The sequence below is a fragment of the Coregonus lavaretus genome (genome assembly GCF_964263955.1).
Source record: "Coregonus lavaretus genome assembly, contig: HAP1_SCAFFOLD_1189, whole genome shotgun sequence".
In the NCBI taxonomy this organism is placed as follows: domain Eukaryota; kingdom Metazoa; phylum Chordata; class Actinopteri; order Salmoniformes; family Salmonidae; genus Coregonus; species Coregonus lavaretus.
In genome coordinates, this window is record NW_028165883.1 from 18153 (window position 1) to 90241 (window position 72089).

The 72089-nt window shown below is 46.3% G+C and overlaps 1 protein-coding gene and 1 pseudogene across 2 annotated transcripts in view; one reads left to right on the plus strand and one right to left on the minus strand.

The window, feature by feature from the left end:
* Nucleotides 1–13787: 13787 nt before the first annotated feature.
* LOC311115338 (prolyl endopeptidase-like) lies at nucleotides 13788–33226 on the minus strand. The gene is made up of 15 exons (XM_084190530.1): nucleotides 33040–33226; nucleotides 32486–32560; nucleotides 29903–30036; nucleotides 29473–29603; nucleotides 28863–29072; nucleotides 28341–28462; nucleotides 27854–27959; nucleotides 27150–27341; nucleotides 23931–24128; nucleotides 23249–23352; nucleotides 20785–20921; nucleotides 16449–16543; nucleotides 16172–16303; nucleotides 15721–15877; nucleotides 13788–14629 (listed from the first exon to the last, which is right to left on the minus strand). The coding sequence occupies exons 1-15, from the start codon at nucleotides 33175–33177 to the stop codon at nucleotides 14335–14337; spliced, it is 2226 nt and encodes a 741-aa protein (XP_084046656.1). The 5' UTR covers nucleotides 33178–33226; the 3' UTR covers nucleotides 13788–14334.
* A 30648-nt stretch (nucleotides 33227–63874) lies between these two features.
* The window catches only part of LOC311115334 (PR domain zinc finger protein 1-like), a 19610-nt pseudogene continuing 11395 nt past the window's right edge, over nucleotides 63875–72089 (plus strand). The window contains exons 1-2 of the transcript in view: nucleotides 63875–63901; nucleotides 67143–67439. The product of the transcript in view is annotated as a PR domain zinc finger protein 1-like (transcript). The remainder of the gene's footprint in view (nucleotides 63902–67142; nucleotides 67440–72089) is intronic.

Here is a 72089-nt window from a genome sequence, read left to right on the forward strand (position 1 = left end):
TACATTTGATTTCATCATAATTCCCCTCCCCCCAACAAGCACATCTCTTTCCAGATATACAGTGAAGGAAAAAAGTATTTGATCCCCTGCTGATTTTGTACGTTTGCCCACTGACAAAGACATGATCAGTCTATAATTTTAATGGTAGGTTTATTTGAACAGTGAAAGACAGAATAACAACAAAAAAATCCAGAAAAACGCATGTCAAAAATGTTATAAATTGATTTGCATTTTAATGAGGGAAATAAGTATTTGACCCCTCTGCAAAACATGGCTTAGTACTTAGTGGAAAAACCCTTCAATCACAGAGGTCAGACATTTCTTGTAGTTGGCCACCAGGTTTGCACACATCTCAGGAGGGATTTTGTCCCACTCCTCTTTGCAGATCTTCTCCAAGTCATTAAGGTTTCGAGGCTGACGTTTGGCAACTCGAACCTTCAGCTCCCTCCACAGATTTTCTATGGGATTAAGGTCTGGAGACTGGCTAGGCCACTCCAGGACCTTAATGTGCTTCTTCTTGAGCCACTCCTTTGTTGCCTTGGCCGTGTGTTTTGGGTCATTGTCATGCTGGAATACCCAACCACAACCCATTTTCAATGCCCTGGCTGAGGGAAGGAGGTTCTCACCCAAGATTTGACGGTACATGGCCCCTTCCATCGTCCCTTTGATGCAGTGAAGTTGTCCTGTCCCCTTAGCAGAAAAACACCCCCAAAGCATAATGTTTCCACCTCCATGTTTGACGGTGGGGATGGTGTTCTTGGGGTCATAGGCAGCATTCGTCCTCCTCCAAACATGGCGAATTGAGTTGATGCCAAAGAGCTCGATTTTGGTCTCATCTGACCATAACACTTTCACCCATTTCTCCTCTGAATCATTCAGATGTTCATTGGCAAACTTCAGACGGCCCTGTATATGTGCTTTCTTGAGCAGGGAGACCTTGCGGACGCTGCAGGATTTCAGTCCTTCACGGCGTAGTGTGTTACCAATTGTTTTCTTGGTGACTATGGTCCAAGCTGCCTTGAGATCATTGACAAGATCCTACCGTGTAGTTCTGGGCTGATTCCTCACCGTTCTCATGATCATTGCAACTCCACGAGGTGAGATCTTGCATGGAGTCCCAGGCCGAGGGAGATTGACAATTTTGTGTTTCTTCCATTTGCGAATAATCGCACCAACTGTTGTCACCTTCTCACCAAGCTGCTTGGCGATGGTCTTGTAGCCCATTCCAGCCTTGTGTAGGTCTACAATCTTGTCCCTGACATCCTTGGAGAGCTCTTTGGTCTTGGCTATGGTGGAGAGTTTGGAATCTGATTGATTGATTGCTTCTGTGGACAGGTGTCTTTTATACAGGTAACAAACTGAGATTAGGAGCACTCCCTTTAAGAGTGTGCTCCTAATCTCAGCTCGTTACCTGTATAAAAGACACCTGGGAGCCAGAAATCTTTCTGATTGAGAGGGGGTCAAATACTTATTTCCCTCATTAAAATGCAAATCAATTTATAACATTTTTGACATGCATATATCTGGATTATTTTGTTGTTATTCTGACTCTCACTGTTCAAATAAACCTACCATTAAAATGATAGACTGATCATTTCTTTGTCAGTGGGCAAACTTACAAAATCAGCAGGGGATCAATTACTTTTTTCCCTCACTGTAACTATCTCTTACTCTTATGATGATCCCCACACCTCTCCTTCCCCTTCCCAGTATATGGAGCATCTGCATTTCAAAATGAGAACTGGTGCACTGAAAACTGATGCATTAACCTAAATTAACAGGTACATTTTCAAATTGTATTTCTATTTTATTCAGAAGAAAAATAGCAAAAACAAACAGTTTGTATAGGCTACCTCAGAAAAATCACTTCACACAGCTAGGAATTTGATCAGGCATATTGCCCTAATCCAGCCAGATATGGCCTCTGCAGCCTCTGCCTGTAGCCTACAGCTTCCTGGTCCATCAACTGATTTGGGGTCTGCTGTCCCAATCTCATTCCACTTTGACCTAATCAACTGAACTGGTCTTGGACCAGCGCTTGTTGGCACATGCTCCTCTAGAGGCTAGAGGCCCTCAGCTTTAGTAGGCTCTATTGGAGAGAATAGCGCCTCCAAACGGTTTACCATTGGCATTTACCATGCCTGCTGCTTGTAGGCCCTATTGGAAAGAATAGAGCCTCCTAACGGCTTACGATGGGCTTTCACCATGCCTGCTGCTTGTAGGCCCAATTGGAAAGAATAGCGCCTCCTAACGGCTTAGCATAGGTACTCACAGCAGCATGCGTGCTACTTGTAGGCCTCATGAAGTAAATTTATTTTTGTATATTCAAGTGATTATCACTGAGTTTATGGGCCCAAAACTCTACCTCAATCACCGATGTCAAGCTAAGACAGTGTGGTGCAGTGTAGAATAAGACCTGGAGCAATTTATTGGCAGGCTATTTTTAGTCCTATATTGACAATTGTTCATCTAGTCCATACATTGACTGCTTTTCTTCGTTTGTTTTAAAGATTATTTCGCATGTTCAATTAGGTCTCGATAAAACACAACCTCTTCTATTACTTTAATATTCGCTTGTTGTGCTGGTGACAAGCACACTGCATTGTTTACATGTTTGTCACCCTACAAAAAAGGCCCGGGTGTTTTGAATATTTTATTATTTAATTGCTTCACGCTGATCTTTCACTCCCTCTCTCCATGCGCCTGTGCTATTGACTTCAATACATACGCGCTCACTGTCTGGTACATTTAGTAGAATATTTAACCTTATTTTGGAACATTCGTGTATTTTCTTCTTATTATTATATCTTTCGATTTAATTGGTAAAGTTTTGTGTATACGTTTATGAATCAAGAAGGATACCACAATCAAGTAGCCTATGTTTCCAACGTGGGTGAGTGTGTAGGCTATAGCCTAGGGCTACTGAGCTCACATGCGTCATCTTGTGGTGGGGAACTGTTACAAAGGTCCGCCATTTAAGAGTTGAGAGAAAGTAGTCCCTGTCTATATGACAGATAATTAATTAATGAGACAATTTAAAATCAGAATCGGTTCGAAATCGTATTATATTCATAAATTAATTCAAACTTGTCTCATCCTCCCAGTAAAAAGTTATGCTTATTTACATTTCATAAAAAAGTTAATGTAGCTTATTGAACCATGTTTTATGTTTGTTTACGTGTATAACCTTGTCATTTATCTAATAGTTTTCGTGACCCATTTATATTCTTAAATCAAGACAAGAAGTTACCATTTTAAACACTGTCTATAAACTGTCATTTTGCGCAAGTTTTTTTTATGGATATCTGACATGTTTATATGTACAATTGCCTATTATTTTACATTTATGTTTGTAATATATTGACAGTATTACATTCTGTTTAGATAAAATGTATATGTTGAGCTACATAGGGGTAGCTTTACTGTGGGGAATATGTTTGATCTCGAAATAACATCATTCAAATAGCAACTCAGGCCATGTGTTGTACTGTCTGTTTTAGGCAACCATTACCAAGCATACTCATAGTGAAGTTTCGCCTCATATTAGCATTTAACAATACTAAGTAATACTTAAAGGTCTACTAAAAGTGTGAAGTTTGGACTACACAAATATAGGCTGAGATTGCTGAAAATAAAGTTGTTTCCACACATGATAGAACAAAGTTTAGACCATATTTATTTACACTTTAAAAAAAAAATCTACGTTGCTCACAAACATGCCAGAAATGTCATCCCAGTATTTGTTAACATATTTGTTTCTAAAAGACACATACAGTACCAGTAAGTAGTGATACATCAGAAAGCATTGAACATCACTCAAGAGACAAAGTATCAACACAGTGTATAGGCCTAGACCTAATGGAGTTTGAGCGTGATTGATAGGCTAAATCACCCTGAATAAAACAAATCACATCTGAATAGAAAAGTGTATGTATATGCTTTTCAAGCACTGTAAATTAAAATTATTAAAGTAGGTTTGGTTTACAGAAAAACCACCTGATTTCACATGTGAAAACATGTATTTTTGGAAGACTTTACATGTTATCACATGTTGCTTTACATGTTATCACATTAACTTCACATAAGATCACGTGATCACACGAAAACATGTGTTTTTGCCCCATATCAGAATATCAGAATCACATGGGAATAATCACATATTTGCCATAATGTTTTGTCCTGCTTTTTTGTAACTATGTGTTGTAGGCTATGCCTGGATATAGGTTATCATACCTGTTTATACATGTGAATTGTGCTTTTAAATTGTCGAGCTAAAAGCCAATTCCACACTATTAGGATAACTTAAGGAATACGAGGCTATATGTTGAATAAAGGGATCAGATTTGAAGCCTTTTAACATTACAATTTTATCCATCACAAAAAGATTTAAACATATCATTAGATTCATTCAAATTATGGTAAAAAAAAAAAAAAAGACAAAGAAATGAAATATTACAACCATTTAAATTGTCAACTTGTTTAAAGGATGCTTTTTGTGGTGATACATTCAATAACTGCCCAGATTGAAATGAAATTAATACATGTTTGGTGGAACAGTATCTGTAATCACTGAAGGACCTTATACAGATTGCGATAAAATGCTGCGGTATCCTGTAAAATCATTGTCTTTCTTCTTGCTATGTGGTTGTATTGTATTGTATTATATGCTTGCTTATGCTACCTCTTGGCTAGGGTTCCCTTGAAAAAAAGATTACTATATCAATGGGGTTCAGCTGAATAAATAAGGGTGAAATAAAATACATCAAACCATGGAGCTGTTTCATATGTGACTTATTTTCAGTTAGGATCTTATGGATTGCTATTTTCACGAGAATGTTTTTGTGAATGAATAAACCACATTATGGATTAACAAAATTCCCTGTTTGGGGTTTAGGCTGGGTTTCTGTATAGCACTTTGTGACATCTGCTGATGTAAAAAGGGCTTTATAAATACATTTGATTGATTGAAATGTGATATTATGTTCCATCTATTCTGTGGGTGTAAAATGGGGCTACAGAGATAGTTCAATACTGATTCAAAACAGATCAAAAATGTGGGTGTAAAATACTGAAAGGTGAGTTAAACAGTATATCCCATCTAAATGTATTGACAAACATTTCATGAGTATTCAGGGTTGTGACGTTGGTGGGGTTTTGACAAGAGAAAGGAGTTATTGATAGTAAATGCAGCATAGGTGACCATCATCCATGTCTAATAGAAAATGTACTTGAAAAGAAATGTAGTGTGTATTTCCAGGTATATGGAGAAAAATACAGTGAAAAGGAAGAAACTCCAACGCTGGTAAAATGTAAGGGATCTCAGAAGATCAAAAAGGTGTAGTAGCCTAGTTCTGATGTATCTGGAGTTTACAGTTTCAATCAGTATATGCTCTTTGAACATTTACATCAAGTTTTGCACATCTTGTATTTGAAAAGGAATCAACTCTAACCAACATTTCAGTCAACAGATATTCTTCAGTGTTTAAATGAACGAAAGGTCTATTGACCAAAATGTTGACTGTAGTTTCTTCCTTTTCAAATACAAAATGTAGATGGAAATGCTAGAGGAGCACAATCTATTTGAAGCTGGAAACATTAGAAACATGATCTTTGTCAGACAGAAGCCATACGTAATTCATTGCTCCCTACCGGCCATTTTCCAAAATGGCTTCCATCTCTCCCATGGAGATATATAGAGGACTCATCGTTGTATCTGTGCATTTAATTTTGATTGATAGATTGATATGATGTATTTAAATGTCATACACCTACTGGTGCCCAGCCCACATGGGCTTACAAGACACTACAGAACAAAATAACATTTAACAAATGATTAACATACAATAATCATGTCTGTGACAGCATCGGCAGCTATCTCCATTTTAAAGTTGTCAATGTTCTTCTTCTTCATTGGCTGATTGCTCCTAACTCATAGGAATCCCCACCCAGTTGACTACTTTAAAATGGTGAAAGCCCTCAAATGGCACTATCCATGCTAAAACGGGTTATATCCATGATGAATCCTCTCTATGTTCTCTCCTCATCTCCTTCATCTGCACTGATGTGAAAAAAACAGACTAGGTGAAATCAATATGGCTTCCACCAGTCCAGTTTCTTTCGCATCAGATTCAGTGCACATGAAAGGATATGAAGAGATGAAGCCACTTTAGACTATGGAGATACAGCCCATATCTCACGGACAGACGGACTGTAACTTCCTATTCACTACAGAGGATGCCCTCTTGTGGCTGATCAGGAACACTGAAATATTTAACCCAATACACCAGTATGTATCAAGGGTCTCCGAGCAGGAGTGCTGATCTATCAGGTCCCCCTGTCCATATAATATTATTCATTGTGATCTAAAAGGCCAAACTGATCCTAAATCAGCATGGCTACTTTGATACGGCCCCAGACTAAAAACCCAGGGTAGGGTTTATTATGCACCAAACGGAATAAAACAGACTGAAACAGGGAGGGAACGTGAACTTGTCCAATAAGAAACGCTAGTAGTCCATTGCAAAACATTTTGCTACGGTCTAACGTAATGGATGGGACCCTGGTTTGACCTGGGTCTCTCTTCAGTATGTTTTTGTCTTCCCAGGTTATCAGACACTTCTTTGGAACTTCGAACTTATGCAAATAACATATTGACACTAACAATTATTACCAAAGTAGGCTGTAAAGTGTAAACTCATATCATCACAGGTCTCTTGGGTGAGGGTGGTGCAGTACTTTTGTAAAAACGATTATTAATAATGTAATAATGACCAGTTGACACAGTGTTATAGTTGCAAATATTTATTTATTTATTACAATTATATATCTTAAATATTATATATTACCTTACTGTAATAGATTTCCAAAATGGGCAAAAAACGATTTCTCAAGCAAGAATTTTGCTAGGACTGTCTGGGAGTGGGGAGGGGAAAACTGAAAACTAGCTGTTATTGGCAGAGAGCTTTGGAACTCTCTTTGTTATTGGTCTATTAACCAATTTACAGCATGGTGATGTCATCATGGAAAGCCGAAAGTCCCGCCCATGCAAACCTGCTGTTTAGAAGGTCCTGTGTAGTTTGCATTTTCAACCAGCAACTATCAGGAAATAACACGTATTATTTTTTTTATCCACACTTTTACAGTTTTAGTTTCATCAGATGTTGTATAATATGATATAAACACAGGAAAACAGAATTTTGACTACACTGGGCCTTTAAGATATGTCTATTTTATATTTATTCAAAATTATGTTAAATACTAAGAGATATCAACTTTTTCAAATCCTCAGAGGCCTCTTGGGTGAGGGCATGCAGTCCGCCAAGCTGCTCCCAGGCCTTCCTCTTCCCTGCTGGGGCAACCCAGACCCCCCCTGCCTCCTCACTGCCCTGGTTACTAACCCTAACCCTGCTGGGTCGATCCAGACCCCCCCTGCCTCCTCACTGCCCTGATTACTAACCCTGCTGGGTCGATCCAGACCCCCCCTGCCTCCTCACTGCCCTGATTACTAACCCTGCTGGGTCGATCCAGACCCCCCCTGCCTCCTCACTGCCCTGATTACTAACCCTGCTGGGTCGATCCAGACCCCCCCTGCCTCCTCACTGCCCTGGTTACTAACCCTGCTGGGTCGATCCAGACCCCCCCCCTGCCTCCTCACTGCCCTGATTACTAACCCTGCTGGGTCGATCCAGACCCCCCCTGCCTCCTCACTGCCCTGATTACTAACCCTGCTGGGTCGATCCAGACCCCACCCCTGCCTCCTCACTGCCCTGGTTACTAACCCTGCTGGGTCGATCCAGACCCCACCCCTGCCTCCTCACTGCCCTGGTTACTAACCCTAACCCTGCTGGGTCGATCCAGACCCCCCCTGCCTCCTCACTGCCCTGGTTACTAACCCTAACCCTGCTGGGTCGATCCAGACCCCACCCCTGCCTCCTCACTGCCCTGGTTACTAACCCTAACCCTGCTGGGTCGATCCAGACCCCCCCTGCCTCCTCACTGCCCTGGTTACTAACCCTGACCCTGCTGGGTCGATCCAGACCCCCCCCCCCCCCCCCCCCGCCTTCTCACTGCCCTGGTTACTAACCCTAACCCTGCTGGGTCGATCCAGACCCCCACCCTGCCTCCTCACTGCCCTGGTTACTAACCCTAACCCTGCTGGGTCGATCCAGACCCCCCCTGCCTCCTCACTGCCCTGGTTACTAACCCTAACCCTGCTGGGTCGATCCAGACCCCCACCCTGCCTCCTCACTGCCCTGGTTACTAACCCTAACCCTGCTGGGTCGATCCAGACCCCCACCCTGCCTCCTCACTGCCCTGGTTACTAACCCTAACCCTGCTGGGTCGATCCAGACCCCACCCCTGCCTCCTCACTGCCCTGGTTACTAACCCTAACCCTGCTGGGTCGATCCAGACCCCACCCCTGCCTCCTCACTGCCCTGGTTACTAACCCTAACCCTGCTGGGTCGATCCAGACCCCACCCCTGCCTCCTCACTGCCCTGGTTACTAACCCTAACCCTGCTGGGTCGATCCAGACCCCACCCCTGCCTCCTCACTGCCCTGGTTACTAACCCTAACCCTGCTGGGTCGATCCAGACCCCACCCCTGCCTCCTCACTGCCCTGGTTACTAACCCTAACCCTGCTGGGTCGATCCAGACCCCCCCTGCCTCCTCACTGCCCTGGTTACTAACCCTGCTGGGTCGATCCAGACCCCCCCTGCCTCCTCACTGCCCTGGTTACTAACCCTGCTGGGTCGATCCAGACCCCCCCTGCCTCCTCACTGCCCTGGTTACTAACCCTGCTGGGTCGATCCAGACCCCCCCTGCCTCCTCACTGCCCTGGTTACTAACCCTGCTGGGTCGATCCAGACCCCCCCTGCCTCCTCACTGCCCTGGTTACTAACCCTGCTGGGTCGATCCAGACCCCCCCTGCCTCCTCACTGCCCTGGTTACTAACCCTGCTGGGTCGATCCAGACCCCCCCTGCCTCCTCACTGCCCTGGTTACTAACCCTGCTGGGTCGATCCAGACCCCCCCTGCCCTGGTTACTAACCCTGCTGGGTCGATCCAGACCCCACCCTGCCCTGGTTACTAACCCTAACCCTGCTGGGTCGATCCAGACCCCACCCTGCCCTGGTTACTAACCCTGCTGGGTCGATCCAGACCCCCCCCTGCTACTACTACTGGTGGTGGTGGTGAAGGAACAGAACACCAGCCCTCAGGACGGACTGTAGTCAGACACTATTTGCAGAGGAGCTCACAACAGGGGAGAATACTCTGACTAACTGCCTTCCCTCAAACTCTACAGACACAGTGGTTCCTGGGCTCTGTCCTGAGCTAAGTTTTACTGAGCGGACTATCCCTGCTAAATAAATACAATGAAATAAATGAGGACGGGATGGGGACTCCCCCTGGGTCTGGGTTGACCTAGCAGCCTGGCCTGGGAGCAGCTCAGAGGACTGCATCCCATATCTTCAGGCCTCTGAGAATATGAAGAAGTCAAGGAACAGATCATAACTTATTAGAGAGGAAACATACAATTCACAAAAAGTGATGTTCGCTGGTGAAGATTATCTCATAGAACAAAATGCATAAGATCTCCTAAGCCTGTGTTTGTTTATCACAGACCTTATTTTCAGGGTTTATCCAAAAACTCCATTAAACTCCCAATAGGCTTTGTCCAACGAACCATGGAGGAGTTAGAGCCTACAAAAAGACGCCATTACTATAGTATGAACTATCCAATGATTGTAACAAACACATCTCACAATGGTAATGTTTCCAGTGCTCCCTGGTGACTCTCCTCGGGATTTCATTCATCATATTAATATTTTCATAATGTCTACAATAATTATGTCCCAAGAAGTGTTGGATACATTATAGAAGTTAATACCAGAGGTCGATAAAGCAAAACTCAATACGATATCCAAAATGTTGTGATAAGTGATAAGCGCAGTTCAAAAAACTGTTTATTGAAGTTGTGGCATTGTAGTACATTGTTGTTGATGTCCCTTTATTAGGTAAACAATCAGCATGTCAAGAGGTAGAAATTAATATCAGTCAGACACACACTTTCACTCTGCATTAGTCCTCTGACCACAAAACAACATTACCTAAACCTATCATCATTCACACGAACACTGAAGAGTACTGAAATCAATAACCTACTGATAAACAGCCTTCCAATTGATAAACACATACAACTGTCTGTGTGTGTGGTGGAAGGGGGTAGCACCTATTGGGGGCTATTTCATTTAATGTTCCCCCTACTGATTACCTTTGCAGACTTGACCCCTAGGCTGATAAAACTATACAGTTCAAGTTAAGTCCAACCATGTATCACCCAAATCTCAACATTGAATTAACACTGTAACAAGGTTGACCTATTAGAGCCAAAGTACACAATACAGAGGAGAATGACTCATATGAGGAAGAGGCTGAGTCCTGGGGCTAGCCCATGGGGGGAGAGTCTGGAGCTAGAATGGTGAGGGGTGGAGAGTCTGGGGCTAGAATGGTGAGGGGTGGAGACGGGGGGTAAGTCCTGGGGCTAGCCCATGGGGGGGAGAGTCTGGGGCCAGAATGGTGAGGGGTGGGGACGGGGGGTAAGTCCTGGGGCTAGCCCATGGGGGGGAGAGTCTGGGGCCAAAGAGGTGAGGGGTGGAGACGGGGGGTAAGTCCTGGGGCTAGCCCATGGGGGGGAGAGTCTGGGGCCAGAATGGTGAGGGGTGGAGACGGGGGGTAAGTCCTGGGGCTAGCCCATGGGGGGGAGAGTCTGGGGCCAGAATGGTGAGGGGTGGAGACGGGGGGTAAGTCCTGGGGCTAGCCCATGGGGGGGGAGAGTCTGGTGCCAGAGAGGTGAGGGGTGGAGACGGGGGGGTAAGTCCTGGGGCTAGCCCATGGGGGGAGAGTCTGGTGCCAGAGAGGTGAGGGGTGGAGACGGGGGGGTAAGTCCTGGGGCTTGCTCATGTCTCCGCCCTAACAATGGGAGTCGTTGTCCCAAAGGGGGGAAGGCAGGCGACAAGCTTAGGTTAAAAATAAGCGCATAGGGATTATTTTGGACAGATGTTGGCGAGAGTGACACCTCTCGTTTTGCCTTTCTCCCAAGCCCCAGCCCATAGCACACAAAAAAAGATGAGATCACTTCTTCCTCTCAGACAAGCGGTTTCAACTCGCTATTTGCATTTGAGGTTTGGTCCAACAGAATCGGTCATATGGACACCGAAACACATGGAGACATTATCTTACTGTAACAGAGTTGTTGTTGTTGTTAACCTTTCGAACCATACCCTGTATATGTTTCAACTCCTCAAATTTCGAGCAGAGCAGACATGACAAAAATGGATGTACCAATGAACATTCATCTGGAAAATGTATGCTCAGTTCGTTGCGAGCGTTACGGTACCAAGTATCGCTAGCAGCATTTTAGTCAAATAAAGATTGTTATACTAGCTTTTTAGTCTGTGTTTTATAAATGTGCAATAAGCATAAAACAATTATATAAAGGTATTGGCAACTCGTTCTCATTCTGAGAAATAAGGTAGGTCACTTGATTTCAACATCTGAACAACGTGGACAGGCTAGCATGCTGTTCAAACAGTTGGAGATGGACAGGTTGTGTTCATAACAATTCAACTGTTTTGCCTTGTTAGCTGAATTCAGAGCTTGTGAAATTATACCCAGATCCAAGTTGGCTGAACTGGAAATATAAATATTAGCTGGCTACTCACTAGCACGTGGGCTTGTGCTTGAGATTGTTTATGAGACAGGTGTTAATCTTCTATAATGCCTGCTACATTATTAGTGAAAGTGCATTATGCATGGTTCTGGTAAAGTTGTAACAAAAAGGGCATTTTTATAGACAGACCTGAAAGCCAGATCATGGATTATTGCAAAAAAAAGCAGGTACAACTATTTTGATAAACTAATTAAATTATTAGTGGGTCTTATAGTTGTGGAAGGCATATATTCAGCCTAGGTATAATTTCACAAGCTCTGTATTCATTAGATTATTGCTGACTGTTTTAAATGCAGTGTATTTTACCTTTAATTGTACAACAAAGCTTATTTAGAGATTTTGTAATTTTTTATCGAGACATATATTGTGAATTGCCGATAAGTTCGAAAAAAATGGAGATAAGAATTTTAGGCCATATCGCCCAGCCCTAGAGGGGTTTTGGTGGGGGAGTCAGGTGAGGGGTGGAGACAGGGGGTACGTGCTGGGGCTGGACCATGGGGGGTAGAGGGGTTTGGTGGGGGAGTCAGGTGAGGGGTGGAGACAGGGGGTACGTGCTGGGGCTGGACCATGGGGGGTAGAGGGGTTTGGTGGGGGAGTCAGGTGAGGGGTGGAGACAGGGGGTACGTGCTGGGGCTGGACCATGGGGGGTAGAGGGGTTTGGTGGGGGAGTCAGGTGAGGGGTGGAGACAGGGGGTACGTGCTGGGGCTGGACCATGGGGGGTAGAGGGGTTTGGTGGGGGAGTCAGGTGAGGGGTGGAGACAGGGGGTACGTGCTGGGGCTGGACCATGGGGGGTAGAGGGGTTTGGTGGGGGAGTCAGGTGAGGGGTGGAGACAGGGGGTACGTGCTGGGGCTGGACCATGGGGGGTAGAGGGGTTTGGTGGGGGAGTCAGGTGAGGGGTGGAGACAGGGGGTACGTGCTGGGGCTGGACCATGGGGGGTAGAGGGGTTTGGTGGGGGAGTCAGGTGAGGGGTGGAGACAGGGGGTACGTGCTGGGGCTGGACCATGGGGGGTAGAGGGGTTTGGTGGGGGAGTCAGGTGAGGGGTGGAGACAGGGGGTACGTGCTGGGGCTGGACCATGGGGGGTAGAGGGGTTTGGTGGGGGAGTCAGGTGAGGGGTGGAGACAGGGGGTACGTGCTGGGGCTGGACCATGGGGGGTAGAGGGGTTTGGTGGGGGAGTCAGGTGAGGGGTGGAGACAGGGGGTACGTGCTGGGGCTGGACCATGGGGGGTAGAGGGGTTTGGTGGGGGAGTCAGGTGAGGGGTGGAGACAGGGGGTACGTGCTGGGGCTGGACCATGGGGGGTAGAGGGGTTTGGTGGGGGAGTCAGGTGAGGGGTGGAGACAGGGGGTACGTGCTGGGGCTGGACCATGGGGGGTAGAGGGGTTTGGTGGGGGAGTCAGGTGAGGGGTGGAGACAGGGGGTACGTGCTGGGGCTGGACCATGGGGGGTAGAGGGGTTTGGTGGGGGAGTCAGGTGAGGGGTGGAGACAGGGGGTACGTGCTGGGGCTGGACCATGGGGGGTAGAGGGGTTTGGTGGGGGAGTCAGGTGAGGGGTGGAGACAGGGGGTACGTGCTGGGGCTGGACCATGGGGGGTAGAGGGGTTTGGTGGGGGAGTCAGGTGAGGGGTGGAGACAGGGGGTACGTGCTGGGGCTGGACCATGGGGGGTAGAGGGGTTTGGTGGGGGAGTCAGGTGAGGGGTGGAGACAGGGGGTACGTGCTGGGGCTGGACCATGGGGGGTAGAGGGGTTTGGTGGGGGAGTCAGGTGAGGGGTGGAGACAGGGGGTACGTGCTGGGGCTGGACCATGGGGGGTAGAGGGGTTTGGTGGGGGAGTCAGGTGAGGGGTGGAGACAGGGGGTACGTGCTGGGGCTGGACCATGGGGGGTAGAGGGGTTTGGTGGGGGAGTCAGGTGAGGGGTGGAGACAGGGGGTACGTGCTGGGGCTGGACCATGGGGGGTAGAGGGGTTTGGTGGGGGAGTCAGGTGAGGGGTGGAGACAGGGGGTACGTGCTGGGGCTGGACCATGGGGGGTAGAGGGGTTTGGTGGGGGAGTCAGGTGAGGGGTGGAGACAGGGGGTACGTGCTGGGGCTGGACCATGGGGGGTAGAGGGGTTTGGTGGGGGAGTCAGGTGAGGGGTGGAGACAGGGGGTACGTGCTGGGGCTGGACCATGGGGGGTAGAGGGGTTTGGTGGGGGAGTCAGGTGAGGGGTGGAGACAGGGGGTAAATCCTGGGGCTGGTGGAGACAGGGTAACTCTATAGTCCAGCAGTCCAAAACAGGCCTACACAGGGAAGGGAGAACCAGGAAGAGAGAGAGAGGGGTGGTTTATACATATCTGAGAGTGAAAAAGAGAGAAGGGGAGCGTGAAGGAGAAACAGGCCAGACAAACAGGTAGGAAGAGATTGATTACTGCTCAGGAACAAATGAGTCAGTCCATAGCAGATGAGCACCAAGCGATGATGAGGAAGAGGGAAGGAGAAGAGCGGAAAAACAGATTAGTGATCAATACTAAAGAGAACGACCAGGAAACTTCCAAGACACCAATAGAGACACTTCCCATAGAAACAGACTTCCAGGGAACCACCCCCTCCCCTCCTCCTCATTTGACCCAGGAGAGGCTGAGGCAGCGGGCGATGAAGGCGTACGTGTCGGCCACCTCCTGGATGACCTTGCTGGTGGGCTTGCCGGCGCCGTGGCCTGACTTTGTGTCCACGTGGATGAACAGCGGATTGCTCTGGCCGGCCCAGCGGCCCACCACGTGCTGCAGCGTGGCAATGTACTTTAGGGAGTGCAGGGGGACCACGCGGTCATCGTGGTCACCCGTGAGGAGGAGGACAGCGGGGTACTGGATGCCCTCACCCTCGGGCACGCGGATGTTGTGGAGCGGGGAGTACCTGGAGGGAGAGGAGGAGATTTATACAGGGATGATCTTCATCAATGACAGATTTATACAGGGATGATCTTCATCATTGACAGATTTATACAGGGATGATCTTCATCAATGACAGATTTATACAGGGATGATTTTCATCATTGACAGATTTACCGTAATTTTCGGACTATAAGCCGCGCCTTTTTTCCCATTTTTCGACCCTGCGGCTTATATAACGGTGCGGCTAATCTATGGATTTTTACAGCTAACGGCCACTAGAAGACCACCTAAATCTATGGATTTTACAGGTTACAGTCCACCAACTTTAACTCTATGGGCTCTATGACCGGTCCGCGCCCCCCACCTTTAAGCGACGGGCTCCAGCAGGAAAAGCTGGAGGCCGGAAAAGAGTGAGACAGGTAGCGCGCAAAAGTAAAAGTGGAACCGAGAGTGGTACGAGAGACAGAACGAGAGACAGAACGAGAGCAAGACAGACAGACATTACGAGAGCAAGACAGTTTGTCTCTTTCCCGACAATCCCCTCTGTGCACAAACCCTTACATATGGTAATTAAACATTAAAACACCTGCGGCTTATAGTCCAGTGCGGCTTATATATGTACACATCATTCAATATCATTCAATTTAGCTGCTGCGGCTTATACTCCGGTGCGCCTTATAGTGCGGAAAATACGGTATACAGGGATGAGCTTCATCAATGATCTGTAAAACTATCGCGTGCAGAGTTCTTTTTGGGGGGACTGCCGGACTATATAATACACCAAACATGGGGCTAATAGATGTCAAATAGCTGCACTTGACTTGGCGTTTACACTTTTGGGATTACTCTATTGGTTCCATTGTACCAGGCAAACTATAACAAGCCAGCGCAAGCATTGGAAAGAACTTAACATGCATTTGACGCTGGCCTGGAATCCTGAAAGATGAACGTTAATATCACAAACAGGCCAACTGTAGCCTGGTTCCAGATCTGTTTGTGCTGTGTTGCGAACCCCTATGGTTACTGGCATGACAACCACCATAGAAGTTGGCTACAAAGCTAAACTGATCTGGAACCAGGCTAGGCTTAGGGAAGAGTAGCACTAGCACCCACTTGATGAGCCAGTCAAACTGCTCCTTGACCTCACAGCAGCCGAAGTCAGTGGTCCAGGCGTGGCCGATGGTGAACTTGTGGAACTTGAGCATGTCCATGACGCCCACCTGGGCCACGGCACAGCCAAACAGCTCTGGCCGCTGGTTCACACACGCCGCTGGGGGGGGGGCAGAGGGCGGGACAGATATACACACACACAGGTGAAAAGATGCGCACACACACACACACACAGGGAAAGGAGGATACCTAGTCAATTGTACAACTGAAATGTGTCTTCCACATTTAACCCCAACCCCTCTGAATCAGAGACACACAAAGGCAGAGAGAAAACAAACCCTCTATATGTACAGAGACATTCAGATCAACCTAACTGTTAGAAGTGCCAGGGTTGGTTTTAAGGTCAATGACTAAAAGCATCAACAAGCAAAAGTGATGTCACTGCACAACGTACCTACAAGCAGGCCCCCGTTGGAGCCTCCGTTGATGGTGAGTTTGGAGGGGGACGAGTAGCCCTCCTTGATGAGGTACTCTGCTGCACACTGGAAGTCTGTGAAGCAATTTTGCTTGTTGGCCAACATGCCCGCTGGAGAAACACACACAGAGGAAGATCAATTGGTGAGTGTGTGTGTAGAAGTGTACAAAACACACAGAGGGAATTGAGTTGAGAGGGGTTGTGTGTGTGTTTGTGTGTGTGAGTGTGTGTGTGTGTGTGTGTGTGTGTTTGTTACCTTTGTGCCAGGTCTCTCCGTACTCCCCCCCTCCTCTGATGTTGGACACAGCCAGGACTCCTCCCATGTGTCGGACAAAGATCAGCCGTGATACACTGGGAAACAACATTTAACTTCACCTTACTTCCTTTACTCGGTCGGAACATCACCTTACTTCCTTTACTCTGTCGGAACATCACCTTACTTCCTTTACTCTGTCGGAACATCACCTTACTTCCTTTACTCTGTCGGAACATCACCTTACTTCCTTTACTCGGTCTGAACATCACCTTACTTCCTTTACTCTGTCGGAACATCACCTTACTTCCTTTACTCTGTCGGAACATCACCTTCCTTCCTTTACTCTGTCGGAACATCACCTTACTTCCTTTACTCTGTCGGAACATCACCTTCCTTCCTTTACTCTGTCGGAACATCACCTTACTTCCTTTACTCTGTCGGAACATCACCTTACTTCCTTTACTCTGTCGGAACATCACCTTACTTCCTTTACTCGGTCTAAACATCACCTTACTTCCTTTACTCTGTCTAAACTTCACCTTACTTCCTTTACTCGGTCTAAACATCACCTTACTTCCTTTACTCTGTCTGAACATCACCTTACTTCCTTTACTCTGTCTAAACATCACCTTACTTCCTTTACTCTGTTGGAACATCACCTTACTTCCTTTACTCTGTCGGAACATCACCTTACTTCTTTTACTCTGTCGGAACATCACCTTACTTCCTTTACTCTGTCTAAACATCACCTTACTTCCTTTACTCGGTCTGAACATCACCTTACTTCCTTTACTCTGTCGGAACATCACCTTCCTTCCTTTACTCTGTCGGAACATCACCTTCCTTCCTTTACTCTGTCGGAACATCACCTTACTTCCTTTACTCTGTCTAAACATCACCTTACTTCCTTTACTCGGTCTGAACATCACCTTACTTCCTTTACTCTGTCGGAACATCACCTTACTTCCTTTACTCTGTCGGAACATCACCTTACTTCCTTTACTCTGTCTAAACATCACCTTACTTCCTTTACTCGGTCTGAACATCACCTTACTTCCTTTACTCTGTCGGAACATCACCTTACTTCCTTTACTCTGTCGGAACATCACCTTACTTCCTTTACTCTGTCTAAACATCACCTTACTTCCTTTACTCTGTCGGAACATCACCTTACTTCCTTTACTCTGTCGGAACATCACCTTACTTCCTTTACTCTGTCGGAACATCACCTTACTTCCTTTACTCTGTCGGAACATCACCTTACTTCCTTTACTCTGTCTAAACATCACCTTACTTCCTTTACTCTGTCGGAACATCACCTTACTTCCTTTACTCGGTCTAAACATCACCTTACTTCCTTTACTCTGTCGGAACATCACCTTATTTCCTTTACTCGGTCGGAACATCACCTTACTTCTTTTGCTCAGTCTAAACAAGTCCAGGTAGATACAAATCATCATGTAGAAGGGCCAAGACAAGATAGTCATTTAAAATGGTGCCTGCAAATGTTATCTTAAATAGCCCTAAATGTCAATTATATACAGTGGCCTCCGTAATTATTGGGACAGTGAAGCATTTTTATTTTTTCTTGCTCTGTACTCCAGCACTTTGGATTTGAAATGATACAATGACTATGAGGTTAAAGTGCAGACTGTCCGCTTTATTTTAGGGTATTTCCATCCATATCAGGTGAACTGTTTAGAAATTACAGCACTTTTTGTACATAGTTCCCCCCCATTTTAGGGGACCAAAAGTATTGGGACAAATTCACTTGTGTTTTAAAGTAGTCAAAAGTTAGCATTTGGTCCCATATTCCTAGCACGCAAAGATTCCATAAAGCTTGTGAGGTTGGCATGTCTTGTGGGTATGATATTTGAGAGAGAAAAATGGTGCAGTGGTCTAAGGCACTGCATCTCAGTGCTTGAGGCGTCACTACAGACCCCCTGGTTTGATTCCAGGCTGTATCACAACCGGACGTGATTGGGAGTCCCATAGGGCGGCGCACAATTGGCCCAGCGTCGTCCGGGTTTGGCCGGTGTAGGCCGTCATTGTAAATAATAATTTGTTCTTAACTGACTTGCCTAGTTAAATAAAGGTAAAATAAAAAGACAGAGAGAAAGACAGAGAGAGAGATAGAGTGAGCTCCAAAACATATTGGGACAGTGACACATGTTGTTATTGTTTTGGCTATATGATATTTGTGTGTCTAACTTTCTCACTCATTATTATTCACGATTCATTCAGGACTATCTGTAATCATGGTAGCATCCAAATTAATGTTGAAGTGTTTAGAAACATATTCTATTCTTATTTACAATAAAAGTGACACAATACATTTTTTACCATTCATTTCTATTGGGCACAAAATAATCTGAAACACAACCTAAACAAACAGCAAATGCATTCAACAAATTTGTAGTCACAAGTTTGATGTAATGATTGCGTGCTAGGAATATAGGATCAAAATACTAAACTTGACTACTTTAATACATAAGTGAATTTGTCGCAATACTTTTGGTCCCCTGAAATGGGGGGACTGGGTACAACAAATGCTGCAATTTTTAAACGGTTCACCCGATATGGATGAAAATACCCTCAAATTAAAGCTGACAGTCTGCACTTTAACCTCATAATCATTGTATAATTTCAAATGCAAAGTGCTGGAGTACAGAGCCAAAAGAAGAACAAATGATTCACTGTCCTAATAATTCCGGAGGCCACTGTGTGAGATAATATACAGTAGTAAAGGAGCACAATTTCATGAGGAAATCAAAAGAACATTATTACATGTAGCAACTGAATGATAGATCCAGTGTGACTTGGTGGCTGTACCTGTAGCTGGGGGTGTGACTTGGTGGCTGTACCTGTAGCTGGGGGTGTGACTTGGTGGCTGTACCTGTAGCTGGAGGTGTGACTTGGTGGCTGTACCTGTAGCTGGGGGTGTGACTTGGTGGCTGTACCTGTAGCTGGGGGTGTGACTTGGTGGCTGTACCTGTAGCTGGAGGTGTGACTTGGTGGCTGTACCTGTAGCTGGGGGTGTGACTTGGTGGCTGTACCTGTAGCTGGGGGTGTGACTTGGTGGCTGTACCTGTAGCTGGGGGTGTGACTTGGTGGCTGTACCTGTAGCTGGGGGTGTGACTTGCAGGCTGTACCTGTAGCTGGGGGTGTGACTTGGTGGCTGTACCTGTAGCTGGGGGTGTGACTTGGTGGCTGTACCTGTAGCTGGAGGTGTGACTTGGTGGCTGTACCTGTAGCTGGAGGTGTGACTTGGTGGCTGTACCTGTAGCTGGGGGTGTGACTTGGTGGCTGTACCTGTAGCTGGGGGTGTGACTTGGTGGCTGTACCTGTAGCTGGGGGTGTGACTTGCTGGTTGTACCTGTAGCTGGGGGTGTGACTTGGTGGCTGTACCTGTAGCTGGAGGTGTGACTTGCTGGCTGTACCTGTAGCTGGGGGTGTGACTTGCTGGCTGTACCTGTAGCTGGGGGTGTGACTTGGTGGCTGTACCTGTAGCTGGGGGTGTGACTTGGTGGCTGTACCTGTAGCTGGAGGTGTGACTTGGTGGCTGTACCTGTAGCTGGGGGTGTGACTTGGTGGCTGTACCTGTAGCTGGGGGTGTGACTTGGTGGCTGTACCTGTAGCCGGGGGTGTGACTTGGTGGCTGTACCTGTAGCCGGGGGTGTGACTTGGTGGCTGTACCTGTAGCCGGGGGTGTGACTTGGTGGCTGTACCTGTAGCCGGGGGTGTGACTTGGTGGCTGTACCTGTAGCTGGGGGTGTGACTTGGTGGCTGTACCTGTAGCTGGAGGTGTGACTTGGTGGCTGTACCTGTAGCTGGGGGTGTGACTTGGTGGCTGTACCTGTAGCTGGGGGTGTGACTTGGTGGTTGTACCTGTAGCCGGGGGTGTGACTTGGTGGCTGTACCTGTAGCTGGGGGTGTGACTTGGTGGCTGTACCTGTAGCTGGGGGTGTGACTTGGTGGCTGTACCTGTAGCCGGGGGTGTGACTTGGTGGCTGTACCCGTAGCTGGGGGTGTGACTTGGTGGTTGTACCTGTAGCCGGGGGTGTGACTTGGTGGCTGTACCTGTAGCTGGGGGTGTGACTTGGTGGTTGTACCTGTAGCCGGGGGTGTGACTTGGTGGCTGTACCTGTAGCTGGGGGTGTGACTTGGTGGTTGTACCTGTAGCTGGGGGTGTGACTTGGTGGTTGTACCTGTAGCTGGGGGTGTGACTTGGTGGTTGTACCTGTAGCCGGGGGTGTGACTTGCTGGCTGTACCTGTAGCCGGGGGTGTGACTTGGTGGCTGTACCTGTAGCTGGGGGTGTGACTTGGTGGCTGTACCTGTAGCTGGGGGTGATGGAGATGTTGAACCCTCCGTAGCCATAGAGGAAGGCAGGGTGAGAGCCGTCCAGCTTCAGGCCCTTCTTATGGACGATGAACATGGGGATCTCTGTACCGTCCTTACTGGGGTAGAATACCTGGACACACAGATACATAGACAGGGGTTTGTTGGTGTGAAAAAACACATACAAGGCATCAGTCAATTCTGTATAGACAATCATCTAAATTAAGAACACCTTTTAGGAGAGATGCTGACTAACAGAAGATACAACTATACATAAGAAAAAATTAATGTCTTGTACACTCCTTGTAAATATCCTACTGAATGGTCTAAAGCCCTGTTCACACTGCAGACCTTAATGCTCAAATCAGTTTTGTTTCTCAAATCCATTTTGGAATACTGTCTAAATAGCAAGTGACCAAATCAGATGTGTGTGTTCAGGTAGCAGTCATTTGCTGACTTGGCTACGCTAGTTGTCATAGTAATGGCAGGTGTGCGCGCAGTGGTGTAGGCTGATTGGTGGTGGTGCTCATGGTTCCTATCACTCAGAAGTTATGACAACAATGCCTGCAATGGACGTTTCCCAGTAGCTTTAAAATGTTCAAAATCATAGTGTAAAAACCCTTTAAAAGCCTCAAAAGGATAAAATGATCAAACTTTTAAAACAAGTTATTTTTGGCTAGCCACAGCAGTCAACTAGCTACAGTGAGGGAAAAAAGTATTTGATCCCCTGCTGATTTTGTACGTTTGCCCACTGACAAAGAAATTATCAGTCTATAATTTTAATGGTAGGTTTATTTGAACAGTGAGAGACAGAAAAACACATGTCAAAAATGTTATAAATTGATTTGCATTTTAATGAGGGAAATAAGTATTTGACCCCCTCTCAATCAGAAAGACTTCTGGCTCCCAGGTGTCTTTTATACAGGTAATGAGCTGAGATTAGGAGCACACTCTTAAAGGGAGTGCTCCTAATCTCAGCTTGTTACCTGTATAAAAGACACCTGTCCACAGAAGGAATCAATCAATCAGATTCCAAACTCTCCACCATGGCCAAGACCAAAGAGCTCTCCAAGGATGTCAGGAACAAGATTGTAGACCTATACAAGGCTGGAATGGACTACAAGACCATCGCCAAGCAGCTTGGTGAGAAGGTGACAACAGTTGGTGCGATTATTCGCAAATGGAAGAAACACAAAAGGACTGTCAATCTCCCTCGGCCTGGGGCTCCATGCAAGATCTCACCTCATGGAGTTGCAATGATCATGAGAACGGTGAAGAATCAGCCCAGAACTAAACGGGAGGATCTTGTCAATGATCTCAAGGCAGCTGGGACCATAGTCACCAAGAAAACAATTAGTAACACACTACGCCGTGAAGGACTGAAATCCTGCAGCGCCCGCAAGGTCCCCCTGCTCAAGAAAGCACATATACATGCCCGTCTCAAGTTTGCCAATGAACATCTGAATGATTCAGAGGAGAACTGGGTGAAAGTGTTGTGGTCAGATGAGACCAAAATGGAGCTCAACTCGCCGTGTTTGGAGGAGGAGGAATGCTGCCTATGACCCCAAGAACACCACCCCCACCATCAAACATGGAGGTGGAAACATTATGCTTTGGGGGTGTTTTTCTGCTAAGGGGACAGGACAACTTCACCGCATCAAAGGGACGATGGACGGGCCCATGCACCGTCAAATCTTGGGTGAGAACCTCCTTCCCTCAGCCAGGGCATTGAGAATGGGTCGTGGATGGGTATTCCAGCATGACAATGACCCAAAACACACGGCTAAGGCAACAAATGAGTGGCTCAAGAAGAAGCACAGTGGGACAAAATCCCTCCTGAGAAAAGTGCAAACCTGGTGGCCAACTACAAGAAACCTCTGATTGCCAACAAGGGTTTTGCCACCAAGTACCAAGTCATGTTTTGAGACAATACTTATTTCCCTCATTAAAATGCAAATCAATTTATAACATTTTTGACATGCGTTTTTCTTGATTTTTTTGTTGTTATTCTGTCTCTCACTGTTCAAATAAACCTGCCATTAAAATGATAGACTGTTCATTTCTTTGTCAGTGGGCAAACGTACAAAATCAGCAGGGGATCAAATACTTTTTTCCCTCACTGTAGCTAGGTAGCTGTTTAGCTTTCTAAAGTGTTCACTAATTTGCCAGTAAGAAAGAAGATATGCTGAATAACAGTCTAAAAACCACTTGAGGGCAAATCAATTCGATTTGACCGTTCAGACAAGTCGCATTACCAGGAATCAGATTTGTATCTGACTACAAAGGTGGTTTGAAATGTGGCTTGAAATATCTGATTCCATGTGCTTTTTGGCTGTTCAGAATGCAGGAAAAAATAACAGATTTTAAATCGGATATGCATATATATATTTTTTTTGAGTCACTTCAAACTGCCAATGTGAACACGGCTTAAATGTACTTGTAATATTGTAGGTATCTTACCTGAGTGGTTTGGTAGTCGGAGGGGTCAAAGCCTTTGACGGTGACCTCGCGGAACACGTGGGGCTGCAGGGGCTCCTTGGTCAGGTCACAGTGGTAGATGATGGCTGGACAAAGAGAGGGAGAGGAGGACAGGTAATTGACTTAACACTGTTTCACCGCAGTACGACAGAAGATCCATACAGACTCCTGGAAGAACCTGTATGAGACTGTCTGACAGCATGAGCTAAGAAGTGCGTGTCTTAGCTTACGTATGTGTGTGATATTTATTATTTTTTTTTGTTTGTTTTTTTGTTTTTTAGCAGACGCTCTTATCCAGAGCGACTTACAGGAGCAATTAGGGTTAAGTGCCTTGCTCAAGGGCACATCGACAGATTTTTCACCTAGTCGGCTCGGGGATTAGAACCAGCGACCTTTCGGTTACTGGCACAACGCTCTTACCCACTAAGCTACCTGCCGCCCCTATATATCTGGAGGTGGGAAAGAGGTGAAGCAGTAGAACATCCCTGAGAGTGTGTGTGTGCACTGGTGCATGCATGAGTGTACATGCCAGCCTTCGTGCATCCACGTCTCTCTCTAATTCCCTCTTGCGTCCGGTGAAGCCCACCACAGTGTGTGTGTGTCCGACTGTCTGTCTCTAATTCATTACGTGTGTGTGCTCTGATTCGACATGTCTGTCTGATACCTGGCGACAGAAAGGAGGTAAAGTAATAAAAGATCTCAGAGTCTCTCTTGCGTCCGGTAAAGCCCACCACAGAGCCCACGTCCAGAGGGAAGGTCCTGAGCTCCTCCCCCGAGCTCAGACGGTACATCTTCAGCACGTTCTTCACGTCGTGCAGGAAACACACAAAGAGGAGACTGGAGGAAGTACAGGTGGCAAACACTAGAGAGAGGGGGGAGGGGGGGGGAGAGAGCGCAAGACGGGGGTTAGTCAAACAATCGAAAAGTTTTAAAACCATGATCACCTAGACAAGAGTATTCGTAGACAGTATATGGCGGTTGTTCTTTTTTAAGGACCTGCTCCAAACCAACAGTAAAAAAAGTTACAGTGCCTTCAGAAAGTATTCATATCCCTTGACTTATTCCACATTTCGTTGCGTTACAGCCTGAATTCAAAAGGGATTCAATCCAAATCTCACCCTTATATACACACACACAATACCCCATAATGACAAGGTGAAAACATATTTTTAGAAATGTTAGAAAATGAAATCCAGAAATATCTCATTTACATAAGTATTCACACCCCTGAGTCAATACATTGTAGAAGCACCTTTGGAGGCAAGTACAGTTTTTTTTTTTTGTGTTTGTAATTTTACCCTCTTTTTCACCCCAATTTTGTGATATCCAATTGCGATCTTGTCTCATCGCTGCAACTCCCCAACGGGCTCGGGAGAGTCAAAGGTTGAGTCATGCTTCCTCCGAAACATGACCCAACAAGCCGCGCTTCTTAACACCCGCTCGCTTAACCCGGAAGCCAGCCGCACCAATGTGTCGGAGGAAACCCAACACTGTTCAACTGACGACCGAAGTCAGCTTGCAGGTGCCCGGCCAGCCACAAGGAGTCGCTAGAGCGCGATGAGCCAAGTAAAGCCTCCCCTAACCCGGACGACACTGGTCCCTATGGGACTCCCGGTCACAGCCGGTTGTGACACAGCATGGGATCGAACCCACTCGGGAGGCCCATGGCGATTACAGCTTTGAGTCATCTAGGGTGTCTGTATCAGCTTTGCACATCTGGATTTGGGGATTTTCTCCCCTTCTTCCTTGCAGATTTTTTCTAGCTCTGTTAAGTTAGATGGGGAGCAACGGTGAACAGCAATCTTGAAGTCTTTCCACAGATTTAATGGGATTCAAGTCTGGGCTTTGGTTGGGCCACTCAAGGACTTTCACATTCTTGTTCTGAAGCCATTCCAGCGTTGCTTTAGCTGTATGCTTGGGGTCATTGTCCCGTTGGAACGTAAATCTTCGCCCCAGTCTAAGGTCATTTGCACTCTGAAGCAGGTTCTCATCAAGGACCTGCCTGTATTAGGCTCCATTCCCCACCATGCTTCACGGTAGGGATGGTGTTAGACAGGTGATGAGCTGTGCCTGTTGCCCTCCAGACATCGCACTTGCATTCAGGCCAAATTGTTACATTTGTATCCCTTTAGACCACAGAATGTTTTGCCTTATGCTCTCATTCAGAGTCTTTCACGTGCCATTTTGCAAACTCCAGGAGTGCTGTCGTGTGCCTTTTTCTCAGGAGTGGCTTCCGTCTGGTCACTCTCCCATAAAGCCCAGATTGGTGAAGTGCTGTAGAGAGTGTTTTCCTTCTGGCGGGTTCTCCCATCTCAGCCAAGGAACTCTGTAGTTCCATTAGAGTGATCATTGGGTTCTTTGTCACCTCCCTGACCAAGGTCCTTCTTGCCTGGTTGCTCAGTTTGGTCGGACGGCCAGCTCTAGGCAGTCTGGGTAGTTCCATATTTTTTCAATTTCCCAATGATGGAGATCACCGTTCAACACTCTAGAAATTGTTTTATATCCTTCCCTCATCACAATTCTATCTCAGATATCAACAGACAGTTCCTTAGACTTCATGGGATAGTTTCTGCTCTGACATGCACTGTCAACTGTGGGACCTTATATAGACAGGTGTTTTTCTTTCTAAATCATGTCCAAACATTTGAATTGGCCACAGGTGGACTACAATCAAGTTGTAGTGACATTTGGAGGGTGATCAAAGGAAATTGGATGCACCTGAGATTAATTTGGAGTGCATAGCAAAGGGGTGTGAATATTTATGTCAATGAGATATTTATGCATTTCATTTTTGATAAATTAGCAAAGAAAAAAAATAACATGTTTTCACTTTGTCATTATGGGGTATTGTGTGTAGATGGGTAAGAAAATCAATTTGAATTCAGGCTGTAACAACAAAATGTGGAATAAGTCAAGGGGTATGAATACTTTCTGAAGGCACTGCATGTCTTCACTGTTTGCTGCTACTGCCAAAAAGTGATATTTTGGTGAAAACCTACCTATTTCAAATCAAAATCAAATTTTATTTGTCACATGCAGCGAATACAACAGGTGAAACCTTACCGTGAAATGCTTACTTACAAGCCCTTAACCAACAATGTAGTTTTAAGAAAATAGAGTTAAGAAAATATTTACTAAATAGACTAAAGTAAAAAATACAATAAAAAGTAACACAATAAAATAACAATAACGAGGCTATATACAGGGGGTACCGGTACCGAGTCAATGTGAGGGGGTACAGGTTAGTCAAGGTAGTTTGTACATAGGGGTAAAGTGACTATGCATAGATAATAAACTGCGAGTAGCAGCAATGTAAAAACAAAAGGGGGGGGGGGGGGGGGGGGGGTGTCAATGTAAATTGTCCGGGTGGCCATTTGATTAATTGTTCAGCGGTCTAATGGCTTGGGGGTAGAAGCTCTTAAGGAGCCTTTTGGACCTAGACTTGGCGCTCCGGTACCGCTTGCCGTGCAGTAGCAGAGAGAAAAGTCTATGACTTGGTTCACTGACAATTTTTTGGGCCTTCCTCTGACACCACCTAGTATTTAGGTCCTGGATGGCAGGAAGCTTGGCCCCAGTGATGTACTGGGCTGTACGCACTACCCTCTGTAGCGCCTTATGGTCGGATGCCAAGCAGTTGCCATACCAGGCGGTGTTGCAACCGGTCAGGTTGCTCTCGATGGCGCAGCTGTATAACTTTTTGAGGATCTGGGGACCCACGCCAAATATTTTCAGTGTCCTGTAGCAATACTAAAAGATCACTTATTCAGAGCAGCAAACAGTGGAACTGACTTTTTCCTCTTTAGTGGATCTTATTTTTGTCCCGCTATAAAGTTTGCAAGCTATGTTGGTAAACCCTTCTCCTTTCATTCTGTCTGTGACCTACCGATGACGTCCTTGTCGTGCTGGGGGATGAGCTCCTTCCAGTTGGCCTGGGCGGGCTGGGCGAAGTCGATGTTGATGAGGCGGTAGCGTGGGGCCTCCAGGTTGGTCTTGAAGGTGAACACCGTGCCCTCGTTGGTCACGTACTCGTACTCCGCGTCAAAGTTATCTATCAGCTTCACCCACGGCAACAGGCCTGGAGGGGAGAGAGATAATTTGGCATCTTCAACTAAGCTACAATCAACTAAACAAAAACTAGTAAGGCAACACATGGGGAGGGCCAACCAAGACATTCACAACACAAGACAGTCACCAGACATTCACAACACAAGACCTTCACCAGACATTCACAACACAATAATAATAATAATAATAATATGCCATTTAGCAGACGCTTTTATCCAAAGCGACTTACAGTCATGCGTGCATACATTTTTTTTGTGTATGGGTGGTCCCGGGGATCGAACCCACTACCTTGGCGTTACAAGCGCCGTGCTCTACCAGCTGAGCTACAGAGGACCACACAAGACCTTCACCAGACATTCACAATACAAGACATTCACAAACTATAGTGGGTGTTCTTGATAACACATCAAGTCAAAGCCTCTGGCCTACAACAAATATGATGGCCGGGCAGTGCATGGTGATTCTGAGTTAAGGAGACTAAAGAGAAAGAGTGATCTGATTAGGTTGTGGTGAGCACGGTACCTGTGATACCCTGAGGGGTGGTTTGAAGGTCACAGTACCAAAGCCGGTTGACCGGGTCACAGCCCTCCCTGATGGACAGCAGTACGTAGCGCCCGTCATCTGACACCTGGAGAGAGACCGCACACGGACACACACACCTGTCAGAATGCTAATACAACAACAGTGTGCGGCTACCGCTAATCAACCAGAAATCTACACTGTTAACTAGAGGCATTATGACACTATCAGGATTCTAAATACCAGAGAAATAACAAGACAAGCACTACAACTCAGATTCTGTGCTGTCCACTTCCCTCTATGGATATAAATGGAAAGGACTGGTGTAACACCGATGGTGGAAACTCACTCACGAGTACACACTTCAGGAGAACGATAGATATTAGGATGCAGAGTGTCTCCTCAAAAGGGTACTAGGACTAAAAGGTAAGAACCGTTTCTGTATTGTCTAAGAGATATGGGACAGTATAGTGAGTGACTAGCAGCGCACCTCCACCCCACTCATCCACTTGGGGTGGTCGGGGAACTCGGCACACAGGCAGTCCTGGGACTGGGGGGTCCCCAATACGTGGAAGTAGAGCTTCTGGTGCAGGTTGGTGGACGTCTCAGTGCCTAGAGGACGAGGAGAGAGACAGTACAGAGGTGTCCATCTAATATGTCTGCCCCCTTGTGGTGATGAGAGGAACCTGACAGATGTCAGGAAGGAAGGATGGGATGCAGACGATACATCAACACAACACAGGATGAGGTGGTGAGGACAGCGGCTGCTCAGTTAAAAAACATTATAGTGAAGCAGGATGTCCATAGAAAAGTTAGCCTGGAATCCACACTGAATATCACCATGTTTAACTACTGCATCAAACGATTTGGTTTTCTGATTGGTTGAAGGTGATCCAATTGCTGGTTAATTGATTTAGCATAAAACCCCTCATTACAGACAAATTAATACATTTAACTAAAACATCAAATGGAGCAAACTAGTTCCCCTCTAAATATCCAAACATCCCCTCACCGTCGCTCTTGCCCTCCTGCTTGGGGTAGGAGTTGTAGAAGAGGCCCTTGCCGTCATGGGTCCAGGACATGCAGCTGAACTTGACCCTCTCCAGCCGGTCCTTTAGGGCCACGGCCCCCTCCACCCGCAGGAAGCGCATCTCCACCCAGTCAGAGCCGCTGGCGCTGGCGCCGTATGCCAGGTACTCGCCGTCCTCTGAGAATGCATAGCCTGAGGGACACAAGTAGAGCAGAGAGTCGGAGGAACCATTCACATTATTTACATTGTGAATAGTGATGAATATATTCATTTATAATGCATTGTGAATATATTCATATTGCGTTGATATATACACACACATCATTGGCAGGGACTAGCAGCTACTGTACTGGCTTATATATTTTTACTTCCCTTTCACATGGTCCTTTCCAGCAACTGTGGTGGATGTGTAAACAGGCCAGTGCAGTGTAAAGGGTGATACAGTTTACTGTAGGTTGTAGGCTATTCAGTACAGTAGAACGTGATGTCAGAAACACACGTCCTGAAGGAAACAGTCATCTGTACGGTATTACAAACAAGGCAATATTCTACACAATAATGAGCATCGCTTGACCATCTTTCTGTCCCCCACCTCGTAAAGCGACAGTCCCGTCCTCAGAGAAAGTGTTTGGGTCCAGGAAGACCGTGGGCTCTGCCTCTAGACTCTCCTGAACATACATTACACTCTGGTTCTGGAGGCCCGTGTTGTAGAAATGGAAATACCTGGGGGGGGGGGATAAAGCGTCAGACCAAAGCCAAGGAACTAAACAACCCACGATTCCAAAAGACAACAGTCTCCATCTTTAGAGGAAGGCTGTATTTTGGCTCATTCTCAATTCATATTTCCTCAAGTCCTCTCTCATTGCTGCATTGGACAAGAAGGTCCATGAGGAGGAAGCTTGGACCTCCCCCTCCACTACAGTTGAGAACAAGGCAAAGAGATAGGATGTGAGGAATCACAGAAAGACAAATTAAGAAAAGGTAAAAACCTCTCTCTCTCTCTCACCCTCTCTCTCTCTCACCTGCTTCCCCTCTTGAAGGGGCAGCTGTATTTGGGGTAGTCGTAGAGCTCTGTCATGCGCTCCTTGAACAGGTCCCGCACCTCACAGCGCTCCAGGTAGGGCAGCGTCAGCTGGTTCTGAGCATTGACAAAAGCCTTTGGAAGAAACACAAGACATTAACATCACTGCAATGACCACTAATTAACAGAAGGTGGTGCTGGTTGCAACATCTACGGCAGCGGTTCCCAAACTAGGGGTCGCCTGATATGAAAATGGGGTTGTGGGAGAATTTCCAAAATCCTGGTAGAAAATGTATAATATTGTCTTTGTCTCTCAAAATCATTGTAATATGGCTAACCTTACAAATCTAAATGAAAATTATTCAAATATAAAATTCAACCAGAGAGCGCCCTTTGGTAGTAGGAAAAGGCCACACTTGACCGTTGCACTTGAATTATTCCCACTGTGAATGGCTCAGCCCATTAGGCTATGAAACCACACACTATTGCAGAGACTGATATTACCGCCTGCAACTGATATGGTGAAAACAACGTGTGGGGAGGCAGAGGCACAGAAACTCACATCAATACCTTTATCTGATAACACTGTGAAACTAAGAATTGATGCTATAGCTAGCAATCAAGAGGAAACTGACTGAACGACTCAAAAACTCCCCTCTCCAAATGGACGTTAGCTGTGAGGGCCGAGATGCCCATGCATTGACTTTAGTTCGCTACATATCGGGGGATGCTCTCTACAAGGACATATTGTTCAGTGTGCTGCATGGCTATATTGATGAAAAACAGATGCCATGGGATCGAATAGTGGGCTTTTGCACAGATGGGGCTCCATATATGGTGGGACAGAGGGCAGGCCTCTGCACTCTAGTTATGAAAGTGTCTCCCTCTGCCATATGGAAGCATTGTATGATACACCCACTGAGCTATAATGGATACACCGAAAGCAACTGGTGGCAAAAGAGCTGAGCGCAGAACTCGGAGTTATGCAGCAGGTAACTTCGATTGTAAACTACATCATGCACGCCTGTTCGCAAAACTACTGTATGTGAAGATATGGGATCAGAGCACGACAATGTTCTATTTCACACCGAGGCTTGGTGGTTGGAAAGATTTTTTGAATTGAGAGAGGAACTGTTGTCATTCACAATGGATGTAAAAAACAGACTGTTGACTTTCTGTGTAATGAAAATAAAACGTGTCTCCTTGCCTATGTAACAGATATATTTGGGGAACTGAACGCAAGCATGCATGGGAAATACAAAAAAATGATACAGATGAGTGACCGAATCAGCGAACTTCATTTGACTGTGATCCTGGCTCAGTTGCTATGCCGGTAAGTGAAACCTAACAGCTGATTGAGCTGTCATGTGGTCAAATGCTGCAGACAATGCATTCACGGGTCACTATGGAAGAGTTTTGGTTCCTGACTCAGAGGGAATACTGTGCTGTCGCCCGCCGAGCATTAAAACTCATGGTAAGCTGATTCAGTGCTCTCATCTGCATTAAAGACACATATAGATCCAGGTTGGATGTGACAGGAGAGATGAGGTGCGCACTGTCGACCAGGCCCCCTGACTTGGAGAAGCTCCGACGCAACATGCATCAAGCACAACCATCTCTTTAGTGGTGGTGAGATAAGAGAAATTATGTCAGACTAATTTGCAATTGACTCTCATAGCCCCACATTAAAAGTAAATGATGGTGAGTTGAGAAGACAATCAGAAATACTGTTAGAATGTTTTGCAATTGACTGCCATAGCCCAAATTTAAAAAAGTAAACATTGGCTGTTAATTACATAAATTTTTTCACATGTTTGGGTCATGTGAATTTTCAGGTATCAAAATGAGGTCGTGGGCCAAAAAAGTTTGGGAACAACTGATCTATGGTGTCAGTAGCTCAGGGACCATCACCTAGATTCAGGCGCAGACTGATTTTTCCTTGAGCAGATGGTCGGGGGCCAGAACATAATTACAAATAATTTGTAGACTGGAAGTTGCACAAACAGATATAATATTTGACTAAAACATAATCATTTCAAACCTTATTTACATTTGTATACGATCACATATATATTTTATGTGTGGGAATACTTTGGAACAGATTTCCTAAATTAAAATCACTTTCAGCTGATTTGCTGGTGTTTTTACCATCTTTTATGTCCCCCAAAAAATTATATTTTATATATATATATATATATATATATATAATTGTTTTGCTCAGAAGACTTGGGGGGGCCAAATAAAATCACTGCCAGTTCGGTAGCCCTGCAGTTGCCTATGTCAATGCAATGTTTGGACATTTTAGGTATATGCCGTGTTAGTGACTTGACTGTCCCATATCTGTTAGACAATAAAGTCATGGGTCTTTGTCCTCAATTGTCGGGAGGAGTTGACAGTGGCACACAATCCACAGTGTCCAACTAACTTTATACCTAGATAGTGGTGCTAATATTCAATTTCATGTGAATTTCTGTCCCCAAGTTGACACTGACTAAGAACTCCCTGATAAACGTGCTGGTAACGTTGCCACAACATTCCTTCAGCCAGTGGTGCTGAAATACACACAGTGTTTGGGGTGACATACCTGTGTCTTCTCGCTGTCTGGGTCCTCCAGCCAACTGTACGGGTCCGGAATCTTGTTGCCATGGTAGTCATCCACCTGTAAGAAATAACAAGCAGGTGAAATCCAGAATGTACGGCAGCAGTCAGCCAACAACTTTTATCATTCATCTGCTTCTGGCTGTTATGTGATAGCTAGCTAAGCTAAAATGACAGAGGTAACGTTAGCTTGCTAGCTAGTCAGCCTAAGCAAAAATATGGCTAGTAGTTAACTAGTTATCTAACATGAAACAAAGCCAACAAAAACCTAGCTAGCTGGCTCATTCATTTGAGGTAGCTAATTTACAAGCTAACAGATAGTTACCTTGCGAACTCGGTTGATATGTGCATTTGTTCAAATACTAGCTAAGTTATTTTAGTAGCCTCAAGCTATCCAACTAAATAGAGGGCTAGCTAACTAGCAAGTACCGGTACATGGCACGCTCACTGGGCTACAAAGAACGGGCAAGCTCCTCACCAGTCACTTGAAAGCGGCATGACTAGCTAGCTAGCTAACAAGCTGGTTAGCATGTTACTTACAACTGCCTCGTCACGGTAAGCATGTGGGTACTGGAAAGACATTTTAGAAGTGACTGTTCGGGGATTCTGTAATAAGAAAAGTTGTGTAAAATTATGAATTAATGGTTTTGATATGACTTTCTGGATCCGACCAAACATCAGCTTGAATGTTGAAGCTCTAGCCAGAATGGATTTGCTTATTTATGCTGCGTTCCAAACCAAGTGGGAAGGTGGTATTTACCACATATGACTGGGGAAAATCTAGTAGAACGGCCATCGAACTGGTAATTTCTCCATCATCACTGAGCGCTGACTTCCCCACATGTTGAACTTTGACGTCACCTACTAAGGAAATTACCTCGATATCAACATTTTCGGCAGTTAAATGCAACAACAAAACATTAATTATTAAAAGGCATCTATTAATATGGATTTTGAACACTATAAATGTTTTACAAGTATGATAGCTGTGCTTTTAGTTTATGGTTGACGCAGCTTGTTTTCCATTAGCCAATCAGCATTTCTCAACGAGTTCAAAGCACGTGACTGCATCCAACTCGTATTTACGACTTCAAAACTGGCAATTACCACCATCGCACGTGGTTATAAACGCAGCATTAGCTGGACACAATCAAAAGTCACCTCCAAGACAACATCCAGGGCGACTGATAGGAGCGGTTGAGTTGCGAGAGCGCCATCTGTTGGTGGATTTGTGGATGGAAGAGTGGGTTTTGGACGGCTAAATTTGGATCTATAATGATGAGGCTATTTACTTGCAAGATTTGAAAGTAAATTCAAGGTTCTAAATCACTCTAAAAAAACATTGATGTCATAGCTACTACTTTTTTGACCAAACCCTATTTGACTAAACCTTATTTGACCAAGTTGAATGAGAAAAGGGGTTGTGGGTTCGTTTCCCACGGGGGACCAGTATGAAAAAATAAATACAAAAATGTATGCACTCACTAACTGTAAGTTGCTCTGGATAAGAGCATCTGCTAAATGACTAAAAAAAAGTGTTGGCAAGCACACACACACACACAATGATAAAGACACCCGGTGTCAACACTGTCTGATACCCCAGTGTCCTCTTGTGCACCTTCTCCCCACCATCTCTCCCCTCCTCCTCCTCCTCCACCTCTCCCCTCCTCCTGTCCAGTCAGGGGTTATCAGTGTCATCAGAGAAACTCCATCACCACCTATATTTATCACAGTAGGGAGGAGAGAGGTGGGGATGTCCATCCCACATCCTCCCTTCCCCATTCTTCTTTCCTGCTCCACTGTCATCTTTTCCCCTCCTCTTCCTCCCTCTCTCCTCCTTATCCATGAACCCCTCTATGTCCATCTATCTCCTCTCACCGTCGACAGAGGTGGTGTGTGTGTGTGTGTATTAGAGCAGCTTTTGGAGATATGTTACATGTTACATCTTTTGAATGACAGTAGTTGTTAATTAAATCAAATTATTTGCATTATACAACTTTTTTTCTCTGCAACAGCACCCAGTAAGAATGTGACTTTGCTTCATTCTCCAGAGATAAGAGAAGTTCAGATGGAATTACAGTACATACTGGAGTTTTATTATTATTATTATTTTTATATATTTTTACCCCCTTTTTCTCCCCAATTTCGATGTTGTCTCATTGCTGCAACTCCCAAACGGGCTCGGGAGAGGCGAAGGTCGAGTCATGCGTCCTCTGAAACATGACCCGCCAAACCGCCCTTCTTAACACCCGTCCGCTTAACCCGGAAGACAGCTGCACCAATGTGTCGGAGGAAACACCGCTCAACTGATGACCGAAGTCAGCCTGCAGGCGCCCGGCCTGCCACAAGGAGTCGCTAGAGCACAATGAGCCAAGTAAAGCTCCCCCGGCCAAACCCTCCCCAAACCCGGACGACACTGGGCCAATTGTGCGCCGCCCTATGGGACTCTCGGTCATGACACAGCCTGGGATCGAACCAGGGTCTGTAACCCGGGTCTGTAGTGACATCTCAAGCACTGCGATGCAGTGCCTTAGACTGCGATGCAGTGCCTTAGACCGCTGCGCCACTCGGGAGGCCCCATACTGGAGTTTTGTTCAAAGAATTATACTTTTTTGGGGATACCATCGCAGAAAAGCCATTCAGAAGTAAAAAAGAAAAACCCTCTTCCCCTCTACTCCCTTCTCCCCTACCCTCTTCCCCCCTACTCCCTACTCCCTCTCCCCTCTTCACCCCTACTCCCTTCTCCCCTACCCTCTCCCCCCCTACTCCCTTCTCCCCTACCCTCTTCCCCCCTACTCCCTCTCCCCTACCCTCTTCCCCCCTACTCCCTCTCCCCTACCCTCTTCCCCTCTACTCCCTTCTCCCCTACCCTCTTCCCCTCTACTCCCTTCTCCCCTACCCTCTTCCCCCCTACTCCCTTCTCCCCTACCCTCTTCCCCCCTACTCCCTCTCCCCTACCCTCTTCCCCTCTACTCCCTTCTCCCCTACCCTCTTCCCCTCTACTCCCTTCTCCCCTACCCTCTTCCCCCCTACTCCCTTCTCCCCTACCCTCTTCCCCCCTACTCCCTTCTCCCCTACCCTCTTCCCCCCTACTCCCTCTCCCCTACCCTCTTCCCCCCTACTCCCTTCTCCCCTACCCTCTTCCCCTCTACTCCCTCTCCCCTACCCTCTTCCCCCCTACTCCCTCTCCCCTACCCTCTTCCCCCCTACTCCCTCTCCCCTCTTCCCCCCTACTCCCTACTCCCTCTCCCCTCTTCCCCCCTACTCCCTTCTCCCCTACCCTCTTCCCCCCTACTCCCTTCTCCCCTACCCTCTTCCCCTCTACTCCCTCTCCCCTACCCTCTTCCCCCCTACTCCCTCTCCCCTACCCTCTTCCCCCCTACTCCCTCTCCCCTACCCTCTTCCCCCCTACTCCCTTCTCCCCTACCCTCTTCCCCCCTACTCCCTTCTCCCCTACCCTCTTCCCCCCTACTCCCTTCTCCCCTACCCTCTTCACCCCTACTCCCTTCTCCCCTACCCTCTTCCCCTCTACTCCCTTCTCCCCTACCCTCTTCCCCTATACTCCCTTCTTCCCTACCCTCTTCCCCTCTACTCCCTATCCCACTTCCCCTGAATTACCTCAGGTCAGGAATACCCTCCTCCACAAAAGGGGTTCTCTTGTTTGCTTATGTCAACTGTAGATCCAGCTCACAGAGCCATTGTCTCCTGCTCAGAGTGGCGTGTGTGTGTGTGTGTGAGAGAGTGAGAGAATGAGAGAGTGTGTGTGTTTGTGAGAATGTGTGTGTATGGGTGTGTGCATGTGTGTGTCTATTACTCTGAATGAGTAGTCATCTCCCACTCCCACTCCCACTCCCACATTCTCCATTGTCCAGACTTCATGGTCAACAACAGTGTACACCCTCACTGGAAGCACCTGTCTGTCTCTGTTGTGTGGCTGGAAGAGGGATGACCACCTGCCTTGTTTACTGCAGAAGGTCACTGGGTCAGGTAGAACATAAATCTCAGGTCCATTGTGGTGGATGAGTGAGCAGGTTAACTAACCAACCTTTGTGTGTCAGAATGAGTTTTTTATTCATTGGTATCCTCTTTCCTTTTAGCTGCAACAACAATATTGTGCAAAGGCTCTTAGTTTCTTACCTGTTAAAATGTACCTTATATACTTGCAATACTGGTGAGGTAAGACAAAAGGTACATTTCTGTCCTCGGATGGACAATTCTAATCTATTCTTATGACATTAATGGCAACCAATCACAAAATAATGTAGGTTGATGAAAAGTTCATTGTAAACCAAAATAATAATTTTAGGGCATTAATGGGAACCAGTGACCAGAATGAAACCAAGGAAACATTTAAATGACGGAACCAGTGTCACCATCCCACTGCTTCTAAAAGTTGTTGTCTGAGGGATCTCAAGCTGACAACAAAACAATAACAACAACAACAGGGCTCATACAAAAGAGACCAAAAAAAGACCACCATTTCCTTCTGCTTTCCCCCCATTCAGGTGCCAGTATTTCATGATAGAATAATAGTGTCTGTCTCCACTGTCCTGTGTGATGTCTCGGTCCGTCAAAGAAACGCGTCCCCCTCAGCTGTAGGCCTACACTCACTGACAACAGGATGTTATTGAAGAGCCAGACAAGGAAATTACAGTGCCCAAGGAAAATAACCCTATAGTGCAAATTACAGGAAGTATAAAGTGTGTTGTCATCATCAGGTCTGTTTGGTTGAGTCCCAAATGGTACCCTATTCCCTCTGGGTCCTGGTCAAAAGTAGTGCACTATAAAGGGAATAGGGTGCCATTCGGGATTCAAACTTTGTCTCACTTTAGCCTCAATTTGAGTGATTCAGGATCTCATTGGTGCGGATGAGATACACCGACTGAGAATAATTAGATACAGGTGAAATATACAGACAAGTAGGATAATGATATGCCAAATGTTGCTGAAAGCATCTTACACCACTCTGGGTGAGGCATGTAGATTGAGTGTGACTTCACCTGTTCTTTTTCAGCACTACATGTCTATAGTACACAGTATTTATTTCACACATACAGTTCTCTCAGAAGAAAGAAAAGATTAGTGTTTGCCAGTCTTCTTGAGACGATGGGAAGTTGTTGGAATTGAGAGCGTTGAAAGGGGTAAGAAGGGCACTCGGCTTAGTTACGGCCTTACGCCATACCCGCTGAGAGAGGTGAGCACTAAGAGACAGCTCTATAGTAAACACAACTTCACAAGCACACAGGGGAAAGAGTTCCTTTGAAAGCTTGTATTCTCTCATGTTTATGCGTACTGCTTGTGAGGACGCATGGACACACACACACAGTCCAGGTAAGGCAGTTAAGAGGAAGCAATGATGTCAGTTTGGAGAATAATCTTTTATCTTTGGTTTGAAAGACAGACAGAAATAAAGAGAATCTACTAACTAGGTCTACATCATCTGGAAGTAGACTCGTGGTTTGTGATCATGTGATCATAGGGGGGTCACCCAGGTCCATTTGTCCAGTGTCCGACCAGAGAAACAGGCCTTGATAACAGCTACATCACTCCTTTCTCTCCTGTATTATCATCTCCCCCCCTCAGAAGTCGTGTTCCCACCTTCCCCCTCTCTTCACCTCCACCCACTCTTTTGTCTGTCAGACTCTAACACTTTGGGCTCCGTAGTCAGAAAAGTGAGGAAGGGAGTGAGAGAGGATGAGTGTATCGGTTGTGTGCGATGGATATTGCCCTTTTAAAGAAATATAAACGTGTGCCGCTGTCCTGTTGTTCTGTCATTGGCACGTTGACATGTGCACTTACAGCACGGCTCAGGGACAGATGTAATGACTGGGGCAGGTTACAATAGAGACAGGTGGAAGGGATGGGCCTGTCTGAGTGACCCTGAGAGGGAGGGGGAGAAGGGGATGTAGACAGACACTGATGATGTCATTGATGTTGTCATTAAGCTGCAGTAGAATTCCCCCTTTATTGTATACAACCATTCCTGGACAGTATACTCATGAGAAAAAACTACACTTAGTGACATCGGCTATTACGCGATCCTAGTCAGTTTATGGCCCTCATCCTTTTCAGAAACGTACATTTAAACAAGTCCTGCCGAGACTGAGGCTGTCCTAATATGGACACCGTACACTCTTGCTCAATATAGAACATGTGATGTTTTACTGTCACTCTATGAGTTCAATTCAATCAATGAGTTCACAGTATGACAGCAATTTCCATTGAGAAAGGATATTTTAAATCTGGAGGGCCCCTACCCATGCACCTTTATTGATAGCGTTATCAAGAAGAGATCTGTGGTAGTATCATTTACTGCACTGTCAGGGATTGGTGACACACACACTTGTGCATGCACGCACGCACGCACACACACACACACACACACACACACACACGCACACACGCACACACAGCATCTATGTACGTTTCACCTCTTCAGGGTCATGGCTGGGCCTTGTCCTAGTGAGGTTGTTTAGGTCTGTCTGTCTGTCTGACTGTAAGAGGAAACTCTAGCACCGCGTCAGAGTGTGACTGTTGGGATCAGGTTTACTGGTGTTTGTTCAGTGGCCACCCTGAAATATGGCAGGAATCTGAGAGGCGTGGGGCTGGGGCTCTGAGACACAGAGAGAGAGATAGATAGAGACAGAGAGAGAGAGAGAGAGAGAGAGAGGGAGGGAGGTTTAAGGAGAGACGGAGAGAGAGAGAGAGAGAGAGAGAGAGAGAGAGAGAGAGAGAGAGAGAGAGAGAGAGAGAGAGAGAGGGAGGGAGGTTTAAGGAGAGACGGAGAGAGAGAGAGGAGAGAGAGAGGGGTGGGGTGGGGGGGTGGGGGGGAGCGAGAGAGAGCGAGACAGAGAGAGAGAGGGAGGGAGGTTTAAGGAGAGACGGAGAGAGAGAGGAGAGAGAGAGAGAGAGAGAGAGAGAGAGAGAGAGAGAGGGAGGGAGGTTTAAGGAGAGACGGAGAGAGAGAGAGGAGAGAGAGAGGGGTGGGGTGGGGGGGAGCGAGAGAGAGCGAGACAGAGAGAGGGGGACACAGAGAGAGAGAGAGAAAGTGAAGAATCAATTACTGTTACTATTCATAGACGGTTTCAACACTTTCCACTACTAGACCGTCTTCATCCATTGCAGTGTACATGACAGATATCTCCACAGCAGTGTACATGACATATCGCCACAGCAGTGTACATGACAGATATCTCCACAGCAGTGTACATGACATATCGCCACAGCAGTGTACATGACATATCTCCACAGCAGTGTACATGACATATCTCCACAGCAGTGTACATTTGTCAGAAACATTGCCAATGACATCCAGCCATATGTTTATGCACTGTTCATCAATGTTTCTAAGTGTTTTGTTTGTTTGTTTGTGTGTGTGTGTGTACTTGTGTACTCATTCTGTGTGTACTTGTGTACTTGAAAGTGTGTCTCAGCAATCAGAAAGACAAAACAATGAGAGGAGCGTCTTAAAGCAGCCGAGACAGAGACGTGTACCTCCTGAGGGTACTAAACTGCACATCCTCAAGTGGCATTTATAGTCCGAGCGTGTCCGCTTGGGTTAGGGTGGATGGGTGGAGGGAACCTGTAGGAGATGACTTCTGTAGATTAGGAAGATAAGGGAGGTAACGCATTCAAACACACAATCACTCACACACACACACACACGCACACACATACACACACATTTAGAGCGAGCTATGTACTTACATAGTTATTACATGAGCAGGTAGTGTAATTACCATGTAGGTACCTTGTTTTACATAGTCCCAGTACAACTGTGAAACAGTTTGATAGGTTTTGCAACACCCCAATATTCTCAATTCTATTCACTATTAAACATATTACATTTGCAAACCAATTTAATTGGGTTAATTACATAAATAGGAAATACTCTTTAGTGAGTGTGGGGAGAAGGAAACACAAGGATGGAAGGATGTTTTCACTTGAACAGTAAAATCCATCATGGGTTTACTGCAATTGCTTGCCCAGCCTAGTCCAGTCTAGTCCAGTCTAGTCCAGTACAGTACAGTGTCAATTCCAGAACAGTTAATTCTAGTCCAGCACAGGAGGTTGGTGGCACCTTAATTGGGGAGGACGGGCTTGTGGTAATGGCTAGAGCGGAATCAGTGGAATGGTATCAAATACATCAAACACATGGTTTGATGACATTCCATATGCTCCGTTCCAGACATTATCATGAGCCGTCCTCCCCTCAGCAGCCTCCACTGTAGTCCAGGGCTTCGTTTCCCAGTTGCCATGTAACTAATGCATAACGATGATGTACCAGATGCATCATTATTTACGAGCCAACTTTTTAAGTGTTTCCCTAACAAGCACGTATAGAGAACGTTGACTAAGTGCGTCATTAGACCATGTATCGATACTGACAGGATTGAAAGAAAAGCAGCGCTGCTCTCGGATCAGCTTTCTCCATTTAAATGTTACCTTAATATTAGAATTATTCCACAATACTGACGACAGATCAGCTACTTGAGAGATATTACCACCTATGGCTGCAAATATTGAGGCTGCTTATTCTAAATGCTTACACTATAATATATTGAGACAAAAATTACAGACAGTAGCCTAGAATTAGCTAAATAGAATTCAATTGAATGAACAAAAAATGTTTTTCAATGTGATGCAAAAATGTATATACGTACAGCTGAAGTCGGAAGTTTACATACACCTTAGCCAAATACATTTAAACTCAGTTTTTCACAATTCCTGACATTTAATCTGTCACGCCCTGGCTCTGGGGACACTGTTATGTTGAGCCAGGGTGTGTAGATCTATGTTCCGTATTTCTGTGTTCGCCTGAGTGACTCCCAATCAGAGGCAACGAGTGTCAGCTGTTTGCTGGTTGTCTCTGATTGGGAGCCATATTTAAACTGTCGGTTTTCCTTTGTGTTTTGTGGGTTCTTGTTTCGAGTTGGTTGTGTTATACCGTGTACTGTCACGTTTCCGTCTTTTGTTGTTTTGATATCGTTTCGCTTAATAAATGAGTATGTTTGCCTGCAACGCTGCGCCTTGGTCTACTCCTTACCCGGACGATCGTGACAGAAGAACCCACCAAAACTGGACCAAGCAGCGTGAAGAGGAGAGAGGAAGGACCTGGGATCAGTGGAGTAGGAGTTTCGACTGGGCCCCGCTAAGTGAAGAGAAGAGAGGCTGGTCTATGGAGCAATGGATTAAGAGTTTCGACTGGGTCAAGCCTATTGAGGAGCTGAATAGCGGGAGTTGGAAGCAGAAGAGTGAGAGTCTGGCGAGAGCTAGGGAGGCCTGGTCCACGGGGAGGAGAGAACCCCAGAAAATTTTTAGGGGGGGGCTCACGACGTGGACGACGGGGCAGCAGGAGGCCGCGATGGAGCGGTCCAGCGGGTGTGAAGAGGAGGCCGCCAGGTTAAGGGGGCCACTGGTCACAGAGGAGAGGGAAAGTGTGGAGGCACGGCGAGAGGTACTGGGGTGTGTTACCAGTCCGGTCCGGCCCGTTCCTGATCCCTGCGTAGGGCCAGTGGTGTGTGTCCCCAGTACGGTCCGGCCTGTTCCTGTTCCTCGCATCGAGCCTGTGGTGCGTGTCGTCAGCCCGGCCCGGCCTGTTCCTGCTTCCCGCACCGAGCCTATGGTGCGCGTCGCCAGCCCGGTCCGGCCTGTTCCTGCTCCCCGCACCAAGTCTGTGGTGCGTTTCGTCAGCCCTGTCCGGCCCGTTCCTGCTCTCCGCACCAAGTCTGTGGTGCGCGTCGCCAGCCCGGCCCGGCCTGTTCCTGCTCCCCGCACCAAACCTGTGGTGCGCGTCGCCAGCCCGGTCTGGCCTGTTCCTGCTCCCCGCACCAAGTCTGTGGTGCGTTTCGTCAGCCCTGTCCGGCTCGTTCCTGCTCTCCACACCAAGTCTGTGGTGCGCGTCGCCAGCCCAGTCCGGCCCATTCCTGCTCCACGCACCAAGCCAGGGGTGCGTATCGTCAGCCCGGTCTGGCCAGTTGCTACTCCACGCACCAAGCCAGGGGTGCGCATCGTTAGCCCGGTCCGGTCCATTCCTGCTCCACGCACCAAGCCAGGGGTGTGTATCGTCAGCCCGGTCAGGCCAGTTGCTACTCCACGCACCAAGTCAGGGGTGCGCATCGTCAGCCCGGTCCGGTCCGTTCCTGTTCCACGCACCAAGCCAGGGATGCGTGTCGTCAGTCCGGCTCCGGCCAGCGGGGCTAGACAGGACCAGGGGTACTTTGGGGGGTTGGAGAGGAAGTGGGGATCGGGCCCAGAGCCGGATCCGCCGCCAAGGCGGAGTGCCCACCCGGTCCCTCCCCGGTGGTATTTAGTTGGCTCGGTCGGAGTCCGCGCCTTTAGGGGGGGGTACTGTCACGCCCTGGCTCTGGGGACACTGTTATGTTGAGCCAGGGTGTGTAGATCTATGTTCCGTATTTCTGTGTTCGCCTGAGTGACTCCCAATCAGAGGCAACGAGTGTCAGCTGTTTGCTGGTTGTCTCTGATTGGGAGCCATATTTAAACTGTCGGTTTTCCTTTGTGTTTTGTGGGTTCTTGTTTCGAGTTGGTTGTGTTATACCGTGTACTGTCACGTTTCCGTCTTTTGTTGTTTTGATATCGTTTCGCTTAATAAATGAGTATGTTTGCCTGCAACGCTGCGCCTTGGTCTACTCCTTACCCGGACGATCGTGACATAATCCTAGTAAAAATTCCCTGTTTTAGGTTAGTTAGGATCACCACAGAATAATAGTAGAGAGAATTATTTATTTCAGCTTTTATTTATTTCATCACATTCCCAGTGGGTCATAAGTTTACACACACTCAATTAGTATTTGGTAGCATTGCCTTTAAATTGTTTAACTTGGGTCAAATGTTTCGGGTAGCCTTCCACAAGCTTCCCACAATAAGTTGGGTGAATTTTGGCCCATTCCTCCTGACAGAGCTGGTGTAACTGAGTCAGGTTTGTAGGCCTCCTTGCTCGCACACGCCTTTTCAGTTCTGCACACACATTTTCTATAGGATTGAGGTCAGGGCTTTGTGATGGCCACTCCAATACCTTGACTTTGTTGTCCTTAAGCCATTTTGCCACAACTTTGGAAGTATGCTTGGGGTCATTGTCCATTTGGAAGACCCATTTGCGACCAAGCTTTAACTTCCTGACTGATGTCTTGAGATGTTGCTTCAATATATCCACATAATTTTCCTTCCTCATGATGCCATCTTTTTTGTGAAGTGCACCAGTCCCTCCTGCAGCAAAGCACCCCCACAGCATGATGCTGCCACCCCCATGCTTCACGGTTGGGATGGTGTTCTTCGGCTTGCAAGCAACCCCCTTTTTCCTCCAAACATAACGATGGTTATTATGGCCAAACAGTTATATTTTTGTTTAATCAGACCAGAGGACATTTCTACAAAAAGTACGATCTTTGTCCCCATGTGCAGTTGCAAACCGTAGTCTGGCTTTTTTATGGTGGTTTTGGAGCAGTGGCTTCTTCCTTGCTGAGCGGCCTTTCAGGTTATGTCGATATAGGACTCCTTTTACTGTGGATATAGATACTTTTGTACCTGTTTCCTCCAGCATCTTCACAAGGTCCTTTGCTGTTGTTTTGGGATTGATTTGCACTTTTCGCACCAAAGTACGTTCATCTCTAGGAGACAGAACGCGTCTCCTTCCTGAGCGGTATGACGGCTGCGTGGTCCCATGGTGTTTATACTTGCGGACTATTGTTTGTACAGATGAATGTGGTACCTTCAGGTGTTTGGAAATTGCTCCCAAGGATGAACCAGACTTGTGAAGGTCTACAATTATTTTTTCTGAGGTCTTTTTTTCTGATTTATTTTGATTTTCCCATGATGTCAAGCAAAGAGGCACTGAGTTTGAAGGTAGGCCTTGAAATACATCCACAGGTACACCTCCAATTGACTCAAATGATGTCAATTAGCCTATCAGAAGCTTCTAAAGCCATGACATCATTTTCTGGAATTTTCCAAGCTGTTTAAAGGCACAGTCAACTTAGTGTATGTAAACTTCTAACCCATTGGAATTGTGATACAATGAATTATAAGTGAAATAATCTGTCTGTAAACAATTGTTGGAAAAATGTATTGTGTCATGCATAAAGTAGATGTCCTAACCGACTTGCCAAAACTATAGTTTGTTAACAAGAAATTTGTGGTGGAGTGGTTGAAAAACGAGTTTTAATGACTCCAACCTAAGTGTATGTAAACTTCCGACTTCATCTCGATTTTCATTTGAAGCATTGTTTTGTTCTTCGCTTGTTTGCAGCTTTGTATTTGTAGTCAACTTCTTTCTGAAGTTATCGGTGTCACGGAGAGACAGATAAACCTCTTAATTTTGTGTTTAGTGGAGATCTTCTGTGTATAAAGTGACGCAGAAGGGCAAGAAAGCATCTAACGACACTGTTCCACAAGTGGTCTGAGGCAGTCGATAAATAACAAGTGTTTTCAAGTGTAACTTTAGTAACGATGGTTTTGGGAAACAGCTTGGCTACTAAAGATACATTGTAAGATGGTTCTAACGATGAACTTAATGCTACGAAGGCTCTGGGAAATGAAGCCCAGCACAGTAGCAGTGTGTCTTGGTCCTGGTGGGTGGTATCGCCGGTCTAGTCTAGTCCAGTCTAGTCCAGTGTAGTCCAGTCTAGTTCAGTCTAGTAGAGTAGAGAAGCAGTGTGTCTTGGTCCTGGTGGGTGCTATCGCCGGTCTAGTCCAGTCTAGTCTAGTCCAGTGTAGTCCAGTCTAGTTCAGTCCAGTCCAGTAGAGAAGCAGTGTGTCTTGGTCCTGGTGGGTGGTATAGTCAAGGCACCTTAACACAGTTGTTCCTCTCCCTACCAGCATTCCTCTGACTGAAATCACAATAATAATAACCAACATCCTGTCAACAGCATATCAGACAGGAGGGAGGAGGAAGATGACATGGAGGAAGACCTGATGAAATGATGGTGAAAAAAGAGAGGGATGGAGAAATAGAGAGTGTGAGAGAGTTATTTCTCAACCTCTTTTTTCAACCGCAGAATGAATGGGGCAGGCAGAGAGAGAGAGAGAGAGAGAGAGAGAGAGAGAGAGAGAGAGAGAGAGAGAGAGAGAGAGAGAGAGAGAGAGAGAGAGATGGGTGGAGAGTTAGCGACGGGTGGAAACTCAGGATACTGGACAACGAGGACTCTGAGTCGTTTAACATTAATCTCTATAAATCTGGAACCGTTTTGGTTCAAGGCAACACCAAACAGTTCCAGCTGGACTTTCACCTAATCAAAGAAATAGCTCAGCAGGAGAAGCTGTCCCTTGAGAAAGATACCCCTACCCCGAGCGGGTCAGACCAGACCTCTTCATTAAATAACCCCACAGAGCAACCCCAAGCAGAAACTCAACTTCCCAGCACAGAGTACTACTCCCTCATTGAAATGAAGGATAAATTCACCCAGCTGGAGGTAAGGCAGGTGGAGCTGGAACAGCAGGTGAACACACTCCAGTCAGCACAGACCCAGACAACAGTCCAGCACAACAACACCCCCTTAACTAGACCTGGAGAGCTGCAGGTAGAGAGAGACATGTCTGCACTCTGGACTGTGGTGAGACAACATCAACAGGAGAAAGAGCAGGAGCAGGAGAAGAACAGAGCACTAGAGGAGAGGATCAGAGTGCTGGAGGAGAAGGTGAGAACGATGATGGGTGACATTGAACAACCCATTAGAGAACAGCCCACCTCAGATCCTGGCCAAAGTCTCGACACCGCAGCAGAACAGTACACCCTAGACCCTGACCATAGCCTCGACATCACACCCAGACAAACAAATGAAGAACCCCAAGCCCTGGGGACCCCAACCCCTCTGAGCAACCTCCCAGTCAGACACCCTGATAGCCCTCATGACGACCCCCCCACACCCACTGAGGACATACACAAGCCACAGATTGTACTCCTTATGGACTCAAACGGGAAATACATACAAGAAAATAAACTTTTTCCAAAACACACAGTGTCTAAACTCTGGTGTCCAAATACCCAGCGCGCCCTAGACCTTCTGTCTAAGGACCGACTAGGATCACCCAGCCACATAATAATACACACAGGCACAAACGACCTGAGAACACAGCAGGAAAGGGTGGCCACATCACTCAAGGGCGTGATAGAAAAAGCTTCTTCTACTTTCCCCAACGCACAAGTGGTTATCTCAACCCTGTTACCACGAAAAGACTTCCACCCTGCTACCATACAGCGGGTAAACGCAAGTATTTCCCGTGACTGTGCATCAAAACCAAATGTCTTCCTGGCCCACCACTCCACCCTGGACGTGAACAGCCTTTACGACCAGGTCCACCTATACAAGGCAGCAGTGCCCACCTTCGCCTGGACCCTAAAGGATATCGCCCTCAACCGCAGACCCAACACCTCACACAGGAGCAACAGATCAACAGACACCCCGCCCAGACCAGCGAGACACTCTCCCAGACCTGCGGGACCCCCCCCAGGACCTACACATAGAGGACCCCCGCAGAGAGGACCTACATCCAGACCACAGCACCATCAACCACATCTACACCCCCACCCCAACCAATTAACTCCCCCCCAAGTCAACCATGCCCACACCCCATTTAGGCCCCCTCAGATCAGACCTATGCCCCTCCTACCCACCCCAAGCCCCCCACTCCCACAAAGAGGGCCTCAACATGAAAGTCACACATACGCCCAGGCCGTGAGCAGGCAAACAGGCCCAACACCCACTCTTACACTAGCCCAAGCCAATGGCATGTACCAGATGCTCAGCAGGCTCTGCTCACAATTACTGGCCTGAGGCCAAACCACACAACCAACAACATTAGACACTTTATGGAACACAAAGCCTTCACTATTTCATCCTGGAATATCCAAGGCCTGAGGTCATCTGCCTTTGGCCTAAAGAGCAGGAATCTGGACTTCACCAAAGAAATCGGAAATACAGACATTGTCATCCTACAAGAAACATGGTATAGAGGAGACGGACCCACTGGTTGCCCTCTAGGTTACAGAGAGCTGGTAGTCCCATCCACCAAACTACCAGGTGTGAAACAGGGAAGGGACTCAGGGGGTATGCTAATTTGGTATAGAGCAGACCTAACTCACTCTATTAAATTAATCAAAACAGGAACATTTTACATTTGGTTAGAAATTCAAAAGGAAATTATCTCAACTGAGAAAAATGTCCTCCTGTGTGCTACCTATATCCCCCCACTAGAATCCCCATACTTTAATGAAGACAGTTTCTCCATCCTGGAGGGGGAAATCAATAATTTCCAGACCCAGGGACATGTACTAGTCTGTGGCGACCTAAATGCCAGAACTGGACAAGAACCTGACACCCTCAGCACACAGGGGGACAAACACCTACCTGGAGGTGACAGCATTCCCTCCCCCATATGCCCCCCTAGGCACAACTACGACAACATAACCAACAAAAATGGGTCACGACTCCTGCAGCTCTGTCGCACACTGGGTATGTACATAGTCAATGGTAGGCTTCGAGGGGACTCCTATGGTAGGTACACCTATAGCTCATCTCTTGGCAGTAGTACTGTAGACTACTTTATCACTGACCTCAACCCAGAGTCTCTCAGAGCGTTCACAGTCAGCCCACTGACACCCCTATCAGACCACAGCAAAATCACAGTCTACTTGAACAGAGCAATACTCAATCATGAGGCATCAAAGCCAAAAGAACTAAATAATATTAAGAAATGCTATAGATGGAAGGAAAGTAGTGTTGAAACCTACCAAAAAACAATTAGGAAACAACAAATTCAATCCATTCTAGACAACTTCCTGGACAAAACGTTCCACTGTAATAGTGAAGGTGTAAACTTGGCAGTAGAAAACCTAAACAGTATATTTGACCTCTCAGCTTCCCTATCAAATCTAAAAATCTCTAACAGAAAACCAAAGAAAAGTAATAACAGTGATAAATGGTTTGATGAAGAATGCAAAAACCTAAGAAAGAAATTGAGAAACCTATCCAACCAAAAACATAGAGACCCAGAAAACCTGAGCCTACGCCTTCACTATGGTGAATCACTAAAACAATACAGAAATACACTACGGAAAAAGAAGGAACAGCATGTCAGAAATCAGCTCAATGTAATTGAAGAATCCATAGACTCTAACCACTTCTGGGAAAATTGGAAAACACTAAACAAACAACAACACGAAGAGCTATCTATCCAAAACGGAGATGTATGGGTAAACCACTTCTCCAATCTTTTTGGCCCTATAACAGAGAACAAACAGCAAAAAAATATACATGATCAAATGCAAATCTTAGAATCAACTATTAAAGACTACCAGAACCCACTGGATTCTCCAATTACATTGAATGAACTACAGGATAAAATACAAACCCTCCAACCCAAAAAGTCCTGTGGTGTTGATGGTATCCTCAATGAAATGATAAAATATACAGACCACAAATTTCAATTAGCTATACTTAAACTCTTTAACATCATCCTTAGCTCTGGCATCTTCCCCAACATCTGGAACCAAGGACTGATCACCCCAATCCACAAAAGTGGAGACAAATTTGACCCCAATAACTACCGTGGGATATGCGTCAACAGCAACCTTGGGAAAATCCTCTGCATTATCATTAACAGCAGACTAGTTCATTTCCTCAGTGAAAACAATGTACTGAGCAAATGTCAAATTGGCTTTTTACCAAATTACCGTACGACAGACCACGTATTCACCCTGCACACCCTAATTGACAAACAAACAAAACAAAACAAAGGCAAAGTCTTCTCATGCTTTGTTGATTTCAAAAAAGCTTTTGACTCAATTTGGCATGAGGGTCTGCTATACAAATTGATGGAAAGTGGGGTTGGGGGAAAAACATACGACATTATAAAATCCATGTACACAAACAACAAGTGTGCGGTTAAAATTGGCAAAAAACACACACATTTCTTTCCACAGGGCCGTGGGGTGAGACAGGGATGCAGTCTAAGCCCCACCCTCTTCAACATATATATCAACGAATTGGCGAGGGCACTAGAACAGTCTGCAGCACCCGGCCTCACCCTACTAGAATCTGAAGTCAAATGTCTTCTGTTTGCTGACGATCTGGTGCTTCTGTCACCAACCAAGGAGGGCCTACAGCAGCACCTAGATCTTCTGCACAGATTCTGTCAGACCTGGGCCCTGACAGTAAATCTCAGTAAGACAAAAATAATGGTGTTCCAAAAAAGGTCCAGTTGCCAGGACCACAAATACAAATTCCATCTAGACACCGTTGCCCTAGAGCACACAAAAAACTATACATACCTCGGCCTAAACATCAGCGCCACAGGTAACTTCCACAAAGCTGTGAACGATCTGAGAGACAAGGCAAGAAGGGCCTTCTATGCCATCAAAAGGAACATAAAATTTGACATACCAATTAGGATCTGGCTAAAAATACTTGAATCAGTTATAGAACCCATTGCCCTTTATGGTTCTGAGGTCTGGGGTCCGCTCACCAACCAAGAATTCACAAAATGGGACAAACACCAAATTGAGACTCTGCATGCAGAATTCTGCAAAAACATCCTCCGTGTACAACGTAAAACACCAAATAATGCATGCAGAGCAGAATTAGGCCAATACCCGCTAATTATCAAAATCCAGAAAAGAGCCGTTAAATTCTATAACCACTTAAAAGGAAGCGATTCCCAAACCTTCCATAACAAAGCCATCACCTACAGAGAGATGAACTTGGAGAAGAGTCCCCTAAGTAAGCTTGTCCTGGGGCTCTGTTCACAAACACAAACAGACCCCACACAGCCCCAGGACAACAACAACAACAACACAACTAGACCCAACCAAATCATGAGAAAACAAAAAGAGAATTACTTGACACATTGGAAAGAACAAACAAAAAAACAGAGCAAACTAGAATGCTATTTGGCCCTAAACAGAGAGTACACAGTGGCAGAATACTTGACCACTGTGACTGACCCAAACTTAAGGAAAGCTTTGACTGTGTACAGACTCAGTGAGCATAGCCTTGCTATTGAGAAAGGCCGCCGTAGGCAGACCTGGCTCTCAAGAGAAGACAGGCTATGTGCACACTGCCCACAAAATGAGGTGGAAACTGAGCTGCACTTCCTAACCTCCTGCCAAATGTATGACCATATTAGAGACACATATTTCCCTCAGATTACAGCGATCCACAAAGAATTCGAAAACAAATCCAATTTTGATAAACTCCCTTATCTACTGGGTGAAAAACCACAGTGTGCCATCACAGCTGCAAGATTTGTGACCTGTTGCCACAAGAAAAGGGCAACCAGTGAAGAACAAACACCATTGTAAATACAACCCATATTTATGTTCATTTATTTTCCCATTTGTACTTTAACTATTTGCACATTGTTACAACACTGTATATATACATAATATGACATTTGAAATGTCTTTATTCTTTTGGAACTTCTGAGTGTAATGTTTACTGTTAATATTTATTGTTTATTTCACTTTTGTTTACTATCTACTTCACTTGCTTTGGCAATGTTAACATACGTTTCCCATGCCAATAAAGCCCTTAAATTGAAATTGAAATTGAGAGAGAGAGAGAGAGAGAGAGAGAGAAATTGCAAGAGAGAAACAGAGAGGAAGAGAGATGGAGACAGACAGACAGACAGACAGACAGACAGACAGACAGACAGACACACACACACACACACACACACACACACACACAAACACATACACACACAGACAGACACACAGACAGACACACAGACAGAGACAGAGAGAAAAGTGAAGCAGAGATGGAGGGAGGGGACAGTGACCAGTAGGGACACTCAGAATGCAAAATATCTTCCTCAGAAGTGAGCCATAAAACAGTTAGAAAGGACGGGAGTCGTAAAAGTGACCCTCTGTGGATTGCAGAACAACCCCAGTGTAGGAACATTGTCATCGCTCACCAGCTGTGACAGAAGGGGTGGTAGATATTTGGTCCAGCGAGCCCTGCGAGAAATGTCCCGAGGCAGGTACAGACAGACGCAACCGTGGTAATTACAGGGTTAACCCTTTAGAAATGCAATTTGCAAAGGGCCCACAAAGGCGTCCTTGCTTCTGCCTGTAAAATAGAAGCTCTCTCTACTGTGCCTGCAAACTTTCCATTGAACCACGGTCCACTCCTTAGACCAGGGGTGTCAAACGTACGGCCCGCGGGCCGGATCAGGGCCGCAAACGGGTTTAATCCGGCCCGCGAGATGATTAAAAAAAATAAATAAAAAAATAATAATAATAATTGTAAAGTAAAAAAATGCGCTGCAATTTTTCTATAAAATAAACTGCTGTTCCAATTGCGTCCACTGGATGGCGCAATAGCAATTGTGTTAAGCAAGCAAACTGTTTATACCGGGGCAGAGCAAGTAGGTCAAGCACGTGCAGCCAATGAGCTACTTTGTTTTGCCCGCGATATTTATTACGGCTTCTACTTTTAACATTATGTGCTTTGGCACCCTCATTGCCCCAATATGTCTCTGTCAAAAAAGAGAAAAGTGGACGCAGAGTGCAGAGTGTTCCAAGAAAAATGGTCATCCTATTTAATCACGGAATTGAATGGGAAAGCTGTATGTTTGGTGTGTTCAGAGCATGTTGCAGTGCTGAAAGAATATAACCTTCGTCGCCACTATGTGAGTCTTCATGCCGACAAATATGACAACTTTCAAGGACAGCGGAGATGAGAGAAGGTGAATGAACTGTTGGCGGGTCTGAAGAAACAGCAGTCTGTGTTTACTCATAGCCGAGACATCAGTGACACTGCAGTGAAAGCTAGCTACCTCATTGCTAATGAAATCGCAGTGGCTTCAAAACCATTTAGTGAGGGTGAATTTGTAAAAACATGCATGATGAAGGCAGCGGAGATTGTGTGCCCTGAAAAGCGGCAGGCTTTTGCAAATATCAGCCTGACAAGAAACACAGTTGCAGACAGGATTTCCGATCTTTCAGTGGATTTGGACAGCCAGTTGAAGCAAAAAGTAAAGTCATTTATTGCGTTTTCAGTTGCAATTGATGAAAGCACGGACATTACAGATGTTGCACAACTGGCCATTTTCATCCGCGGAGTTGATGACACATTGACCGTCACCGAGGAGTTCGTGGAGTTGGTGCCGATGACAGATACAACGACAGCAGCTGATATTTTTACCGCACTCGTCGGCGCGCTGGACAGGGTCGGAGTGGACTGGTCCCGCGCTGTCAGCCTGGCTACAGATGGTGCGCCCTCAATGATCGGGAAAAAAGCAGGCGTTGTGACAAAGTTCAGAGAGAAAGTGCAATCTGCAAATGGAGGACGTGATTTTTTGACTTTTCACTGTATTTTGCACCAGGAGGCTTTGTGTTGCAAGTCATTAAAGATGGATAACGTCATGAAGGTGGTCATCCAAACTGTTAATTTCATCCGATCCAGAAGCCTGAATCACCATCAGTTTGACAGCCTTCTCAGAGAGAAAGACCACATCTATGGCCTGCCATACCACACTGAGGTAAGATGGTTAAGCCGAGGTGCTGTGCTGAGGCGTTTCTTTGATTTACGAGAAGAAATTGAACAGTTCATGGAAGAAAAGGGCAAACCAGTGTTAGAATTTCATTCCGCAGAATGGATGCAGGACCTTGCATTTATGGTGGATGTTACAGAGCACCTGAATAACTTGAACAAACAGCTGCAAGGGCGCAACAAAGTTGTCACGCAGTATTATGACAGCATACGTTCTTTCAAGTTGAAGCTGTCATTGTGGGAGACGCAACTTGCCGGTGGTGATGCAGCTCACTTCCCCTGTCTGAAAAATGTGTGCGCGACCCAACATGTGGCAGACATGAAGCGGTTCAAAGATAAAATAACGGGACTGTTACGGGAGTTTGAGCAACGCTTTCAGATTTATGTTTATATGTTTTTATGTTGATGTGCTATTGTTTTTAATTGATTTTATTTTATTTGTATATTTAACCTATTCTTGACTCTGTGGTTCTTGCACTTGTTTGGGGAACAGGATTTCATTATTTTTATCTACATTTCTGCCTGAGAAATGACACCCTGATATAGTTCTGTGATCTGTGAAACAGTTCTGTTAATCACTGAGGCATTGTGTGTTTGTGTGTTCTTTGTCCTCAGAACTTTCAAATAACTTGAGGTGTTTTATGATTAATAGTGATGTTGTGCTTTTGGACACTGTCCTCAGGCTCCAGCTTTATGTTTATATGTTTTTATGTTGATGTGCTATTGTTTTTAATTGTTTTTATTTTATTTGTATATTTAACCTATTCTTGACTCTGTGGTTCTTGCACTTGTTTGGGGAACAGGATTTCATTATTTTTATCTACATTTCTGCCTGAGAAATGACACCCTGATATAGTTCTGTGATCTGTGAAACAGTTCTGTTAATCACTGAGGCATTGTTTGTTTGTGTGTTCTTTGTCCTCAGAACTTTCAAATAACTTGAGGTGTTTTATGATTAATAGTGATGTTGTGCTTTTGGACACTGTCCTCAGGCTCCAGCTTTATGTTTATATGTTTTTATGTTGATGTGCTATTGTTTTTAATTGTTTTTTTTTTATTTGTATATTTAACCTATTCTTGACTCTGTGGTTCTTGCACTTGTTTGGGGAACAGGATTTCATTCTTTTTATCTACATTTCTGCCTGAGAAATGACACCCTGATATAGTTCTGTGATCTGTGAAACAGTTCTGTTAATCACTGAGGCATTGTGTGTTTGTGTGTTCTTTTTCTTTAGAATTTTCAAATAAACTTGACGTGTTTTATGATTAATAGTGATGTTGTGCTTGTACTATTTTGGACACACTGTCCTCAGGCTCCAGCTTTATGTTGTATGTTGATCGTATTAAAACAAAGAAAACAATCTGAAGTTGTTGTTTTTAAGTTATATATACCATGATTTTTCCAGTCCGGCCCACTTGGGAATAGATTTTCCTCCATGTGGCCCCTGAGCTAAAATGAGTTTGACACCCCTGCCTTAGACCATTCAAGGTAGTTTGATAGAAACATATTTTTCATGAGACAGGAGGAGACAGGAGGAGACAGGAGGAGGAGACAGGAGGAAACAGAGGAGGCAGAGGAGGCAGAGGAGACAGGAGGAGGAGACGGGAGAAGACGGGAGGAGGAGACGGGAGAAGACGTGAGGAGATGGGTGGAGACAGGAGGAGGAGACAGGAGGAGACTGGAGGAGACGGGAGGAGACAGAGGAGGCAGAGGAGACGGGAGGAGACGGGAGGAGACGGGAGGAGGAGACGGGAGGAGACAGGAGGAGGAGACGGGAGGAGACAGAGGAGGCAGAGGAGGCAGAGGAGACGGGAGGAGACGGGAGGAGACAGGAGGAGACGGGAGGAGGAGACAGGATGAAACAGAGGAGGCAGAGGAGACAGGAGGAGGAGACAGGAGGAGGAGACAGGAGGAAACAGAGGAGACAGGAGGAGACAGGAGGAGACAGGAGGAGGAGACAGGAGACAGGAGGAAACAGGAGGAGACACACTCATCTTTCATCTATGGCAGTCTACAAAAGTGACGTAAAACCTCTGTTATATTTAAATGCTCCACGGCTGCTCCAGACACTTACCTATAGCACATTCCTTCACTCTCTGTCATTATGGACAGATGGACTGAGGGTCAAGTATGTCGGACAGACAGAGAGACAGCAAGATAGACTGGCATGCAGACAGGTAGGCAGACAGGCAGGCAGGTCAACAGACAGACAGACAGACTGACTGACTGACTGACTCACTCAGATGACATACTAACATTTGTTGTAGTCATTTATAGTATAATCTTTGTGTGGATCTACGTAATTTCTCAACCAGTACCACTCATATATGCATGCATGTGTGTGAAGAATAGAAGTCATGTCCTGGGAGGATGGGGGATGAGAAGACAGCTCCCCCTCAGCAGAATGTGATGAATGAGATGTCTGAGGGGAGAGAGAGAGAGGAGAGAGAGAGAGAGAGAGAGAGAGAGAGAGAGAGAGAGAGAGAGAGAGAGAGAGAGAGAGAGAGAGAGAGAGAGAGAGAGAGAGAGAGAGAGAGAGAGAGAGAGAGAGAGAGAGAGAGAGGAGAGAGAGAGAGAGAGAGAGAGAGAGAAGAGAGAGAGAGAGAGAGAGAGAGAGAGAGAGAGAGAGAGAGGCAGAGAGAGAGAGGAGAGAGCAGAGAGAGAGAGAGAGAGAGAGAGAGAGAGAGAGAGAGAGAGAGAGAGAGAGAGACAGACAGACAGACAGACAGACAGACAGACAGACAGACAGACAGACAGACAGACAGACAGACAGACAGACAGACAGACAGACAGACAGACAGACAGACAGACAGACAGACAGACAGACAGACAGACAGACAGACAGACAGACAGACAGACAGACAGACAGAGAGAGAGAGAGAGAGAGAGACAGACAGACAGACAGACAGACAGACAGACAGACAGACAGACAGACAGACAGACAGACAGACAGACAGACAGACAGACAGACAGACAGACAGACAGACAGACAGACAGACAGACAGACAGACAGGACAGACAGACAGACAGACAGACAGACAGACAGACAGACAGACAGACAGAGAGAGAGAGAGAGAGAGAGAGAGAGAGAGAGAGAGAGAGAGAGAGAGAGAGAGAGAGAGAGAGAGAGAGAGAGAGAGAGAGAGAGAGAGAGAGAGAGACAGACAGACAGACAGACAGACAGACAGACAGACAGACAGACAGACAGACAGACAGACAGACAGACAGACAGACAGACAGACAGACAGACAGACAGACAGACAGACAGACAGACAGACAGACAGAGAGAGAGAGAGAGAGAGAGAGAGAGAGAGAGAGAGAGAGAGAGAGAGAGAGAGAGAGAGAGAGAGAGAGAGAGAGAGAGAGAGAGAGAGAGAGAGAGAGAGAGAGAGAAAGACTCTAAATTACACAGTGCTTCTTGTCAACTGCTCTAATTATTACCCAGGTCAAGTGTGGTGAGTAGAGCAGGATATGAGAGAGGAAAGACATGGGCATAAAAACACCACAGAACAAAAATGAGAGCAAGAGAGAGAGAGAGAGGCTATTAACGTGAGTGATAATGTATCAGTAGTATGAACATGACACACCCCAAAAAGGTTTCAAAATGAACCAGTACCAAAATATGTCAATATCATTCAAATCAAATCAAATCAAATTTTATTGGTCACATGCGCCGAATACAACAGGTGCAGACATTACAGTGAAATGCTTACTTACAGCCCTTAACCAACAGTGCATTTATTTTAAACAAAAAAGTAAGAATAAAACAACAACAAAAAAGTGTTGAGAAAAAAAGAGCAGAAGTAAAATAAAGTGACAGTAGGGAGGCTATATATACAGTAAAATAAAGTGACAGTAGGGAGGCTATATATACAGGGGGGTACCGTTGCATAGTCAATGTGCGGGGGCACCGGCTAGTTGAGGTAGTTGAGGTAATATGTACATGTGGGTAGAGTTAAAGTGACTATGCATAAATACTTAACAGAGTAGCAGCAGCGTAAAAAGGATGGGGTGGGGGGGCAGTGCAAATAGTCCGGGTAGCCATGATTAGCTGTTCAGGAGTCTTATGGCTTGGGGGTAGAAGCTGTTGAGAAGTCTTTTGGACCTAGACTTGGCACTCCGGTACCGCTTGCCGTGCGGTAGCAGAGAGAACAGTCTATGACTAGGGTGGCTGGAGTCTTTGACAATTTTGAGGGCCTTCCTCTGACACCGCCTGGTATAGAGGTCCTGGATGGCAGGGAGCTTTGCCCCAGTGATGTACTGGGCCGTACGCACTACCCTCTGTAGTGCCTTGCGGTCAGAGGCCAAGCAGTTGCCATACCAGGCGGTGATGCAACCAGTCAGGATGCTCTCGATGGTGCAGCTGTAGAATTTTTTGAGGATCTGAGGACCCATGCCAAATCTTTTTAGTCTCCTGAGGGGGAATAGGCTTTGTCGTGCCCTCTTCACGACTGTCTTGGTGTGTTTGGACCATGATAGTTCGTTGGTGATGTGGACACCAAGGAACTTGAAGCTCTCAACCTGTTCCACTACAGCCCCGTCGATGAGAATGGGGGCGTGCTCAGTCCTCTTTTTTTTCCTGTAGTCCACAATCATCTCCTTTGTCTTGGTCACGTTGAGGGAGAGGTTGTTGTCCTGGCACCACACGGCCAGATCTCTGACCTCCTCCCTATAGGCTGTCTCATCGTTGTCGGTGATCAGGCCTACCACTGTTGTGTCGTCGGCAAACTTAATGATGGTGTTGGAGTCGTGCCTGGCCATGCAGTCATGGGTGAACAGAGAGTACAGAAGGGGACTGAGCACGCACCCCTGAGGGGCCCCCGTGTTGAGGATCAGTGTGGCAGATGTGTTGTTACCTACCCTTACCACCTGGGGGCGGCCCGTCAGGAAGTCCAGGATCCAGTTGCAGAGGGAGGTGTTTAGTCCCAGGATCCTTAGCTTAGTGATGAGCTTAGAGGGCACTATGGTGTTGAATGCTGAGCTGTAGTCAATGAATAGCATTCTCACGTAGGTGTTCCTCTTGTCCAGGTGGGAAAGGGCAGTGTGGAGTGCGATAGAGATTGCATCATCTGTGGATCTGTTGGGGCGGTATGCAAATTGGAGTGGGTCTAGGGTTTCTGGGATTATGCTGTTGATGTGAGCCATGACCAGTCTTTCAAAGCACTTCATGGCTACAGACGTCAGTGCTACGGGTCGGTAGTCATTTAGGCAGGTTATCTTAGAGTTCTTGGGCACGGGGACTATGGTGGTCTGCTTGAAACATGTTGGTATTACAGACTCAGTCAGGGACATGTTGAAAATGTCAGTGAAGACACTTGCCAGTTGGTCAGCACATGCTCGGAGTACACGTCCTGGTAATCCGTCTGGCCCTGCGGCCTTGTGAATGTTGACCTGCTTAAAAGTCTTACTCACATCGGCTACGGAGAGCGTGATCACATAGTCGTCCGGAACAGCTGGTGCTCTCATGCATGCTTCAGTGTTGCTTGCCTCGAAGCGAGCATAGAAGTGGTTTAGCTCGTCTGGTAGGCTTGTGTCACTGGGCAGCTCGCGGCTGTGCTTCCCTTTGTAGTCTGTAATAGTTTTCAAGCCCTGTCACATCCGACGAGCGTCAGAGCCAGTGTAGTATGATTCAATCTTAGACCTGTATTGACTCTTTGCCTGTTTGATGGTTCGTCGGAGGTCATAGCGGGATTTCTTATAAGCGTCCGGGTTAGAGTCCCGTTCCTTGAAAGCGGCAGCTCTACCCTTTAGCTCAGTGCGGATGTTTCCTGTAATCCATGGCTTCTGGTTGGGGTATGTACGTACGGTCACTGTGGGGACGACATCATCGATGCACTTATTGATGAAGCCAGTGACTGATGTGGTGTACTCCTCAATGCTGTCTGAAGAATCCCGGAACATGTTCCAGTCTGTGCTAGCAAAACAGTCCTGTAGCTTAGCATCTGCGTCATCTGACCACTTTTTTATTAGCCGAATCACTGGTGCTTCCTGCTTCAGTTTTTGCTTATAAGCAGGAATCAGGAGGATAGAGTTATGGTCAGATTTGCCAAATGGAGGGCGAGGGAGAGCTTTGTATGCGTCTCTGTGTGTGGAGTAAAGGTGGTCTAGAGTTTTTTCCCCTCTGGTTGCACATTTAACATGCTGGTAGAAATGAGGTAGAACGGATTTAAGTTTCCCTGCATTAAAGTCCCCGGCTACTAGGAGCGCTGCATCTGGATGAGCGTTTTCCTGTTGATTAATGGCCTTGTACAACTCATTCAGTGCAATCTTAATGCCAGCATTGGTTTGTGGTGGTAAATAGACAGCTATGAAAAATATAGATGAAAACTCTCTTGGTAAATAGTGTGGTCTACAGCTTATCATAAGATACTCTACCTCAGGCGAGCAAAACCTCGAGACTTCCTTAGTATTTGATTTTGTGCACCAGCTGTTGTTTACAAATATACACAGACCGCCGCCCCTTGTCTTACCAGAGTCTGCCGTTCTGTCCTGTCGATGTAGCGTATAGCCTGCTAGCTGAATGTTATCATTGTTGTCGTTCAGCCACGACTCCGTGAAACATAAGATATTACAGTTTTTAATGTCCCGTTGGTAGGATAACCGTAATCTTAAATCGTCCATTTTATTCTCAAAAGCTTGAACGTTGGCTAATAGGATTGATGGGAGAGGCAGTTTACTCGTTCGCCGTCGGATCCTTACAAGGCACCCGGATCTGCGTCCACGATATCTCCGTCTCTTCCTCACGCGAATGACGGGGATCTGGGCCTTGTTGGGTGTCTGTAGAATATCCTTCGCGAACGCCTCGTTGAAGAAAAAGTCTTCGTCCAACGCGAGGTGAGTAATCGCTGTCCTGATATCCAGAAGCTCTCTTTGGTTATAAGAGACGATGGCAGAAACATTATGTACAAAATAAATCACAAATAACGCGGAAAAACACACATAATAGTACAATTGGTTAGAGGGCTGTAAAACGGCAGCCATCTTCTTCCGGCGCTGTTCTCATTCCAATAGGACTCCCTGTGAATACACCCCTAAACATATCAAATATACCTTGCACACATGGGTGCGTGCCCCCACGCACACCATTCTGTTGTTGTTGGCACCTGGCAGTGTTGCGTGATGCGTGGCAAGTCTGCTGAAAGTAAATCCTCTAAATCAGCTGTCAGAGCTGGCTGGCTGGCTGGCATCCTGCCAAGTCAAACATTGCTCTGTATCAGAGAACAGTGACACAACACTATAAAATATACTTTATTAGTCCATACAGGATGGAAATGTGTCTTCTGCTTTATTCCCAACCCCTGTAATACACACACACACACACACACACACACACACATACACATTAAGGAAACATCAGCAGTAGGTTGAACCTGAGATATGGATGCGTAATAAATCCCTCTTCTCTAACCTCGAGGTTACGACACTCCTTAAGTAGAGACTGCAATACATGCTTTGGTTTTGTGAAACTACCCACTGGGCGAAAACACATTCTATCATGTGCACATTGTAACAATGTCATATTTCAACGTACCATACGTTGAACATGCTTACTTGTTACTTATGCATTGCATTGAAGATAAATATTGAATTCGCAAAAAGTTGCCAACCTTTTGTTTCCAAAGTTAAAAGGATTATTTTTGTAATTGACGTCATTATGCTAACCAACGTTCCTTGTTACTTTCCTTGAAAATGCAGTGATATTGTGAATTTGAAACAATGTCAGGTCTTCAACTTACAGTATATCCACTATCAGAAAAAGTAACAACAGCATCTCCAATATCGGCAAATTGATCAATCTACAGCTGACTTGTTGAAAGTCTCCCATCCAAGCTCTAACCAAGACTAACCCTGCTAAGCTTCAAATACTGTATAAAGTATGGCTGTTACTAACCAAGACTAATCCTACTTAGCTTCAAATATAAAGTATGGCTGTTACTAACCAAGACTAACCCTGCTTAGCTTCAAATATAAAGTATGGCTGTTACCAACCAAGACTAACCCAGATTAGCTTCAAATATAAAGTATGGCTGTTACCAACCAAGACTAACCCAGCTTAGCTTCAAATATAAAATATGGCTGTTACCAACCAAGACTAACCCTGCTTAGCTTCAAATATAAAGTATGGCTGTTACCAACCAAGACTAACCCAGCTTAGCTTCAAATATAAAGTATGGCTGTTACAGATGTGCTACCATGCGGTTGGTGATGAATGAATCTGCAGTTATATAAAAGTAGTTAACTTTTCAGGAATTACTCTTCCCAAAATGTTTTGGAGTTCTTTTTTTACACTTGGCGTAATGTCCTCATGCAAGTGGTCTAAACATTTTGATAAGATGAACAATTGCGATGATCTGACTGTAGGCTACTCACATGCTAGTGCTGAACAAGCTCTCTGACTGTAGGCTACTTACATGCTAGGTAGGGCTGAACAAGCTCTCTGACTGTAGGCTACTTACATGCTAGGGCTGAACAAGCTCTCTGACTGTAGGCTACTCACATGCTAGGTAGGTCTGCCCAAGCGCTCTGACTGTAGGCTACTTACATGCTAGGGCTGAACAAGCTCTCTCCACCTCGCACTTGTACATGCCCCCATTCTCATCGACGAGGCTGTAGTGGAACAGGTTGAGAACTTCAAGTTCCTTGGTGTCCACATCACCAACGAACTATCAGGGTCCAAGCACACCAATACAGTCGTGAAGAGGGCACGACAAAGCCTATTCCCCCTCAGGAGACTGAAAAGATTTGGCATGGGTCCTCAGATCCTCAAAAATGTATTCAGCTGCACCATCGAAAGCATCCTGACTGGTTGCATCACCGCCTGGTATGGCAACTGCTCGGCCTCATACCGCAAGGCACTACAGAGGGTAGTGCGTACGGCCCAGTACATCACTGGGGCCAAGCTTCCTGCCATCCAGGACCTCTATACCAGGCGGTGTCAGAGGAAGGCCCTCAAAATTGTCAAAGACTCCAGCCACCCTAGTCATAGACTGTTCTCTCTGCTACCGCACGGCAAGCGGCGGTACCGGAGCGCCAAGTCTAGGTCAAAAGGCTTCTCAACAGCTTCTACCCCCAAGCCATAAGACTCCTGAACATCTAATCATGGCTACCCGGACTATTTGCACTGCCCCTCCACCCCCACCCCATCTTTTTACGCTGCTGCTACTCTGTTCATTATTTATGCATAGTCACTTTAACTCTACCCACATGTACATATTACCTCAACTAGCCGGTGCCCCCGCACATTGACTCTGCACTGGTACCCCCCTGTATATAGCCTCCCCTACTGTTATTTTATTTTACTTCTGTCTTTTTTTCTCAACACTTTTTTGTTGTGGTTGTTTTATTTACTTCTTTATTAAAAAATAAATGCATTGTTGGTTAAGGGCTGTAAGTAAGCATTTCACAGTAATGTCTACACCTGTTGTATTCGGCGCATATGGCAAATACAATTTGATTTGATTTGATTTATGTCATTCAAATGTCAAATACTGACATCTACAATAGTATTATTTCAGACCGCAGCTGTCATGAGGGGGTATATCGGATTTCTACACATTCACAAAGCCTTAAATGTAGTTGTCAACTTCAGAACACTTCAGCTAAATACAGAATGCACGCCAGAACGGGGCAAGGGACAACCGCGACACTTGATGTATGTGAGAGTTATAAACCTAGCCTGTGTAATTGTCTCTAGGCAGAACTTGTAGCAAACATTTACATTTAACCTATTGAAATCCTGGTTATGGTCGTGGTTTGGAAACGAACCAAAGTCTCGGTTTCAATATGAATTCAACTCTCTGTTTCAAAGAACTGACAAGAAAATGTGGATTTCTTAGAATCTTTTCAAACAAACACTCTCGTAGCTCCACTGTTTCCATTAACCTTGACTTAGGCCTACAAACACAACATAGTACAGCATTCTTGCATTTACACCCAAGGAACACAGTAAGGGGGGGTTGTGTCAGAATCCCAGAATAAAATAAAATGGAGATAGATGTGTGTCTGAACTGGAACATCTCTGTGTGACAGGCGACGCACTTCCTGGAGAGAAAGCTCTTGTTGTTTTATCTCAGCCCTGATACCCCCGGGGCAGAGAGTGAGTGAATGAGCGATAGATGAACAGATCACTGCCCCCAAGGAGGAGTCATACACAGAGGAGAGAGGGAGGGAGGGAGAAGAGAGGGGGCAGACCCACACACGCACGAGAGAGAGAGAGAGAGAGAGAGAGAGAGAGAGAAGAGAGAGAGAGAGAGAGAGAGAGAGAGAGAGAGAGAAGAGAGAGAGAGAGAGAGAGAGAGAGAGAGAGAGAAAAAAAGAGAGCGAGAGATACTCTCACACACACCACTGTCACTCAGTCTTAACAGGTACACACAGGATACAGACCTCACCAGACAGAGAGAGAGAGAGAGAGAGAGAGAGAGAGAGAGAGAGAGCGAGAGAGAGAGAGAGAGAGAGAGAGAGAGAGAGAGAGAGAGAGAGAGAGAGAGAGAGAGAGAGAGAGAGAGAGAGAGAAAGAAAGAAAGAAAGAAAGAAAGAAAGAAAGAAAGAAAGAAAGACAGAAAAGAGAGAGAGAGAGAGAGCGAGAGACAGAGACAGAGACAGAGACAGAGAGAGAGAGAGAGGGAGAGAGAGAGAGAGAGAGAGAGAGAGAGAGAGAGAGAGAGAGAGAGAGAGAAAGGAGAGAAGAAGAAAGAAAGAAAGAAAGAAAGAAAGAAAGAAAGAAAGAAAGAAAGAAAGAAAGAAAGAAGAAAGAAAGAAAGAAAGAAAGAAAGAAAGAGAGAGAGAAGAGAGAGAGGGAGAGAGAGAGAGAAAAGAAAGGAGAGGGAACTCACTCAGACACTGGAAGAGGACACAGATAACCTGTCCTATGTGTGGGTCCTCTAAAGGCTTCACAGTGAGTATTCATTCACCATCTCCACCCTCTTCTTTGTTACCACTCTAGTGGGGCATTTCTGCAGCTCTGGGTGTGTGTGTGTGTGTGTGTGTGGTGTGTGTGTGTGTGTGTGTGTGTGTGTGTGGTGTGTAAATTAGGGTTTCAGTCACAAAGTTGTTTTCACACACAGCACAGATTTAATTTAGCTAGTCTCTTTCAAAAGTTCTTATTTTGTTACATTTGGTGTGACAGTGTTACGAGGATACATAGATTGTGATATTTGAGTTGTAGGCTTTCATTAAGTTTCTGAAAGCATGTGTTCTTAGTCACTCATGGCACAGATTTCACATCACTACTCTAAAGTTAATATGGTGATGTTTTCTCATGATGCCACAGCTGTGTGGCTTTGACTCATCATGCATCGATTTCAGAGTTTATTTTCTGCTATGTCAGTTTCATAGTTTCATGGTTTCACAGTGTATTTTCTGCTTTGTAAGTTTCATGGATTCATGGTTTCAGAGTAAGCTGTCACTGTCTGTTGTGACAGTCATTCCACTCCGCGGTGATGTGTACCAAAGACACATTGGGAAATGTCATCCATCAATGTTGGCCGATGAGTGTACAGCACTAGATAAGATGGAATTATTTATGTGTTCTAATTCATTATTGCTTATTGCTATCATAAACTGGCTTCCCACATAATTAGAGCAGTAAAAATACATGTTTTGTCATACCAGTGGTATACAGTCTGATATACCATGGCTGTCAGCCAATCAGCATTCAGGGCTCGAACCACCCAGTTTATAATAGGATATCGCTGGTGATTTCAAGTGAAGATAAGAAAAGTTGGGAAACCAACTTTATTTTCCCTCAATTGGGATAAAAAGCCAAACTGGTACTCTGTAGCTCAGTTGGTAGAGCATGGCGTCAGGGTAGTGGGTTTCATTCCCAGGACAACCCATATGTAAAATGTATGCACGAAACCCTTTGCATAAAAGTGTCTGATAAATGGCACAAAAAACCATCAGCTCTCTTCTTATCGTATTCCACCCAAACTTCTGCATTTACCTTAGGTTTACCCGCAAAGGCGCTCTGGCTCTAGGATTAGCATTTTTCAGACTAACTCCAGTCTTTCTGTATTCATGGCTTTGTCCAGTCTTAATTAAACCCTTTCACACTACTGAGTGGAGTCGGGCCAAGCTGTACTCCACTGGCTTGGTCCCGCATCCATCATAGCTGCCGGAACCGGCCTGGAAAGGATCATCTGAAAATAAAATGTCCAGGTCAGAACACCACGGGCAGACACAGACAGACAGACAGACAGACGGACGGACGGACGGACGGACGGACGGACGGACGGACGGACGGACGGACGGACGGACGGACGGACGGACGGACGGACGGACGGACGGACGGACGGACGGACGGACGGACGGACGGACGGACGGACGGACGGACGGACGGACGGACGGACGGACGGACGGACGGACGGACGGACGGACGGACGGACGGACGGACGGACGGACGGACGGACGGACGGACGGACGGACGGACGGACGGACGGACGGACGGACGGACGGACGGACGGACGGACGGACGGACGGACGGACGGACGGACGGACGGACGGACGGACGGACGGACGGACGGACGGACGGACGGACGGACGGACGGACGGACGGACGGACGGACGGACGGACGGACGGACGGACGGACGGACGGACGGACAGACAGACAGACAGACAGACAGACAGACAGACAGACAGACAGACAGACAGACAGACAGACAGACAGACAGACAGACAGACAGACAGACAGACAGACAGACAGACAGACAGACAGACAGACAGACAGACAGACAGACAGACAGACAGACAGACAGACAGACAGACAGACAGACAGACAGACAGACAGACAGACAGACAGACAGACAGACAGACAGACAGACAGACAGACAGACAGACAGACAGACAGACAGACAGACAGACAGACAGACAGACAGGTAACTGGGACAAGAGCCAAGTCCCAGACAGTGTAGAGGAAGTCTGGGCTGATTCTCTGGTAATACTGCTTTCCTCCTTGTGAAAGTGGTGACTGCCGCTCCTTGTTTGACATGCACAGGAACCTCTTCCTGAAGCCTGGGGTCCTGTTTTGGATGGTCACAGGATGTTTGGAACAGGGGGGAGTGGTGGGGTGGAAGAATGGTGGGGTGGTGGAGTGATGGACGCTACCCTTTGAAGTTTGTTGGTCCGTAAGTGTTCGGTGGGACACTTAGTTAGGGTACCACCCCCCCTTGACTGATCGACAGCCCACTTATGCCGATGCTACCTCCTTCCTCTCGGCTTCCTTGCTTCCAAATTTAGCTCTATTCAAGTCAGAGGAGAGCTTCCTCCTTCAGCACACTTCATCCGCTGTTTGTGATGCTTTATTCTTTTCCAATGCTTAGGACAGCAGGAGCACGAGGGAGATAGGAGAGAGATAGATAGGAGAGAGAGAGATAGGAGAGAGAGAGATAGGAGAGAGAGAAAAACAAGGAGACAATAGAAGAACAGAGGAACAGAGGAACAGAGGAACAGAGGAACAGAAGAACAGAAGAACAGAGGAACAGAAGAACAGAAGAACAGAGGAACAGAGGAACAGAAGAACAGAGGAACAGAGGAACAGAAGAACAGAAGAACAGAAGAACAGAGGAACAGAAGAACAGAAGAACAGAGGAACAGAGGAACAGAAGAACAGAAGAACAGAGGAACAGAGCAACAGAAGAACAGAGGAACAGAAGAACAGAGGAACAGAAGAACAGAAGAACAGAAGAACAGAAGAACAGAAGAACAGAGGAACAGAAGAACAGAAGAACAGAGGAACAGAGGAACAGAGGAACAGAAGAACAGAGGAACAGAAGAACAGAAGAACAGAGGAACAGAAGAACAGAAGAACAGAAGAACAGAGGAACAGAAGAACAGAGGAACAGAAGAACAGAGGAACAGAAGAACAGAGGAACAGAAGAACAGAGGAACAGAAGAACAGAAGAACAGAAGAACAGAGGAACAGAAGAACAGAAGAACAGAAGAACAGAAGAACAGAAGAACAGAGGAACAGAAGAACAGAAGAACAGAGGGAAAAATAAAAAATAAGTCAGAACTTGGAGAGATAAAAGAAAGTGAAAACAGGAAGTCCATGACTTCCCAGATTTTTTGGGCTATTGCACATTAGAATGATGTCACCTTCTCATCATCCCTCTTCTTTTTCTTCTTCTATCTCTTCCAGGCCTCCTCCTCCTCCTCCTCCTCCTCCCAGCACAACACAGCCAAATTAACCTCAGACAGCTCCCCCTCACCCCACACCACAGTGATCACCACCCCGACCATGTTGGACTCAGACCCTCAGGACCCAGACAGGACCCACTGGAGTGAAGCTGAGTTCCAGGACAGGTGCACCTACATCGTGAAGGACCACCCGTTGGATGAGGACCTGGAGAACCACCCAGAGAACTGGGACAAGACCAAGGCTGAGAGGTCTCTACCCCGAAACCTGGTCCTGAAACGCTGCCCTGACTCTGCAGAGGTATTCTGAACACCACACTTTCCTGTAAATGGGGGATGTTTTAAAAGTGAGAGTTGAGAGTGAGAGAATGTTGGTATTTGCATGCAGGTGTGTGAGTGTTTGTGTTTTCGTGTGTGTGTGTGTGTGTGTGTGTGTGTGTGTGTGTGTGTGTGTGTGTGTGTGTGTGTGTGTGTGTGTGTGTGTGTGTGTGTGTGTGTGTGCATACAGCTGTGTACTATATGTTCTGTGAGTGCATTTTTGAAAACTCCCCATCCATCACTCCGACATCCTCCCATCCTCCCATCCCTCCATCCTTCCTTGGGGGGAGGAAACGCTTGACACACCATTGTCTAATTCCAACTTTTCCTCTGTGTCTCTTCCTCGCTGCGTACATCTTAAGGAACAAACAAAGACAATAGACACTGAGTGCATCCCAAATGGTACCCTATTCCCTATAGGCCCTGGTCAAAAGTAGTGCACTATATAGGGAATAGGGTGCCATTTGGGATGCATATTCTGTCTTCACAGCCACAGCCTGAGGTCACTATGATTAGTTGGTCCTTTACATTCCCAGGTTCCCATTGTCCCCTACCTTACCATTAAACCGTAAAGCGGAGACACTGAGATCCACCTCCTGTATCTATGCCCCACGGATCGGAAATAATCTCAGGTCCGAGGAGAAAAAAAAAGAAAAATGTATTCACTCACTAACTGTAAGTCGCTCTGGATAAGAGCGTCTGCTAAAATGACTAAAATGTAAAAAAAATCTAAAAAGTGGATCTGCTAGTTTGATCAACATGAAAGAAAGAAAGTGGTTGGGCGGTTTGATGTTTGAGGGGCAAATCCTAACTTCCATTTAAGGAGAATTTTCACATAGTCATGCTATGATGTCAATGGGAGACTAAGGTTAGGATTCACCCCTTACTGAACAGGAGACTGAATGAGACTGAGGCCATATTTGAATTATTTCCAAATGGATCCTTCCTAACAGCCTTCCTTGAAGTGATCACAGATCTAAGATGATTGGATAGGTGAAAATGAGGGTTCCACTGGTTCAATGTCATCTGTCCAAATCAGTGATAGCATCAAGGGAGGTAGGATGCATTTTCAGAGTATTCGAACATGACCCGAATCAAAGTGTGTCTGATCTAAGGGCATGGACAGCGTTTGTCAATGTGAATGTATGATCACTTTTTGCAACATTTTGTGTTTGTTCAAGCCAGGGTCTTTTCCCTGTTTGTGAGGTTTGTCAGTCAGTACATTGGCGTCAGTATAGGGATTACTCCATGCTCGGTGATGCTGCCTGCTGCTTTGAGTGGATCAGTTTCACAAACAGACAGTGTAATCCACAGGAGGCTGGTTAGGGGAGGATGGCTCATAATAATAACGGGAATGAAGTGAATAGAGTGGTATCAGACACATTTTTTCCATGTGTTTCAAGTTGTTCGATACCATTCCATTCATTTAGTTCCAGCCATTAATATGAGCCCTTCCTCCCCAATTAAGGTGCCACCAGCCACCTGTGGTGCAATCCGTAGGATGAGGGAAAAGTGGTAACCCTCTGTAAGATCAGAGGAGCGTGAGTCCAGGTGTGTTCAGGTAAATACCAGCATCACCATTACCTTCTAATGATGTCTATCTGGAGTCTGCACTGCACTAAAGACTAGGGGGAATTACAGGGGTAGTCTGGAGTTGTATGGGACTAAGAGAGTACGGACCATTCAAACAGCAAGGAAAGTAATAGACTGAAAAATAGTATATAGACAATATAACTCTTATCTTGTGTGTGTGTGTGTGTGTGTGTGTGTTTGGTTTTACTATCCTTGTTGGGACCAGAAGTCCTCACAAGGATAGTAAAACAAGGAAAATTCAGACAAGTGGGGACATTTTCCGGTCCCCACAAGGAAAAGGCTATTTTAGGCTTAGGGGTTAGGTTTAGGGTTACAATTAGGGTTATAATTAAGGTTAGGGGTTAGGTTTTGGGTTAGAATTAGGGTTAGAATTAGTGTTAGGGGTTAGGTTTATGGTTACACTTAGGGTTAGAATTAGGGTTAGGGATTAGGTTTAGGGTTAGGAGTTAGGTTTAGGATTAGGGGTTTGGGGTTAAGGTTAGGGTTATGGTTAAGGTTAGATTAAGGGTTAGGGGAATATACTGTATATACAGAGCCTTCAGAAAGTACCCTTGATTTATTCCACATCTTTTTGTGTTACAGCCTGAATCCATCTACACACTATACCCCATAATGATAAAGTCAAAACATGTTCTTAGAAATTTTAGCAAATGTATTGATAATAAAATACATAAATATAACATTTACATAAGTATTCACACCTCTGAGTCAATACTATGTAGAAGCACCTTTGGCAGTGATTACAGCTGTGATTCTTTCTGGGTAAGTCTCTTAAGAGCTTTCCACACCTGGATTGTGCAACATTTTGCCATTTTTATTTTCTAAAATCTTCAAGCTGTCACACTCTGATCTGTTTCACCTGTCTTTGTGCTTGTCTCCACCCCCCACCAGGTGTCTCCCATTTCCCCCCATTATCCCCTATGTATTTATACCTGCGTTTTCTGTGTGTCTGTTGCCAGTTCGTCTTGTCCCGTCAAGTCCTACCAGCGTGTTCCCATGTTTCATGTGCTCTAGTTTTTGTTTTTCCTAGTCTTCCCAGTTCTGACCTTTCTGCCTGTCTTGACCTACCGATTGGCTGCCATCCTGTACCTGCCTGACTCTGATTTGGATTACGACTCTTTGCCTGCCCCTTGTTCTGTAATAAACTCTGAGACTCATACTATCCGCCTCCTGTGTCTGCATCTGGGTCTGGCCATGACTGACCCAGCAGACTCGGACCAGCTCTGCAACACTGTCTCCTCACAAGGAGCCAACATTGGTAGACACGAGGGGTTACTACTTAACCTTATGGAAGGATTCCACACCTTGACGGAACACCATGACCATGCCGTCAGTGCATTGTTGGAATAATTCTGCGGACTATCTATTAGGCAGCAAGCCACAATGGAAACCTCCCAGACTCTCAGTAACCAGCGGTGCTTCTCCCCAGCCTACCCCGGCTTCCCGAGAACCCCGCTTACCTCCTCCGGAGCGCTACGCTGGAGATCCCAGAACCTGCCAGGCGTTTCTCTCCCAGTGCTCCCTCATTTTCGAGCTGCAGACCTCTTCATTTCTGTCGGACTGTTCAAAGATATCGTATCTTATAACGCTGATGTCCAGGAGGGCACTCGCCTGGGCTACGGCGGTGTGGGAGCAACAATCCACCGTTTGCCTTAGGCTGGAGGATTTCGTGGCGAAAGTAAGGAAGGTGTTCGACTCTCCGTTGTCTGGGAGAGAGGCTGCTCGAAAGCTACTCCAACTGCGTCAAAACTCCCGTAGTGTGGCAGACTGCGCGGTTGATTTTTGCATGTTGGCCGCTGAGAGCGCCTGGAACCCGGAATCTCTTTTTGACACATTCCTTCACGGATTATCGGAGGAGGTTAAAGACGAGCTAGCAGCCCGGGAGCTTCCCGTGGACCTCGACTCCCTCATTGCCTTGACCTTACAGATCGATGGGCGGCTATGGGAACGTAGGAGGGAGAGGAGGTCTGTTCCCGGTCACACTCGCTTGTCATTGCTCCTACCTCGCATCCGAGGAATCCCAGAAGTTCCTGACGTCCACCTTACAGAGAGAATCCGATGTCACCCGAGTGCCCACAGGAATCACAGAGGGCGGTCAACGCACCTCCTCCAGAGCCCATGGGAAGGGCTAGTTTGTCTCCGGATGAACGTTTACGCAGATTGAGCACCAGGAGCTGTCTGTATTGCGGGACTACAGGACATTATATTTCCACCTGTCCATTAAAAAGACCGGGCTCATCAGTAGGTACGAGTACTCTGGTGAGCCGTTCGGGGATTTTCCAATCTCCCATTACTCGTACCCCTCTCCATGCCACCCTGTTGTGGGGTGACCAGGCCAAATCTCTCCGGGTGCTCATTGACTCTGGGGCTGATGAGAGCTTTATCGACGCTACCTTGGTGTCGGAGCTGGGAATCTCAACTCAACCCCTCTCCCTTCCCATGGACGTCAGAGCGCTGGATGGGCACTCTATTGGCAGAGTCACCAACAATACAGTTCCTATCAACCTACGAGTATCAGGAAATCATAGTAAGTGTATGCAGTTGCTGCTCATAGAATCTCCCCATGTACCCATGGTTTTGGGGTATTCATGGCTCTAGAAGCACAATCCCCTGAACGACTGGGCTACTGGTTCTATTGTGGGTTGGAGCCCGTTCTGCTATGCGCATTGTCTTAAGTCGGCACAGCTTGCCCCAGGACGTCCACCTGCAGGCTTGGGAGAAGCACCGGATCTCTCCGCCATTCCCGCGGAGTACCTGGACCTCCAGGAGGTCTTCAACAAGGCCCGCGCTACATCTCTCCCTCCGCATTGACCCTACGACTGCGCCATTGACCTTCTCCCAGGCACTACACCACCTCAGGAATGGCTTTACTCCCTGTCGGGTCCAGGGACCAAGGCTATGGAGGAGTACATTGAGGGCTCTCTTGCTGCAGGGAGTATTCATCCTTCTGCCTCTCCCGCCGGTGCAAGGTTCTTCTTTGTGTAGAAGAAAGTCAAAACCCTGTGCCCGTGTATCGACTACCAGGGCCTTAATGACAAAC

Coding starts and splice junctions, on each gene's coding strand:
- LOC311115338 (XM_084190530.1), bottom strand. CDS start 33,177: ATGTTTGGTCGGATCCAGAAAGTCATATCAAAACCATTAATTCATAAT. Junction 24,129..27,149: donor GCACGACAAGGACGTCATCG/GTAGGTCACAGA, acceptor CCCTCTCTCTAG/TGTTTGCCACCTGTACTTCC. Junction 23,353..23,930: donor TACCTCCTTTCTGTCGCCAG/GTATCAGACAGA, acceptor CTCTTTGTCCAG/CCATCATCTACCACTGTGAC.